The 71,754-nt window shown below is 47.1% G+C and overlaps 2 protein-coding genes and 1 long non-coding RNA gene across 3 annotated transcripts; 2 read left to right on the top strand and 1 right to left on the bottom strand.

The window, feature by feature from the left end:
- Positions 1 to 26,486: 26,486 nt before the first annotated feature.
- On the top strand, positions 26,487 to 27,452 carry LOC101932645 (olfactory receptor 6N1-like). Its single transcript, XM_005284250.3, has one exon. It carries the CDS (start codon positions 26,487 to 26,489, stop codon positions 27,450 to 27,452), a length of 966 nt encoding a protein of 321 aa, XP_005284307.3.
- Positions 27,453 to 46,784: 19,332 nt separating this feature from the next.
- LOC135975262 (uncharacterized) lies at positions 46,785 to 50,597 on the bottom strand. The gene is made up of 2 exons (XR_010592188.1): positions 49,598 to 50,597; positions 46,785 to 49,496 (listed from the first exon to the last, which is right to left on the bottom strand). It is a non-coding gene; the product is annotated as an uncharacterized LOC135975262 (long non-coding RNA).
- A 3,731-nt stretch (positions 50,598 to 54,328) lies between these two features.
- Positions 54,329 to 64,694, top strand: LOC101933194 (olfactory receptor 5AP2-like). Its single transcript, XM_005284252.2, has 2 exons — positions 54,329 to 54,908; positions 63,727 to 64,694. Exons 1-2 carry the CDS (start codon positions 54,329 to 54,331, stop codon positions 64,692 to 64,694), a joined length of 1,548 nt encoding a protein of 515 aa, XP_005284309.2.
- The last annotated feature ends 7,060 nt before the right edge of the window (positions 64,695 to 71,754 follow it).

Raw genomic sequence — 71,754 nt, 5'->3', positions numbered from 1 at the left:
TGGGAGGGACGCCGAGCCCTGAGTAGGGGGCGGGGCTTGGCTGAGTAGGGGGCCCATAAAAGTGGCCGCCCAGCCAGGCAGCGGCACCGGAGGCAGCAAACAGGGAAGTTTGAGAGGGAGTTCTCATTGGAGGAGAAGGTATCTGTGTTTGTGTCTGTCTTTGTTGTCCTTGTGTGTTTGTAGAGACCTGCAGCGGCAGGGTGCTGGGAGGGACGCCGAGCCCTGAGTAGGGGGCCCATAAAAGCGGCCGCCCAGCCAGGCAGCGGCACAGCTGCGAGCAGCGGCACCAGAGGCAGCAAACAGGGCGGCTAACAGGGGAGTTTGAGAGGGAGTTCTCATTGGAGGAGAAGGTATCTGTGTTTGTGTCTGTCTTTGTTGTAGGGGGCGGGGCTTGGCTGAGTAGGGGGCCCATAAAAGCGGCCGCCCAGCCAGGCAGCGGCACCGGAGGCAGCAAACAGGGCGGCTAACAGGGGAGTTTGAGAGGGAGTTTGCAGGGGGAGGTAAAGGGGGAGGCAGGAGGGCGCGGTGTGTTGTGTGCTCTGTGCCCTCAGACGCAGAGACCAGAGACTGCAGCAGCCATGAGCCAAGCAGCAGGAGACAGAATGCAGATGGCAGCATGTGGAAGCTGTGGTATGTGTATACTCCTAGCAGGGGAGCTGGAACACAGGTATGTGTGTATGAAGTGTCGCCTAATAGTGTTACTGGAGGAAAAGATTAAGGGGTTGGAGATGCAGGTAGACACCCTGGTGGAGTTTAGACGGGGATTTGAGCAGCTGATGGAGGACAGGCAAGTGGGGGCTGAAGGGGAATGCTCTGCGGTGCAGGTGGAGGCAGATGTAGAGGTCGGTGAGAGGGGAATGGAAGAGGGAGAACAAGGGAGGTGGAAGCATGTGACTGTGAGAAGCAGGCCAAGGAAAAGGAGGGCCAGTGAGGGTGGAATAGAACTCAGGAACAGGTTTGGGTGTTTGGATGACGAGGTGGACGGGCAGCAGGTGGTGACTGAAGATGGGAGGGTGAGGAAGAAGAGAAGAGCAGCTAGTCCGAGAGAGAGAGGGGAGGTGTTGATGGAGACAGCACAAAACCTGGGCCCACAGAGGATAGAGGAAGGCATAAGGGGGAGCATCAGGAAAGATAGGAACAGACACGGGTCAGGACTAGAGGGATCAGAGACTAGATTACTAGATCGCACTGTTGCCAGGCGACGGCAGGTGTATGTAATTGGAGACTCTTTACTGAGGAGATTGGACAGGCCTGTGACCAGGGCAGACCCGGAGAACAGAAGGGTGTGCTGTCTACCGGGCGCAAAGATACGCGATGTGGACCTGCGGTTGAAAAGGATCCTAAAAGGAGCAGGTAAGAACCCCTTGATAATCCTTCATGTAGGAACGAATGACACGGCTAGGTTCTCGTTAGAGAGAATCAAGGGAGATTATGCCAGGCTGGGTAAGACGCTCAAGGAGATAGAGGCTCAGATTATCTTTAGTGGGATTCTGCCTGTTCCTAGGGAAGGGCAGCAAAGGGCTGATAGGATTGTGAGAATAAATAGCTGGCTAAGGGAGTGGTGCTATAAGGAGGGCTTTGGGATGTATGGCCACTGGGAGGCTTTTGGGGACAGATACCTGTTCTCGCGGGATGGGCTACACCTGAGTAGGGAAGGAAATAGACTTCTGGGAGGGAGGCTGGCTCACCTTATCAAAAGAGCTTTAAACTAGGAAGTTTGGGGAGACGGTTGGGAGATGCACAGTTAATCTCCACGCCAGATTCTAGTATTGAAAAGGTGAGTGAAATGAGAGGAGACATAGCCAGGGAGATGAGATTGGACATAGGAGAGACAGGGGGGACGGACACAAAGAGGCCCGCAATATATAGTGTTACTAATGGGAGACAGGCTAAACAACATACATTAGGGTGTTTATACACCAATGCAAGAAGCCTAGGTAATAAAATGGAGGAATTGGAGCTCTTGGTCCGAGAATTGAAACCGGATATCGTAGGAATAACTGAAACGTGGTGGAATGGCAGTCACGACTGTAGCACAGGTATGAAGGGGTATGCACTTTTTAGGAAAGACCGGGACAAAGGTAAAGGTGGGGGGGGGGGTGGCACTGTATGTCAATAGTGAAATAAGCTGTAAAGAAATAATAGTTGATGGAATAGATAACACGGAGTCCGTCTGGGCAATACTCACACTGGGTAAAAGGACTACTAGAGCCTCTCCGGGGATAGTGCTTGGGGTGTGCTATAGACCGCCGGGATCGACCCAGGATATGGATAAGGAACTATTTAATGTGTTTAGAGAAGTAAATACTAATAGAAACTGTGTAATTATGGGGGACTTTAACTTCCCGGATATAGACTGGGGAACAAACGCTAGTAGCAATAATAGGGCTCAGATGTTCCTAGATGTGCTTGCTGATCAATTCCTTCATCAAGTGGTAGCTGAACCGACAAGGGGGAGGCCATTTTAGATTTGATTCTGGTAAGTAGTGAGGACCTCGTCGAGGAAGTGGTAGTAGGGGACAACTTGGGCTCCAGTGATCATGAGCTAATTCGGTTTAAACTAAATGGAAGGAGAAACAGAATAAAGTCAAAGACCAGGGTTTATAATTTTAAAAAGGCCAATTTTAACAAATTAAGGGGACTGGTAAGGGAAGTGGATTGGGCAAACATATTAATGGATCTAAAGGCAGAAGAAGCCTGGGATTACTTTAAGTTAAAGATGCATGAGCTGTCAGAGGCCTGTATCCCAAAAAAGGGAAAAAGATTACTAAGCAAGAGATTTAGACCAAGCTGGATGAGCGACCGACTCAAAGGGGCGATTAGGAAAAAACAGAAAGCGTACAAAGAGTGGAAGAGGGGAGGGATCAGTAAGGAAACTTACCTTAGTGAAGTCAGAGAATGTAGAGATAGAGTGAGAAAGGCCAAAGGCCGTGTAGAGTTGGACCTAGCGAGGGGAATTAAAAGCAATAGCAAGAGGTTTTACAGCCATATAAATAGGAAGAAAGCAAAGGAAGAAGTGGGACCGCTGAAGTCTATAGCCGGAGAGGAGATTAAAGATACTCTAAGCATGGCGCAATATCTCAATGAATATTTTGCATCGGTGTTTAATGAGGCCAATGGAGGTATTAGGGATACTAGCACCATGACAGAGGGGCTTACAGGATGGGGGATTACCGTATCCGAGGTAGAAACAAACCTTGAACACCTTAATGGGGCTAAGTCAGGAGGACCGGACGATCTTCATCCGAGGATATTGAAGGAATTGGCACGGGAAATAGCAGGCCCATTAGCGATAATATTTAATGAATCTGTAAACTCGGGGGTGGTCCCGTTAGACTGGAGAATAGCTAATGTGGTTCCTATTTTCAAGAAAGGGAAAAAAAGTGATCCGGGTAACTACAGGCCTGTTAGTTTAACATCTGTAGTGTGCAAGGTGCTGGAGAAAATTCTGAAAGGGAAACTAGTTGAGGACCTTGAGGTTAATGGCAATTGCGATAAATTGCAACATGGTTTTACGAAGGGCAGATCGTGCCAAACGAATCTGATCTCCTTCTTTGAGAAAGTAACGGACTTATTAGATAAGGGAAATGCGGTGGACCTAATATACCTGGATTTCAGTAAAGCGTTTGATACTGTACCCCATGAGGAATTATTGGTTAAACTGGAAAACATGGGGATCGATATGAAAATCCAGAGGTGGATAAGGAATTGGTTAATGGGGAGAATGCAGCGGGTCGTATTAAAGGGTGAACTGTCAGGTTGGAGGGAGGTTACTAGTGGAGTGCCTCAAGGTTCAGTTTTGGGACCCATTTTATTTAATCTATTTATAACTGACCTCGGAACCGATTGCAGGAGTGGGCTGATAAAGTTTGCGGATGATACCAAGGTGGGAGGCGTTGCAAATTTGGAGGAGGATAGGGATATTCTGCAGGGAGACTTGAATGAGCTTGTGAATTGGAGTGTCAGAAATAGGATGAAGTTTAATAGTGAAAAGTGTAAGGTGATGCACTTGGGGATGACTAATAACAATTTTAGTTACAAGTTGGGGACGCATTGGTTAGAAGTAACGGAAGAGGAGAAGGACTTAGGGGTCCTTGTAGACCGCAGGATGACTATGAGTCGACAATGTGACGTGGCGGTGAAAAAAGCCAATGCGGTCTTGGGATGCATTAGGTGAGGTATATCTAGTAGGGACAAGGAGGTGCTGCTTCCGTTGTATAAGGCGCTGGTGAGACCTCATTTGGAGTACTGTGTGCAGTTCTGGTCTCCCATGTTTAAAAAAGATGAACTCAAACTGGAACGGGTGCAGAGAAGGGCGACTAGGATGATTAGAGGAATGGAAAACCTGTTGTATGAAAGGAGACTAGAGGAGCTTGGGTTGTTTAGTCTGACAAAACGAAGGCTGAGGGGGGATATGATTGCTATCTTTAAATATATCAGAGGGGTAAATACAAGGGAGGGAGAGGAATTATTCCAGTTTAGTACTAATGTGGACACGAGAACGAATGGATATAAACTGGCCGTGGGGAAGTTCAGGCTTGAAATTAGACGAAGGTTTCTTACCGTCAGAGGGGTGAAATATTGGAACGGCCTTCCGAGGGAAACGGTGGGGGCGACGGACCTGTCTGGTTTTAAGATTAAGTTAGATAAGTTTATGGAGGGAATGGTTTAATGGTAAAACATAGTAGCCAAGGAATACCAAGCAATGGTGGGTAAATAATATAATGGCTAACAGAGGTCAGGCTAGAGACTCTTGCCTACATGCTCGGGGTCTTACTGATCGCCATATTTGGGGTCGGGAAGGAATTTTCCTCCAGGGTAGATTGGCTGAGCCTCTGGAGGTTTTTCACCTTCCTCCGCAGCATGGGGCAGGGATCACTAGCAGGAGGGTCTCTGCCAATTGAAGTCACTAAAACACAGGATTGGGGACTTCAACAGCAGAGTCCAGGGAAGGGGTAGGGACGGTTTTGTGGCCTGCAGCATTCAGGGGGTCAGACCAGATGATCATAATGGTCCCTTCTGACCTTAAAGTCTATGAGTCTATGATTTCTCACTGGATATTCAAAGGTGCCAAAAGGAGCAAGGCTCCGCTGACAATCCCAAAGAAGACACTTAAAAAGTCCAGTTGAAAGGAAAGAGCAAAACAAAGAACAAATAAAGAATGTTTGACGGTGTGGGACTCACCGCTGCAGCACCTACTGCTGGTCGTATCAGGGAATTAGCTCTTTCCAATACAGAGCACCCTCTGCAGGCCCGTGTCCCGCTGCTGCTGGCCCCCGTGTCCCTCCCAGGTCCCTGGTGCCCTTTTACCTGGCGTGCTTCCCCTCCTGGCAATACCCCACAGATCTGGGTCTCCCCTCCCCAGGGAACCCCCACCCTCTATCCCCACCTCGCCTCAGTCGTAGGCTACTGCCAGTCACCAACTAGCCCCCACTCCCTGGCATAGACTGCAGTATAAGCCACTCATCACAGGTAAGGGTTTTTTTTTGGATCTGCTGCCTTTCTCTGCAACACAGTACCTCTATGGGGCCTTGGACAAGGCCCTGCAGCCTGGGGAGTTGCCAGCCTGGAGCTCCCCAGTCCCCCTGGCCTTTGCCCAGTCCTGCTTTACTCTAGGTACCCTGAGTTTCCCAGCAGCCAGGCCCCACTCTCTTTCTGAAAGCAGAGAGAGACTGTCAGCTCCTGGCTCACTGGCCTTTTATAGGGCCAGCTGTGGCCTGATTGGGGCATGGCCCAGCTGCCGCTGCTTCACCATTCAGCCTATTAGTTGCTTTCTCCCTGCCACAGCCCTCCCCAGGGCTGCTTTTAACTCCTTCAGGGCAGGAGCGGGGTAACCACCCCGCTACAGAATGACAGATTGAGAGCAGAAAACAAATTTCAAGACATAGGATGGTTCAATGGAAATTAAAACTGGGATTATTTTGGGGAAGTTCTCTGCCCTGAATTATACAGGTCAGACTAGATGACTACAATGGGAATATTTTACAATTGTTTAAATTTGATTGGATTAACTCTTAAAATATTGAGTACCACTTATATACAACAAAATACAACACACTATATATATATATAGGCTTGGCAGAATTTATTTTCCTTTTTTATAATTTTTTTTATAATTTTGACGGATAATATTGATGTTTATTTGTAAGCATTTTTGTGTAATTTGTATCTATTTAAATGTTCACAGTTGCACAGAATTATGGGTATTCAGCTTTTTTATTTTTATCAATTTAAATTTTCACAGTTGCAGGAAATTATGGAGAGGCAGACAAAAGGGGGGGCTAGACAATAATTATCTAATGACTGTAGATGTTGAGATTCAAAAATGCAAAGCTTTATCATTTAGAATTTTTTGGATGCATATTCCAATAAGAACAGAAGAACATAAGAACGGCCATAGTGGGTCAGACCAAAGGTCCATCTAGCCCAGTATCCTGTCTGCCAACAGTGGCCAATACTAGGTGCCCCAGAGGGAATGAACAGAACAGGTAATCATCAAGTGATCCACCCCCTGTTGCCCATTCCCCGCTTCTGGCAAACAGAGGCTAGGGACACCATCCTTGCCCATCCTGGCTAATAGCCACTGGTGGACCTATCCTCCATGAACTTACCTAGTTCTTTTTTGAACCCTGCTATAGTCTTGGCCTTTACAACATCCCCAAAGATGGTGTCTCAGGATAACCTAAGAAAGTGAAGGACATTCACAATGCCACCATGCCTAGAATCCCACTGAAGTTTAGAGCCTACTAGGGCTTGCAAATTAGTGTGGCAGATTTATTCTGAGGTTAGCTGCTATATCTGAGAGATCTAACCAGGAAAGATCGAATATGGGCTTGGTCAGATTAACATAAAAATGCATTTGAGGAACTAAAGAAATCTGTTAGCAGTGAGATAGTCATGTCATGGCTTTATCCCAGTATGAAAACTGAACTTTCCAGTCAAAACCAAAATTCTCAATGGACAAACGTGACCCAGCTGCTATACTTGCTACTCTGAAGGACTTTGTGCAGATCACAGAATGGATTCTCCATAGACACTATCAAGGGTACAATCTTTCCTGTAGCAGGGAAGAAAGTTTAAAGTGGCACAATACTCTTTCAGCTCTTAAAAAGTTTGCTTTGGAATTGGTAGAGGATGTTTCAAAATTGTAGTTTGTCACAGGTCTCTTGTGTGAGTTTTGGCCAGATTTTCAAAGGTCTGTAAGAACCCAAAAATGCAGACTGGTACCTAGGTAGGTTCAGTATCTGACGCCCATTGATTTCAAATCCCGCTGCGGGGGGTTGTGTGTCTTTAGGTAGCAAAATACCTCTGTAAATCTTTCCCTCTGTGCATCAGTGCCTCATCTGTAAAGAAGGAATAATAGCAACTCACAGGAGTGTTAGGGATATAGATACATGAAAGACAGAGAGGTGCTCAGATAGCATAGTGATGAGGGCCAGAGAAGGAGCTAGGAGGATAGAGGTAACCTGATGTTTTTCAAATTCAATCATTTTGCCTTGGGTTGGGAGTTTGAGCGAGATCATTGCCAAATTCTCCTTGAATTCCATGGGATTTAGTTACCTAACAAATGTACATTGCTTCAAAAACTGGGGCCTTCAAGGAACCTTTACAGTAGGTCCATCACAAGCCAGAGTCTGTGATGTCACCTCCTCACTCAGGATTTCAGGGCCCAGGATCAGGGTTTATTCAGTCCATTTTCTTTCAGACCGGCTCCTAAGTCACTTTTGAAATTTCTCTCGAATGCTTTCGAAAATGTTACTCTCAGGGCTGGTCTACACTGCGGGGGGATCGATCCAAGATACGCAACTTCAGCTACGTGAATAGCGTAGCTGAAGTCGAAATATCTTGGATCGAATTACCTGGGGTCCAGACGGCGCGGGATCGATGGCCGCGGCTCCCCCATTGACTGCGCTACCGCCGCTCGCTCTGGTGGAGTTCCGGAGTCGACGGTGAGCACATTCGGGGATCGATATATCGCGTCTTAACGAGACGCAATATATCGATCCCGGATAAATCGATTGCTACCCGCTGATATGGCGGGTAGTGAAGACGTACCCTCAGTTCAAGGACTCCTGGTCAATCATTCCCAAGAAGAGCAAATGCTGGTTGTTGCTCAGATAAAATGCAGGTGCAACAAGCTGGTTGACACATTTGGGATGGATTTTTCAAAGCGGTGTAATGTACGCAACAAGCATCCAACTCCAACTGAGTTGCTATGAGAGTTTGGCACCTAATTCCCTTAGGCTTCTTGGAAACACCCAGAGCATGCAAGTATTGAGGCCAGAGACCAGAGATTATAAAGTGCAAATAGTTTCTTCCCAAATCCTGAAAAGTTTCAGGGTCATATGGATCTTAAATGCCACAGAAGTTGTACAAGTATCTGCCTGATGGGTCTTGCCCACATGCTCAGGGGCTAATTGGTCATCATATTTGGGGTCAAGAAGGAATTTTCCCCCGGGTCAGATTGGCAGAGACAATTTATTTATTGTTGCTCAGATAAAATGCAGGTGTAACAAAGTAATTTACAAATATAGGTTGGGATTTTCAAAAGGGGGAGGGGTAATAAATACAATAAACACCCAGCTCCCAATGAATTGTTAACCACCTGAGATTATAAAGTGCAAATAGTTTCTTCACATATCCCGGAAAAGTTTCAGGGATCTTCAGTGCCATGGCAATTATACAATTTAGAGAATCTTGTACCAAAATTATAGGCACCTTGCTGCTCTATTGGAGTGTCTGATACCCATCAGAACATTATCTTCTACTGGATTGGTTATATATTCTCACCTGCCAGTTCATGATCCTATTTGGATACAGTGACTGTGATAATTTCATTTGTGTGTATTACAGCATATTCTGCAATTTGATTAAAAAACTGGGCTTTTTCAGCACAATGTTTTTGATATAGAGCACTTCTACCCCTGAAGGAAAGGTTTGTTCCAGCCTTTACAGAAGAATACAAATATCCACTGTGACAGACCCAGACCAATGGGGTACAGGAGTCTGGTAGAGGGCAAATATACTGGTCACTGGATGAGTAGTTTTCTGTTCCCTGACTGACCAGAGAAGGGGCTGCACTAGAGTAATCAGGAAACTGCTAGAACCAGTTAAGGCAGGCAGGCTAATTAGGACACCTGGAGCCAATTAAGAAGAAGCTACTAGAATCAATTAAGGCAGCCTAATCATGGCACCTGGGTTTTAAAAGGAGCTCACTTCAGTTTGTGGTGCGAGTGTGAGGAGCTGGGAGCAAGAGGCGCAAGGAGCTGAGAGTGAGCGGGTGTGGTGCTGGAGGACTGAGGCGCACAAGCGTTATCAGACACCAGGAGGCAGTTCCTGTGGTGAGAATAAGGAAGGTGTTTGGAGGAGGCCATGGGGAAGTAGCCCAGGGAGTTGTAGCTGTCATGCAGCAGTTACAGGAGGCACTATAAACAGCTGCAGTCCACAAGGCCCTGGGCTGGAACCCGGAGTAGAGGGCGGGCCCGGGTTCCCCCCAAACCTCCCAATTGACAAGGACTGTGGGTTCTTCCAGAGGGGAAGGTCTCTGGGCTGTTCCCCAACCCACATGGTGAATCTCTGAGGCAAGAAAATCCACCAATAAGCGCAGGACCCACCAAGATAGAGGAACTTTGTCACACCACTTATTTCTGAATGTAAAACAAACTAGAACGTTGTTATCCGCAGTCCTCTTCTAGCATCATTGGCTCCCTAACCATGTAATAAAGTCTCAGTCCAGTTTATCACCGATGTGAGTAATTTTGTGTTGCCAAAACGTTTTTTTTTTTCATAATACCCAGTTGAATATTTGTAGCTCACATAATTGTATTTTTTAAAGAACAGACTTTCCATCAGTCAGCGGCTTTTGACTTGGAAAATCAGTGTAGATTATCAGCATTCCATTTTAATGCAAGAAGTCGTTTTTCTTGAATTATCAGAGTTTTTTCAAAGCCAGGAATGTACTGAGGTATTTTCACAGGGAGTTACTTACGCGAAGTCTCCACACAGATTTTGCACCAATATAACTATTCTGATTAGTGGTGTGACTTATGAAAATCGTTCTACCAGTACAACTTCTAGTGTGCACACAGTTTACCAATATTTAGGTCCCTTATATTGGTATAGCTCAGGGATCGACAACCTTTGGCACGTGGCTCGCAGGGTGAGCACCCTCAGCCCGCGCCACTTCCCGCAGCCCCCATTGGCCTTCAGCAGCGAACCGTGGGCAGTGGGAGCCGCAATCGGCCGAACCTGCAGATGTGGCAGGTAAACAAACTGGTCCGGCCCGCCAGGGTGCTTACCCTGGCGAGCCGCGTGCCAAAGGTTGCAGATCCCTGGTATAGCTTATTCCCCTTCCCATGTGTGCTTATCATCTAATAAGTCGTAGTTTTAGATAAAGCACGCTTACATGCATTGATCATTTATGAGACGGAATTGCTGTGTTCCCATTGATTTATTCCTGACACTGCCTAGAGTGAAACAGTTAAGTTACCACTGTTTTGGGTTCCGAAAACCCTGGGAAACAATAGTGGGGAAACTAAGACAGAATGAGGTGATGTTACCTGCCCAGAGTCCCTCAGCATGCTAGTGGCAGGAACAGGCATAGAAACAAACTGTCCAGAGTTCCAGTCTAGTGCACTCTCTGCTCCACCATGTCCAGTTGTAATTGACAATGGGACCTAAGGATGTTAGGTGCACAACTCCCATTCACTGTCCATAGGATTTGGGTGCTTAACATCAGTCTCTTATTGGAAAACCTAGCATGTACCTTTATAGCCAAACCGCTATCCTGAGAATTCCTTCCACTCCAGGTGATGTTTTCTACCAGTTCTTTCTCATGTTTTACCATTTTCGAGGATATCCTAATAACTGTGTATCTGTTACCAATAAAAGAACTAATCTAAGTCTTCTCTTTCTTTCTTGTTTGTTGTCATGCTTTCCCTTATCTATCCCCTTCATATGCAGTGTGAGAATAAATGTGCAAAAGCTTGTCTTCACATAGAAGTTGCACCACTTTAACTATACTGGCCTATCCTTTCCTGTGACAGGGTTACATGCCACTGGACTGGAAAGCCAGGGCCCAAGCCATCCCTGGTTAGAGAAGAGTCCCCACCTGAGGGGAATCAGGCCATTTCCAATAAAGGGCAGATTGGGGGCTAGAATAAGAGGCAAGCTCAGGAGGCTGAAGTGAAACTTCAAAGAGTGAATGAGGGGAAACCCTGCGACCATGGGAATTCCTCCAGCTAGGAAAAGCTGGGAGTAACCTGCTAAGGCAGAAAGTACTCAGACCAGATGGGGGAGTTTGGGGTGTAGGCAGCTGGAGGGAAGATGTCCGTGTTTAGTTTTGAAGGTTAAGTTAATAAATGAAACCAAAATTGGGGGCTATTTTGATTGGACTGGAAAAAACTGTGTGTAGTTTATTTGTGGAATGAAGAATGGAAACTGAGGTGAGGGGCTGAGTTCTGGCCCTGAGGCCTGCAGGAGGCACCATTAGATGCTTACATCGACACAGAGTGGATGCAATTATACTGGTGTAAAGCTGCTTATATCTGCGGGTATAGCTACACTACGAAATTAGGCCAATTTTATAGAAGTTGGTTTTTTAGAAATAGTTTTTATACAGTCGATTGTGTGTGTCCCCACACAAAATGCTCTAAGTGGATTAAGTCGGCGGACCGCGTCCACAGTACCGAGGCTAGCGTCGACTTCCAGAGCGTTGCACTGTGGGTAGCTATCCCACAGTTCCTGCAGTCTCCGTTGCCCATTGGTATTCTGGGTTGAGATCCCAATGCTTGATGGGGCAAAAACAGTGATTCGGGGTACATGTCGTCAGGACCCCGTTCCCTCCCTCCCTCCCTCCGTGAAAGCAATGGCAGACAATCATTTCTCGCCTTTTTTCAGCCCAGACGCCATAGCACTGGGATCATGGAGCCCGCTCAGATCACCACGGCAATTATGAGCACTATAAGCAACACGCGCATTATCCTAGAGTATATGCAGAACCAGAACCTGCCAAAGCAAAACCAGGCGAGGAGGTGACGGCAGCACGGTGACAAGAGTGATGAGGAAATAGACATGGACATAGACTTCTCACAAAGTACGGGCCCTGTCAATGTGCACATCATGGTATTAATGGGGCAGATTCATGCCATGGAATACCGATTCTGGGCCCAGGAAACAAGCACAGACTGATGGGACCACATAGTGTTGCAGGTCTGGGATGATTCCCAGTGGCTGCAAAACTTTCGCATGCGTAAGGGCACTTCCATGGAACTTTGTGACTTGCTTTCCCCTGCCCTGAAGTTCCAGAATACCAAGATGAGAGCAGCTCTCACAGTTGCGAAGCAAGTGGCGATAACCCTGTGGAAGCTTGCAATGCCAGACAGCTACCGGTCAGTCGGGCATCAATTTGGAGTGGGCAAATCTATTGTGGGGGCTGCTGTGATCCAAGTAGCCAACACAATCACCCGGAGGCCCCCACACCATGTTCTTGGGTGTCTGGGTGAGGAGGCTATGGAACTTGGGGAGGAGGGCTGTTGGTTACACAGGGGCTGTAGCGGCGGTCTGTGCTCCTGCTGCCTTTCCTCCAGCTCAACCATATGCTGGAGCATATCAGTTTCATGCTCCAGCAGCTGGAGCATCGACTCTTGCCTTCTGTCAGCAAGCTGACACCACCTATCCTCTTCAGCCCACCACTTACTCTCTTCAGCCCACCACTCAGCCTGCCAGCTCTCCTCGTGTTCATATTGTGCTTTCCTGCACTGACATTGCCTCCACACATTCTGCTGTGCTCTGTCAGTGTGGGAGGACAGCAGGAGCTCAGAGAACATCTCATCCCAAGTGTTTTTTTCGCCTTCTAACCTTCGCTAGCGAAGGAGTAACTTTTGCAGCTGGTGGGGGAAAAGGGAGAGTGGTAGTTAAAAAGACACATTTTGGAGAACAATAGGTACACTCTTTCCCGTTAAACCTTGCTGTTCACATTACACAGCACATGTGCTTTCGTTACAAGGTCGCATTTTGCCTCTTATATTGAGGACCTGCCGGTTTCATGTGAGAGATCACTCACGCAGTGCCAGGCAACAGAATTCGGCTTTTAGGCAGCCATGGTAAGCCACAGTCTTTTGGCTTCTTTAACCTTCATAACGAGTGGGAATGGTTTCAAACAGCAGCACCCTCATTTCCCATACCAAGCGGCCATTGGGTTGGCCATTTAAAATGGGTGGGCAATTTAAAAGGAGGGGCTGCGGTTTGCGGGTTAGCGTGCAGCACAAACCCAAATAACCCCCCCCCCACACACACACACGCAATTTTCTGGGATGATCACTTCACCCCTCCCCCTACCGCGTGGCTAACAGCGGGGAGCATTTCTATTCAGCCACAGCCAAACAGCCGAGCAGGAACGGGCACCTCTGAATGTCCCCTTAATAAAAGCACCATTTCAACCAGGTGATCATGAGTGATATCACTCTCCTGAGGATAACACAAATAGATAAGGAACAGATGTTGCTTGAATGCCAGGAAACACTGGGACCATATGCTGACATGCTTTGTTATGCAATGATTCCAGACTATGTGCTACTGGCCTGGCGTGGTAAAGTGTCCTACCATGGCGGACGGGATAAGGCAGCCCTCCCCAGAAACCTTTTGCAAAGGCTTTGGAATACATCCAGGAGAGCTTTATGGAGATATCCCTGGAGGATTTCCACTCCATCCCCATACACGTTAACAGACTTTTCCAGTAGCTGTACTGGCCGTGAATGCCAAGGCAAATTAATCATTAAACACGCTTGCTTTTAAACCATGTGTAATATTTACAAAGGTACACTCACCAGAGGTCCCTTGTCTGCCCTCAGGGTCCGGGAGCACGCCTTGGGTGGGTTCGGGGGTTACTGGCTCCAGGTCCAGGGTGAAAAACGTTTCCTGGCTGTTGGGGAAACCGGTTTCTTCGCTTCCTTGCTGTGAGCTATCTTCAATCTCTTCATCATCATCTTCCTCGTCCCCAAAACCCGCTTCCGTGTTGCGTGATTCTCCATTGATGGAGTCAAAGCACAAGGTTGGGGTACTGGTGGCTGCACCCCCTAGCATGGCATGCAGCTCAGCGTAGAAGTGGCATGTCTGTGGCTCTGCCCCGGACCTTCCGTTTGCCTCTCTGGTTTCGTGGTAGGCTTGCCTTAGCTCCTTAATTTTCACGCGGCACTGCTGTGCATCCCTGTTATGGCCTCTGTCCTTCATGCCCTTTGAGACTTTTTCTAATGTTTTGGCATTTCGTTTACTGCAACGGAGTTCAGCTAGCACGGATTCATCTCCCCATAGGGTGAGCAGATCCCGTACCTCCCATTCGGTCCATGCTGGAGCTCTTTTGCGATCCTGGGACTCCATCATGGTAACCTCTGCTGATGAGAGCTGCACTTACCTGCACCTTGCCATGCTGACCAAACAGGAAATGAAATTCAAATGTTCGCAGGGCTTTTCCTGTCTACCTGGCCAGTGCATCTGAGTTGAGAGTGCTGTCCAGAGCAGTCACAATGGAGCACTCTGGGATTGCTCCCGGAGGCCAATACCGTCGAATTCCGTCCACACTACCCCAAATTCGACCCAGCAAGGCCGATTTCAGCGCTAATCCCCTTGTTGGAGGTGGAGTAAAGAAATTGATTTAAAGAGCCCTTTAAGTCTAAAAAAAAGGGCTTCATTGTGTGGACGGGTCCAGGCTTAAATCGAGGTAACGCTGCTAAATTCTACCTAAAACCATAGTGTAGACCAAGCCATAGAGTTAAAGGCGCAATACACAGAAAACAAAGGCAGAGTGGTTACCTGGCTAAATAAACCACAGTATTTGTCTGTCACTGTGTTTATATTACAGGACAAAGCCTGGCAGCATATGGTCCCGGTGTTTGCTGCCATTCAAACAACATCCATTCTTTATCTCGCTGTGTTATCCTCAGGAGAGTGAGATCGTTCATGGTAACCAGGTTGAAATACGGGAATTTAATTAAGGGGACAGAGGTGGCCCTTCCTACTGGGCTGTTTGCCTGTGGCTGAAAAGAAATCCCTCCCAGCAGTTAGCCAAGCGGCAGGGGGGGTGGGGAATCTTCCCTGATACCAGCCATGCGGTAGGGGGAGGGATAAAGCGATCATCCCAGAGAATTGGATGGGGGGGGGCATTTGTTTGGTTTCTGGTGCTGCACGTTAACAGGAAAACCGCAGCACTCAACGGGCTTTGCTTGGTATGTGGGAAAGGAGAGCGCTGCTTGTAGGAAAGCTGCAGAAGTCGAAAGACAATGGCTTACCATGGCCGCATGCAAGCTGAATTCTGTGGCCCGGACCTGAGTCTGTGCTCTCTAATACCAAAGTCACCGGCACTCAATATTAAAAGATGCAAAATGCGACCTTGTACCGAAATCATATGTGCTATGTAATGTGAATAGTGTTGTTCACCGTGAAAGAGTATAAGCATTGTTCTGTAAAATGTATCTTTTTAAATACTTCTCTCCCTTTTTTCCCTCCCTCCCGCAGCTGCAAATTTTTCAAGCCTCCCTCCTCCGTCCAGAAGGCTATCTCAGATAAGGCGTTGAGAAAAGAGGATGCGAGACAAAATGTTCTCGGAAATCATGGAATCCACCTGCAATGAAAGAGCTCATCTGAATGAGTGGAAGGACCTGGTATCAAAGTACAGGAAAGATGCCAGTGAACGTGAGGCCATGAGGGACGCTCGAGATGGGAGGTGGCAGGCTACAACACTGGGGCTGCTGCGTGATCCAACAGACATGCTCCGGGGTTTGGTGGAGCTTCAGGAACGTCAGCAGGATCACAGAGTGCTGCTGCAGCCGCTGTATAACCTCCCCTCCCCCTCACCATGTTCCATAGCCTCCTCACCCAGACGTGTAAGAATGCGGGGGGAAGGCTCCGTGGACCCTCCCAATCCACCCCAGTGGACAGCCCAACAAAAAGGCTATTATATTGAACTTTTTTAGTGGCCTTTTCTTTCCCTCCTATCCTCCTCCCAAACCCCACCTGGGCTACCTTGTCAGGTCTCTCCCTCTTTTTTATAATCAATTAATAAAGAATGTATGATTTTTAAATGATAGTGACTTTATTTCCTTTGAAAGCAAACTGGGATCGAAGGGGGAGGGTGGGTTGCTTACAGAGAATGAGTCAATAAAGGGGGCGGGTTTTCATGAAGGAGAAACAAACAGAACATTCACACTGTAGCCTGGCCAGTCATGAAACTGGTTTTCAAAGCTTCTCTGATGCACAGCGCTTCCTGGTGTGCTCTTCTAATCGCCCTGGTGTCTGGCTGCGCGTAATCAGCGGCCAGGCAATTTGCCTCAGCCTCCCACCTCGCCATAAAGGTCTCCCCCTTACTCTCACAGAGATTGTGGAGCACACAGCAAGCAGCAATAACAATGGGAATATTGGTTTGGCTGAGGTCTGAGCAAGTCAGTAAAGTGCTTCAGCAACCTTTTAAACAGCCAAATGCACATTCTACCACCATTCTGCACTTGCTCAGCCTGTAGTTGAACAGCTTCTGACTACTGTCCAGGCTGCCTGTGTATGGCTTCATGAGCCATGGCATTAAGGGATAGGCTCAGTCCCCAAGGATAACTATAGGCATTTCAACATCCCCAACTGTTATTTTCTGGTCTGGGAAGTAAGTCCCTTGCTGCAGCCATCTAAACAGAGTAGTGTTCCTGAAGATGCGAGTGTCATGAACCCTTCCCGGCCATCCCATGTTGATGCTGGTGAAACGTCCCTTGTGATCCACCAGTGCTTGCAGCACCATTGAAAAGTACCCCTTGTGGTTTACGTACTGGCTGCCCTGGTGCTCCGGTGCCAAGATAGGGATATGGGTTCCATCTATCGCCCCACCACAGTTAGGGAATCCCATTGCAGCGAAGCCATCCACTATGACCTGCACATTTCCCAGAGTCAATACCTTTTGTAGCAGCACCTGAGTGATTGCTTTGGCTACTTGCATCACAGCAGCCCCCACAGTAGATTTGCCCACTCCAAATTGATTCCCGACTGACCGGTAGCTGTCTGACATTGCAAGCTTCCACAGTCTGTGCTTGTTTCCCAGGCCGAGAATCTGCGTTCCACGGCATGAACCTGCCCCATTAACAGCATGATCTCCAAAGCGCCATGGCCCGTGGTTTGATAGAATTCCATGTCACAATTGGGATTGTGTGTTTGGGGATTGTTTTAGCCTTTGTTCTCTTGATCATCCTTAATCAGCCTCAATCAGCCTTGTGATCACCCCCCCCCCTGTGTGATTAATGAGGGGGTAGGGCTGACCTAGGAGGAAAGGCCTTAAAAGCCAGAGGCTAAGCCACCAAGGGGAGCGAGTGAACAGGGGACCTCAAACAGGGGAGTTTGAGAGAGGGAGACGTAATAAAATTGCTATGGTTAGTAAGGGCTGCATCACCAGTGCCAAAGCTGCCTCCACCTGAGCCTGTATCGAGATAGACAACCTAACCATGGATGCCTCTACCCAGATCCTGGTGTGGATTTGCAGAGACTGTGGCCTGCATTTCCCATACAGAAAGCCAGGCTGGAGGGACCATCCAGTGTGAGAGGTGCCTGCTGGTGGAATCTCTGAGGAAGCAGGTGGGAGAGCTACAGGGGGAGGTGGCAAGGCTGAGGACCATTCATACACATGAGGAATTCATTGACAGTATCATATGGAGACTTCCAAGGCTGAGGACGCTATCCAGCTAGAGAGGACTGCTGTCATGCCACTGGGGGAGGAGGATAAGGCTCTGGTACAGGGAGGACACTGGCTGCTGGTTACTTCTGGCAACAGGCAGTGCTCTACCCCTACTCCCAACCCACCCACCATGGTGATGGAGAACCATTATGCTGCCCTGGCAACAAGTGATGAGGAATCACCCCCAAAGGTTGAAGAGGAGAAGCCATGTACCCCCAAGGCTGGGAGGATCACAGCCACCACTCCCAGGAGGAAACGTAGAGTAGTGGTGACTGGAGACTCTCTTCTGAGGAGGATAGAGGCACCCATCTGTTGCCCTGACATGGCAACCAGGGGCCTGTATCTGAGACATTACAGAGGTATTGTCGAGGATCACCTGGCCTTCTGATTACTACCTCATGCTACTCATCCATGTGGGTACTAATGATACTGCGAGGTATGACCCTCAGCAGATCAGAAGTGACTACAGGGCTCTGGGAGTAAAGGTGACGGAGTTGGGAGCTCAGGTGGTGTTCTCTTTAGTCCTTCCAGTCAAGGGTAGGGGCCCAGGCAGAGACAGATGCATCCTGGAGGTGAATGCCTGGCTACAAGGATGGTGTCACCAGGAGGGCTTTGACTTCCTTGACCATGAGATGCAGTTCCAGGAAGAAGGACTGCTAAAAAGAGATAGGGTCCACCTATTGAGGAAAGGGAAGAGCATATTTGGCTACAGACTGGCTAACCTAGTAAGGAGGGCTTTAAACTTGGTTCGACGTGGGCAGGTGACCAAAGCCCACAGGTAAGTCAAGAACATGGAGACCTGGGAGAAGGGTCAGAATCTGGGGGGAACATGTTATAGCAGAAATAAGGGAGAGACAAGACAGAACTGGGTGGCGGGAAATCAAATCAGTAACTTAGATGTCTGTATACTAATGCGAGAAATGTTAGTAAATAAACACAACTATCACATAGTTGGCATCACAGAGACTTGGTGGGATAATTCACATGACTGGAATATTGGTATAAAGGGTAGAAGGGTACAGCTTGCTCAGGAAGGACAGGGAGGGGAAAAAGGGAGGAGGTGTTGCCTTATATATTAAAAATGTATACACTTGGACTGAGGCTGAGATAGAAATAAGAGACAGGCTTGTTGAAAGTATCTGAGTAAGGATAAAAGGGGTAAAAAACAAGGGTGATGTCATGGTAGCAGTCTACTACAGACCACCAAACGAGGAAAAAGAGGTGGATGAGGCTTTTTTTAAACAACTAGCAAAATCATCCAAAGCACAGGACTTGGTGGAGATGGGGGACGTCACTACCCAGACATCTGTTGGTAAAATAACACAGCAGGGCACAGATTATCAAACAAATTCTTGGAATGTATTGGAGACAATTTTTTTTATTTCAGAAGGTGGAGAAAGCTACTAGGGTGGAGGCTGTTCTAGATTTGATTTTGACAAATAGGGAGGAACTGGGTGAGAATTTGAAAGTGGAAGGCAGCTTGGGGAAAGTGATCATGAAATGGTAGCGTTCATGATTCTAAGGAATGGTAGGAGGGAGAACAGCAAAGTAAGGACAATGGATTTCAAGAAGGCAGACTTTAGCAAACTCAGGGAGTTGGTAGGTAAGATCCCATGGGAAGCAAGTCTAAGGGGAGAAACAATTGAAGCTAGTTGGCAGTTTTTCAAAGAGACATAGAACCATAGAATATCAGGGTTGGAAGGGACCTCAAGAGGTCATCTAGTCCAACCCCCTGCTCAAAGCAGGACCAATTCCCAACTAAATCATCCCAGCCAGGGCTTTGTCAAGCCAGGCCTTAAAAACCTCCAAGGAAGGAGACTCCACCACCTCCCTAGGTAACGCATTCCAGTGTTTCACCACCCTCCTAGTGAAATAGTTTTTCCTAATATCCAACCTGGACCTCCCCCACTGCAACTTGAGACCATCGCTCCTTGTTCTGTCATCTGCCACCACTGAGAACAGCCGAGCTCCATCCTCTTTGGAACCCCCCTTCAGGTAGTTGAAGGCTGCTATGCTCCAGACCCCTAATCATTTTTGTTGCCCTCCGTTGGACTCTTTCCAATTTTTCCACATCCTTCTTGTAGTGTGGGGCCCAAAACTGGACACAGTATTCCAGATGAGGCCTCACCAAAGTCGAATAAAGGGGAACGATCACGTTCCTTGATCTGCTGGCAATGCCCCTACTTATACAGCCCAAAATGCCGTTAGCCTTCTTGGCAACAAGAGCACACTGTTGACTCATATCCAGCTTCTCGTCCACTGTGACCCCTAGGTCCTTTTCTGCAGAACTGCTACCTAGCCATTTGGTCCCTAGTCTGTAGCAGTGCATGGGATTCTTCCATCCTAAGTGCAGGACTCTGCACTTGTCCTTGTTTAACCTCATCAGGTTTTTTTTGGCCCAATCCTCTAATTTGTCTAGGTCCCTCTGTATCCGATCCCTACCCTCTAGTGTATCTACCACGCCTCCTACTTTAGTGTCATCTGCAAACTTGCTGAGAGTGCAGTCCACACCATCCTCCAGATCATTAATAAAGATATTAAACAAAACCGGCCCCAGGACCGACCCTTGGGGCACTCCGCTTGAAACCGGCTGCCAACTAGACATGGAGACATTATTAAGGGCATAAGAGCAAACTATCTGCCTGTGTAGGAAAGATAGGAAGTATGGCAAGAGACCACCCTGGCTTAATCAGGAGATCTTCAATGATCTAAAACTTGAAAAAGAGTCCTACAAAAAATGGAAACTCGGTCAAATTACAAAGGATGGATATAAACAAATAACAGAAGTATATAGGGACAAAATAAGAAAGGCAAGGCACAAAACGAAATCAAACTACCTAGGGACATAAAGGGTGACAATAAAACATTCTACAAAAACATTAGAAGCACGAGGAAGACCAAGGACAGAGTAGGCCCGTTACTCAATGAGGGGGGAAAGACAATACAGAAAATGTGGAAGTGGCAGAGGTGCTTAATGACTTCTTTGTTTCAGTTTTCATCAAGAAGGTTGGTGGAGATTGGACGTCTAACATAGTGAATGCCAGTAAAAATGAGGTAGGATCAGAGTCTAAAAAAGGGAAAGAACAAATCAAAAATTACTTAGACAAATTAGATGTCTTCAAATCACCAGGGCTTGATGAAATGCATCCTAGAATACTCAAGGAGCTGACTGAGGCGATATCTGAGCCATTAGCAATTATCTTTGAAAAGTCAAGGAAGATGGGAGAGATTCCAGAAGACTGGAAAAGGGCAAATATAGTGCCCATCTATAAAAAGGGAAATAAGGGCAACGCGGGGAATTACAGCTTAACTTCTGTACCTGGAAAGATAATGGAGCAAATAATTAAGAACTCAATTTGCAAACACCTAGAAGATTATGAGGTGATAAGTAACAGTCAGCATGGATTTGTCAAGAACAAATCGTATCAAACCAACCTGGATTCCCAGAGAGTAGTTATCAGTGGTTCACAGTCATGCTGGAAGGGCATAACGAGTGGGGTCCCTCAGGAATCCGTTCTGGGTCCAGTTCTGTTCAATATCTTCATCAATGATTTACATAATGGCATATAATTTTTGCGGATGATACCAAGCTGAGAAGTGTTGCAAGTGCTTTGGAGTAAAGGATTAAAATTCAAAATGATCTGGAGAAATGGTCTGAAGTAACTAGGATGAAATTCAATAAGGACAAATGCAAAGTACTCCACTTAGGAAGGAACAACCAGTTGCACACATACAAAATAGTAAATGACTGGGATAGCTCAGTGGTCTGAGCATTGGCCTGTTAAACCCAGAGAAGACTGAGAGGGGACATGATAACAGTTTTCAAGTACATAAAAGATTGTTACAAGGAGGAGGGAGAATAATTGTTCTTCTTAACCTCTGAAGAGAGGACAAGACGCAATGAGCTTAAATTGCAGCAAGGGTAAATTGCAGCAAAACTTCCTAATTGTCATGGTGGTTAAGCACTGGAATAAATTGCCTAGAAAGGTTGTGGAATCTCCATCATTTGGGATTTTTAATAGCAGGTTAGACAAACACCTGTCAGGGATGGTCTAGATAATACTTAGTCCTGCCACGAGTGCAGGGCACTGGACTAGATGACCTCTTGAGGTCCCTTCCAGTTCTTGAGTCTATGATTCTATAAGGCCCTACAGTGCTCTGTTTTTTCATTAAAACAGAAAAATGTATTTTAACTAAAAAAAAAAGCAGACCAGTTGTGCAGACAACTTAATTCCCCCACGCCTCAGATCACAAAAGGGAACTTTGGGAAGGGGTGCCTAATTTCCTTAAGTATCTATTAATTCAGAGTTGTAAGTGATCGAATCAACCTGCTAAGTACAAACTCTGAAAAAAAGAGTTAGGATGGTATAAAAAGCTCAGTTTTTTTGGAGACTGTCCTTTTAAAAACCCACACAAAATACTGCAAAATACTGTAAAACCCCACACACCTATCTCTAGAATAGGACCCCTGAATCACATACACACACACATAAACTGTGAGGGAAAACAGACACATTCACAAACCTGGAGCATATACTTTAGTGGTTGTGAATGTGTGTGTTTTCCCTCAGAGTTTTCTCAGGAATTGGTGTGGTGCTGACCGCTGAGGAACTGGACTTGTGTTTGCGTGGTTGCAATACCCCAGCGTTGCAGGAGCTTTCAGTCATTGGTTTTTTATTCACAATCCCTAAAGCTCATGGTCCGGGTTTGTGAATGTGTGTGTTTTCCCTCAGAGTTTTCTCAGGGTTTGTTGTTGACCGCTGAGGAACTGGACTTGTGTTTGCATGGTTGTAGTCTTTTTCTTAAGCGGGGTCTGGTAACTTTTTGTGCAGACCATATGATCAATATAACGCTGTAACAGGCATCTTCCAGTTTAGTCATTTTCTTTAAAACTCTCAGGGTCTCGACCAAATTGCACAGCATTTACCAAGGTCACTCCTTGTGCTAAATTTTCTTGGGTTACGCACAGACATTGCAAAGCATAACCTATGTCAATAAGAGTGTTTAATAAGCTTTCCAAACACCGGTCAGCTCACAGGTCCCAGAGCTTGCAGTTTATATCCTCCGAAGTCCAACTCACACAGTCATGGTGCCATTGGGCTGGTGCGGCTATGACACAGCCCTCACAATCTTCAAAAAGCTTTTCCCTAAGATTAAGGACAGCAGAAACAGCAACATGCACAATAGAACGCATGACTTTTTTACGTTCATGACGTTCACCAGCTCAGTTAGTTATGTGCCAAGCCTCCTCCTTAAATCCATATAGCTGTCATCCTCGGCATCCTCGTTAATGCTTTGTATCGGCATTGAGCAAAAACAAGGCGGGCCCGGTTCGTCTTCACTGTCTGATGCAATGCTGTCCAGTGCCTCAGGGTCCACTAAAAAGGCATCGTCAAGCTGTCAAGATATTTTCAGAAAAGAAACAACTGTAAGCACCCACTTTACGCAATCCCGAGTCAGTTCCTAGCCCCATTACACCCCATCCTCAACCGTCAATTCTTAATTGTTCATTTACCCGAGCAATGTCTTTTCCATTCACCTGTCCACCAGTGATTCCCACGAGCCACGGTCACCTTCCTACTCTAGAGGGGTGGACAACGAGAGGCCGTCATGCTCATCGGTCTTCCTCAGAAGCGGTTGGGTTTCGGGGTTGGGTTACGGCATATCCATCAATGGCTGGGCCAAAGGGCTCCCCTCGGCTGCTCCCTCCTCCTCCTCAGAACTGTTGCTGATGTAGCACTTTCTCCATGGGCTGTCAAAGGCCCTCGGAGCTAAAACAAAGTCTGAAGTTCTCACGGGGGTGGTGAAGGAATCCATGTTTCCTATCAGCTTTTCCACGATTTCTAAAACACGCGTTCTTGGAATGAAGTGGCCTCTTCCATGCACTGCTGGGCTTTTCTGGGGCAGTGCTGCACTCTCATTGGTAGAAGGCAGTAGGGGGAGCTCTTAGAGGGGGTCACAGGACCCTCTTCTGGGCAGGTCATCCTGCCCCGGAACTCCTCCCTATTGGTCAAATTCCCCCTCAGGGCAGTTCTACGGGGGGGGGAGCCCATCCTGATTGGTAGAGGGTGGTGGGAGGAGTTCTTAGAGGGGCCACATGACACCCTTTGCTTCCGGTCATGTGTCCATCTTGACCCCGGAATTAATACCCCCGGGGCGGGTCTTCGGGTGACAGGTTGGCGGGGCCTGAGGGATCAGGGGCGGGGCCTGTGTTTGATTGATGGTAGGCCCCTTATACTTCTTATCTCTACAAGAGAGCCCTTGGAAGAAACTAGCTGCACATTTAGGTGTATGCGGAGGACACCATTATCTGGTCATAGTGGACTATTTTCCCATGTATATAGAAAACATAGAATCATAGAAGTGTAGGACTGGAAGGGATCTTGAGAAGTCATCTAGTCCAGTGCCCTGCACTCTTGGCAGGACTAAGTATTATCTAGACCATCCCTGATAGGTGTTTGTCTAACCTGCTCTTAAAAATCTCCAGTGATGGAGATTCCACAACCTACGTAGTCAATTTATTCCAGTGTTTTTCCTAATGTCCAATCTAAACCACCCTTACTGCAATTTAATCCCATTGCTTCTTTTCCTGTTCTCAGAGGTTAAGGAGTACAATTTTTCTCCTTCCTCCTTGTAACAACCTTTTATCGACTTGAAAACTGTTATCATGTCCCCCCTCAGTCTTCTCTTCTACAGACTAATAATAATGTACTGAAAGACATAACAAGTCACAGTGTAATTGACTTAAATTGAATCATTATTCCATAATGATAAGTGATGGACAATGGATCACAATTCACTGCAAGGCCTGGAGTTCCACTTCTGCTTAGCAGAAGGGAGACATTATTGTTAAATAAATAAGTATACAATAGTAATTACTAATCACAACCTATTTCCTTGGGAGAAAAATTTCAGTTGTGTTTGTGTGTCTGTCTGTATGTGAGAGAGAGAGATATTTCCTTTCATCCAAATATTTCAATTTTAAACTACAGATTAAATTTAATTTACATTCAGTTTCCTGTGCTTTCGTTAAACTTCACACCTTCAACACCCAGTCTTCCAGGACTGACTGATTTTAGCCATTGTTACTCATGCACTTTTTCTATTGAAGGTTATGGGACAACTGACATGAGTAAATATTACAGAGCAGAGTCAGTCTCTGCAGGATCATGCACTCCATGGGCTCTGTGTTACATTTCAGTCATTCAGAGCAATGACCTCAGACAGCAGGTAGGAGAAAGTCAATTCCTCTGAGTGTGGGAGGTTGGTTGCATCAGGAGAGTAGTTTGTACCGTCTGCACAGAAAACACAGAACTAACTCCCCAGGCTCAGCCCTTCAGATGTGGACTCAAGGGAGACGCAGCATGCCAGGGAGAAGGATACAAGTCTGAGGAGATGTCTGCACTTTGTACATTGAGGGGGAAGAGCCTGTGCTAAGACAGATCATGGCAGATGTTCGTCCATTCATGTACATGCAGGTCTCTTGACTGAGAACATCCAGATTCCGCAGAATGATGAGACAAAAACCGCAACTGAAGAACCTGAGTTCTGGTGGCCAAACCCAGAGACATACGAGCTCACTTCATGCCTAAGCCATCCAGGTTAGCTTCCTGACTACCTTTCTATATCACCTTCGAAACCGGGGCATGAATGTGTTTTGTGAATATTAAGAGTTTTGGCCTCATCTTCCCACAGAAGAGCTAGTCTGTGTTAATAGCATCATTTAAGAAGGAGGAAATTGAGATACATGTCTTGTGAAAGGTCCTCAGCCAGGGATCTGTCCCATTGACTCCAATGGAGCTATGGCCAATTGACTCCAGCTGGGATCGGACACAGAGTGAATCCCAATGGTGGTGGTGGAGCGAGCGGTCATAAAATGTTACTACCCAAGATTCCAGGGTAGAACATGCAGATGGTTTCTGAGTTCAGAGGCAGCCTCTTTCTTCCCCAGTCCCCTTCTTGTTCCTGTATTATCAGCCCTCAGTGGTTACGCAGTGTGGAGAGTCACTCCCCAATTAGAACTGCAGATCAGCCTGGTTTTGGCCTGACCTGAAATCCACCCTGAAGAGAGACAGGATATTCATAGTTAACTAAGGGAACTCGAATCTAAAAGAAAAAATGCATTGCCAATCCCTCTGCATCTCCTCCTCTTCATTATTATTTTCACATGAAGTAAGGAAGAATTGACTCCACTTCATAATTTATGACAAACTGATCTCTTGTGCGGGGATAAAAATAATTATTCCTTTTCCTGTAGGAAACTGAAATGCTCAATATGCCAAGATCTATTATTAGATTAACTCTCTTAAATTCTAACAGACACTGACTAGATGGTATTGAAAATCACAGTCCAAGATTTGTGCTGATGGCGTTATTGATTTTAACTCCTCCTAAGACATGACATGATTCTGGCCATGGCCACCAGTGCAATGCTGCTTTGAAATATCATTGTTAAACCCCAGTATGTCAGTAGACAGGATATGACAGCAGATCAAGAAGGGGTCTGACCAGTCACATCACTAATTGGGTTACCAGAGAAATAGGTTGTTGTTATCGTAGTTATGGCTCTGATATAGTAGAGAGTGAGTCTGCAGGGATACCAATGTGCTGTTCTTGGACTGAGACTCCTGGCACTTTGCTCTGAAGTTTCTATTTAGCTTTAACATTTAAGGGGGTAACCAGAAGCGGGGGAGGAGTTTTTGAAAATTTATGGAATGAATTCCTGACACTTAATGTTCTACTGATTCGATTGCACAGTTTGTTTTATTGTTTCTAGACTCAACCCATGGCTGACACACGCTGGGGAAACCAAACAACCGTCACAGAATTCATCCTGCTGGGATTCGGGGATATCCCTGACCTACAAATAATTCTCTTCCTGCTGTTCCTAGTGATCTACATCACAACTGTGGCCGGAAACATCCTTGTCATGGCATTAATAGTGGCTGATCAGCACCTTCACACCCCCATGTACTTCTTCCTGGGGAACTTGTCCTGCGTGGAGATCTGCTACACCTCCACCATCCTGCCCAGGATGTTGGCCCGTCTCCTGACTGGGGACAGAACCATCTCAGTCAGTGGCTGCATCACACAAATTTACTTCTTTGGTGTTCTGGCAGCTACAGAATGCTATCTTCTAGCAGCGATGTCTTATGATCGATATTTAGCGATATGTAAACCCCTGCACTATTCAGCTCTGATGAATGACAGGTTTTGCCTCCACTTGGCGGCTGGATCCTGGTTAAATGGTTGCTTGGCTACAACCATCTTTATATTATTCCTGTCACAGTTAATATTCTGTGGCCTGAATGAAATTGACAATTTCTACTGTGATGTCATCCCAGTGATAAAACTCGCCTGCAGTGACACACACTTGATGGTGTTGCTGGATTTTATCCTAGCAGGTGTATTCACCCTGCCTCCATTCTTACTAACCCTGACATCCTATGTGTGTATCATCGCCACTATCCTGAGAATCCCGTCCACCACTGGGAGGTACAAAGCCTTTTCCACCTGCTACTCGCACCTCATTGTGGTGACAATTTACTATGGAACGCTAATGAGTGTCTCCATGCTACCGACACTCGATACACTGAGAGTGTTAAAGAAAGTGCTCTCCCTTTGCTACACGGTCCTGACTCCCCTGGTGAACCCCCTCATCTATAGCCTGAGAAACAAAGAGGTCAGGAAAGCCTTGACCAAAACATACACTAAATATGTGGCATTCAAAAAAACCTGCAGAGATTCCTAGATCATCACTGAGACTGAGATTTTCAAAGATGCCCAAGTGATTTAGTCAAACAGCCCCCACTGCAATTAAGTTGAAAATTCTTATTGAATATGTCAGCGCTGATGTGAAAAAGAAATGGACATAATCTGCATGGAGTGACTGAGGCAGAATGTTTATGAACATATAGGAACATGAGATTGGGGGACAGTTCTTTTAACCTGTTTGAACCTACTGTTCAGCAGTTCAACACTTATACATACAAGATGCTGGTAGTTTCTCCATGGTGTTAGCTGAACATTCACCCTGGATGAGGAGGGTTTATCACATCTGATAATGCACACAGCTGTCACGTTGTGTAAGGCACAAACTTCACTAAATATCAAAGCAATCCCTGTGTATATCCCCTGTTGTTCATTGTTTCTCTGTTTTAGACAATGAAATCTGGTAATGAAATTCTGACAGCCTAAAACAAATAAAACTCAGTGAGTGACAGTATCATAAGGTTTGTTTTTCCAAATTATTTCTTATGCCCCCAAAGACACAATGGAGAATCCAGCCAGAGGTCTCATCAGTGTTGTCCATCTAAGCTGAAGGACCAGGAAAAATAAGAACATAACATAAGAATGGCCAAACTGGGTCTAGCCCTGTATCAAGTCTTCCAAGGGTGGCCAATGCCAGGTGCCCCAGAGGGGCTTCTGGCAAGCAGAGGCTAGGGACACCATCCCTGCCCATCCTGGCTAATGGCCATTGATGGACCTATCCTCCATGAACTTATCTAGTTCTTTTTTGAAACCCGTTATAGATTTGGTCTTCACATCGTCCTCTGGGAAGGAGTTCCACAGGTTGACTACGCTTTGTGTGAAGAAATACTTCCTTTTGTTTGTTATAAACCTGCTGCCTATTAATTTCATTGGGTGACCCCAGTTCTTGTGTTATGAGAAGGAGTAAATAACACTTCTTTATTTATTTTCTCCACACCAGTCAGGATTTTATAGACCTCAATCATATCCCCCCTCTACTCGTCTATTTTCCAATCTGAAAAGTCCCAGTTTTATTAATCTCTCCTTATACGGAAGCTGCTCCATACCCTCATCATTTTTGTTGCCCTTTTCTGAATCTTTTCCAAGTCTAATATATCTTTTTAAAGTTCCCATGTAGCTTGCAGGGATTTGATGTTTGGTGCTGTACCTTTTAATTTATTTTTAACTAACCTTCTCATTTTTGTGTAGTTCCCCTTTCTGAAATTAAATGCTACTGTGTTGGGCCGCTGTGGTGTTTTCCCCACCACAGGGATGTTATATTTAATTATATTATGGGCACTATTACCAAGTGGTCCAGCTATATTCACATTTTGAACCTGATCCTGTGCTCCACTTAGGACTAAATCAAGAATTGCCTCTCCTCTTGTGGGTTCCAGGACTAGCTGGTCCATTTAAGGTCTCAAGAAACTTTATCTCTGCATCCGTCCTGAGGTGATATGTACCCAGTTATTATGGGGATCATTGAAATCCCCCATTATTATTGAGTTTTTTTATTTTAATAGCCTCTCTAATATTCCTGAGCATTTCACAGTCACTATCACCATCCTGGTCAGGTGGCTGGTAATATATCGCTACTGCTATATTCTTATTATTCATGCATGAAATTACTATCCATAGAAATTCTATGTTACAGTTTGGTTCATTTAAGATTTTTACTTCATCTGATTCTATGCTTTCTTTCACATATAGTGCCTCTCCCCCACCAGCACGACCCGTTCTGTCCTTCTGATATATTTTGTACCCTGGTATTACTGAGACCCATTGATTATCCTCATTCCACCACTTGTGATGCCTATTATATCAATCTTCTCATTTAATACAAGGCACTCTAAGGGTATGTCTACACTACGAGAGTACTTCGATGTCACTTAAATCGAATATGTGGAATCGATATTACAAAGTCGAACGTGTGTTTCCACACTAAGGACAGTAATTCGACTGTGTGAGTCCACACTAACGGGGCAAGCGTCGACATTGGAAGCGGTGCACTTTGGGCAGCTATCCCACAGTTCCCGCAGTCCCCGCTGCCCATTGGAATTCTGGGTCGAGCCCCTAATGCCTGCTGGGGGAAAAAATGTGTTGAGGGTGGTTTTGGGTAACTGTCGTCATCCAACCGTCACTCCCGCCCTCCCTCCCTGAAAGCGCCAGCGGGCAATCAGTTCGCGCACTTTTCTGCTGAGTGACAGCGCGGACGCCACAGCACTGTGAGCATGGAGCCCGCTGCGACCATCGCTGCAGTTATGGCCGTTGTCAACACCTCGCACCTTATCAGCCACCTTTTCCAGAGGCAGATGGTGATAAATCGGGCGAGGAGGCTACGGCAGCGCGATGAGGACATGAAGTTTGAGAGTGGCACAGACCTGTCACAAAGCACGGGACCCCGCGCCGTGGACATCATGGTGGCACTGGGTCATGTTGATGCCGTGGAACGGCGATTCTGGGCATGTGAAACAAGCACTGACTGGTGGGACCGCATAGTGCTGCAGGTCTGGGATGAATCCCAGTGGCTGAGAAACTTTCGCATGCGGAAGGGAACTTTCCTTGAAGTTTGTGAGTTGCTGTCCCCTGCCCTGAAGCGCAAGGACACCCGGATGCGAGCAGCCCTGACTGTCCAGAAGCGAGTGGCCATAGCCCTCTGGAAACTTGGCACGCCAGACAGCTACCGGTCAGTCGCAAACCACTTTGGCGTGGGCAAATCTACCGTGGGGGTTGTTGTGATGCAAGTAGCCAATGCAATCATTGATGTACTGCTGTCAAAGGTAGTGACCCTGGGAAACGTGGAGGTGATCATAGATGGCTTCACAGCGATGGGATTCCCAAACTGCGGTGGGGCTATAGATGGAACTCACATCCCTATCCTGGGACCGGACCACCAGGCCAGCCAGTACATTAATCGAAAGGGCTACTTTTCCATGGTGCTGCAAGCACTGGTGGACCACAGGGGACGTTTTACCAACATCTACGTCGGATGGCCGGGCAAGGTTCATGACGCTCGTGTTTTCAGGAACTCTGGTCTGTTTAGACGGCTGCAGGAAGGTACTTAGTTCCCGGACCACAAAATAACTGTTGGGGATGTGGAGATGCCTATAGTGATCCTCGGGGACCCAGCCTACCCGCTAATGCCATGGCTCATGAAGCCCTATACAGGCACCCTGGACAGTGAAAAGGAACTCTTCAACTACCGTCTGAGCAAGTGCAGAATGGTGGTGGAGTGTGCTTTTGGACGTCTCAAGGGGAGATGGAGAAGCTTATTGACTCGCTCCGATCTCAGCGAAACCAATATCCTCATTGTTATTGCAGCTTGCTGTGTGCTCCACAATCTCTGTGAGAGCAAGGGGGAGACCTTTATGGCGGGGTGGGAGGTTGAGGCAAGTCGCCTGGCTGCTGATTACGCCCAGCCAGACAGCCGTGCGATTAGAAGAGCCCAGCGGGACGCGCTGTGCATCCGGGAGGCTTTGAAAGCTAGGTTCCTGAGTGAGCAGGGTAACCTGTGACAATTTTGTTGGTTTACAGAGAAGCTGAACCTGCCCCCGTTTCTTTACCCAGTGACTGTTCACTATCCTCTCCAGTTTCATACCCCATTCACCCCGTTCACCCCCTTCCAACCCACGTTTAAAAATAAAATCACTGAAAATTTGTTAATGAACAACGTTTTCTTTATTACTGTTTTCGCGGTAAAGTGTTGAAACTGGGACGCAGACTGTGGTGGGGAGCGGGTGTAGTGTACTGATGCAAAGGACGCTTCTAAACTCGAGGAATGCCAGGCTCCTGCTTCTACAGTGGTCCGCACTGGCGGACTGATTGTTTGAACGGAGCCTGCCACCCCTCCTGTTCGGGACTCTGTGTGTGGGGGCTATGTGACTTTGTGGCAGGGGGAGGACGGTTACAGATTCCCTGCTGCGTGGCTCTGTGATCCAGGATAAGGACCGCTGCATAAGATCTGTAACCGCCCTCCCCCGCCACAAAGTCACATAGCCCCTCCCCCCACACAGACAATGAAAACCACCTCCCAGACTGACCAGGGTGCCTAGTGACTGCACTGTGTGTGTGACCTGCTGCTGAATCTGCCCCTGTGTCTGTACCAACCACCTTTCCCCCCCTTAAAACAGACTGTCCTCTAAAAAAACATGATGGAAACAGCAATTAAAAGAAACGTATTTTTTATTAGCAAATGGACAGTTAGGGGATGAAACTGGGATGGGGGCTTGGGTGAGGCGGGAAGGAAAGGACTTATCAAATTTTGGGGAATGACAGCCTTCTGCCACTTGAGCAGTCTGCAGGGGTAGAGTGACAGTTTTCACGGGCTCTGCAACCCCTCCTTCTTGGTACTTTGGGTGAGGGGAGTATGGGACTTTGTGGCGGGGGACGGTGGTTATAGATAGACTGCAGCGGGGCTCTGTCCTCCTGCCTCCGGTCCTGCAGAACATCCATAAGGCGCCAGAGCGTGTCCGTTTGCTCCCTCATTAGTCCAAGCAGTGTTTGAGTCGCCTGCTGGTCTTCCTGACGCCACCTCTCCTCCCGTTCGCGGTGTGCTCGCTGGTATTGGGACATGTTCTCTCTCCACTGAGTCTGCAGGGTTGCCTCGGCTCGGGAGCAACCCATAAGTTCTGAGAACATGTCGTCCCGTGTCCTTTTCTTTCTACGCCTAATCTGCGCCAGCCTCTGGGAGTCTGATGACAGGGTAGGTCGGGAGACAGCCACAGCTGTGGGATGGGAAAAAGGGAGTGAATTCCTCAGAAAGATAAATTTTTGGGTGAACAAAGAAAGTAGTCTTTCTCTGTGAAAAAGACCATTCACAGCACCTATCACATGCGCACTCAGGACAAGGTCGAATTTTCGGCCTTCGCATTCAGTCCCTGGGGTCTTGCAGTGCAGATGACAGAATCGGAACAGCACAGCGGAATTTGGGTAGCGGGCTGACATGGTAAGCCGTAGACTTGTGGCAGCTTAAAACTTTAATAATAGCACTGCCCTACTTTCACGTTCAAAGCAATGCTCCTAGCGTTGGCCAGTTCCTGCTGCCAGCAATCCGGCAAGCATGAACTCTGCCCCTGTCCCACCCCCTCGCGGCTGTCCCCGGGAAAGATCCCTCTATGCTGCCCCTCTCTTGCCTCCACCGCATGGCTGTAAACCGGCGGTTACAGTTCTGTAAAGGAACAGGGAAGCAGTCCCAATACTAACATTCCCCTAATTCAAAGCAGGTCACCATGAGCGACATCACTCTGATGCGTATTTCAGACAGCGACAAAGAATGCATGCTTTGGGAAAGCCTGCAAAGACCAGGGCCGTAGGCCGCCATGCTGTGCAAGGCAATGATACCGGAGTACTTGATGGTAGCCTGGCGCGGAAACGTTTCATACTACGGAGGACACAACAAGGCCGCTCTCCCAAGGAACCTCATGCAAAGGCTTTCCAATTACCTCCAGGAGAGCTTCATGGAGATGTCCCATGAGGATTTCTGCTCTATCCCCGGACATATTGACCGAATTTTACTGTAGCTGCACTGGCAAGGGCTAAACAGTAGAGCGCCTAGGGCAAACCAATCAAGATATACCGGACATTGTTAGATTTTTTTGCAGCAGTTGCACTGCCAAAGACTAGAACTTTAAGTGCCTAGGACAATCTAATCATGAAAAACCCACAGTTAATATTAATGTTCTTTTCAGAATAAATGTTTACATGTTTAAACCACTTACCGGCTGATCCTTCCCCTGATTCTGGGTCCGGGTTAACGCCTGGGGACAGTTGGTACGGGATCTCTGTGAGGGTGATGAAGAGAACCTGTCTGTCTGGGAAATCAGCGTTGTAAGCGCTGTCGACTGCCTCGTCCTCCTCATCTCCTTCCTCATCTTCCCCGTCCATTACCATCTCAGAGGAAGCGGGCGTGGACAATATCCCATCTTCAGAGTCCATGGTCAGTGGTGGGGTAGTGGTGGCGGCCGCACCTAGGATGGAATGCAGTGCCTCGTAGAAACGGCATGTCTGCGGCTGGGATCCGGAGCGTCCGTTTGCCTCTTTGGTCTTCTGGTAGCCTTGTCTCAGCTCCTTGATTTTCACGTGGCACTGCGTTGCATCCTGGCTGTATCCTCTCTCTGTCATGGCTTTGGAGATCTTCTCGTAGATCTTTGCATTCCGTCTTTTCGATCGCAGCTCCGAAAGCACGGACTCATCGCCCCACACAGCGATCAGATCCAAGACTTCCCGATCAGTCCATGCCGGGGCCCTCTTTCTATTCTGAGATTGCATGGCCATCTCTGCTGGAGAGCTCTGCATCGTTGCCAGTGCTGCTGAGCTCGCCACGATGTCCAAACAGGAAATGAGATTCAAACTGCCCAGACAGGAAAAGGAATTCAAATTTTCCCGGGGCTTTTCCTGTGTGTCTGGTCAGAGCATCCGAGCTCGGACTGCTGTCCAGAGCGTCAACAGAGTGGTGCACTGTGGGATAGCTCCAGGAGCTATTAGCGTCGATTTCCATCCACACCTACCCTAATTCGACATGGCCATGTCGAATTTAGCGCTACTCCCCTCGTTGGGGAGTAGTACAGAAGTCGAATTTAGGAGACCTCTATGTCGAACTAAATAGCTTTGTTGTGTGGACGGGTGCAGAGTTAATTCGATTTAGCGCTGCTAAATTCGACATAACCTGCTAGTGTAGACCAGGCCTAATTTATCTATCTTATTATTTAGACTTCTAGAATTGGTATATAAGTACTTTAAAAACTTGTCACTTTTTCGCTGTTTCCCATTACATGATATAATTGAATGGGAGTCTTTTCATTTGACTCTTTCTCATCAGATCCTACCTGTATTTTATCATCTTCCATCCTCTCCTCCTTACTAGGACATAGAGAATCTCCATTAGTAGATCCTCCCCAAGTGATGTCTCTGTCTGAACCACTTGCTCCTCCACGCCCATTGTCTTTCCTGCAGCCCTTAGTTTAAAAACTGCTCTACGACCTTTTTAATTTTAAGTGCCAGCAATCTGGTTCCATTCTGGTTTAAGTGGAGCCCATCCTTCCTGTATAGGCTCCCCCTTTTCCCCAAAGTGTCCTCAGTTCCTAATAAATCTAAACCCCTCCTCCCTAAACCATCGTCTCATCCACACATTGAGACCCTGCAGTTCTGCCTGTCTGACTGGCCCTGTGTATGGGACTGGAAGCATTTCAGGGAATGCTACTGTGACGTTGCACCCCATTAGGCTTTCTGGAAATATGCTTATAAATGTATATATGACATAACTGGAATATGTTTTATGCTACTGTTACCGAAATATTGGGTTTACCTAGCTGAGAGCCAATAACAGCCAGACAGGGATAAGGAAGAGTTGCTTTATTTTGTAGAAGAAAGGAGAGCTTTGCATTTTGGTATAAAGATTTTGTTTTATATATATTTTATAGATTTTTTATATATATTTAGATTAAGGTTTTTGCAGTGTTAATATTTGATTGGTGGTTGTTAGACCCGTGCTTTTGCTATTTGGTTAGTGAAAACCGGCTTGGGACCAGCTTTAATTATTTTAAGGCCTTGAAGGGAAAACAGTTGAAAAGTTTAGGCTATTGTGTTCTTAAGGTGTCTGTTTTTTTTATGGCTGCTGGCTGACATAACGACTGTTTTATTAAGAGGGGTTATTAGTAATTTTTACAGGTTTTTTGGGGGGCCTGACAAATTTAAAAATTGTCAGGTCCGTTATGCAATTTGCGATTAAGCTGGAGGGACAGATATTGGGTTTTTTTATGGACAGCAGAACTTTTGATTATAGCATTATATAGGCATTTGGCATATTGTAATAACACATAGAAAAAAAAGAAAAAAATTATTTAATAATTGTTTGAAAGAGCTTTGTAAACCATGACTTAAGGTTTGGAAGGAGGTTTTTAAAATTAAAGTTGTGATTAAGAGGTATAGTATGGAAAACAACAGCAGCATTTTTAATGGCTTGTAAATTTTGTTTAATTAAGCTAGAATGATTAATATAGAAACAATATTTTTTTTTATGCGAGCATAAGCCCCCCCTAATTCGGCATTTATAGCATTTAACACATGTTTATTTTGCAAAGCTATTTTTGTTATTTTATTAATTTTTTGTTTTAATTTTTGGAAAGCGTTTATTGATGCATTGGCTATTTTTTTAGTTTCGCAGAAGTATTTACTACTGTTTTTTTTAGCTTGGCTACCTCAAACCCAGGAATGAGCGCACGAACAAAGGAGTAAAACCCCATTTGCTTGACTACTAGGGGATTGTTGGCGCGTTTTGCTTGAGTCCTTATAAAGTGTGGGGGGGTGAAAAACTTATGGGCATAGTTGCCCATGTTGAGGATTTGGCTGGAATTCAATGTGTTGTTTACTTGGACATTTGGTAACACCCGGGCCACACCACACCGACCTTGCTAACTTGGAGGGAGAGCTTTGTAGACATTTTGGCTACAGATAAAATACAAGCCGGGGTTTTTAAATAGAGGGTAAGGGTATTACCCGCAACTCGATGGCGCCAGGTTAACCATTTATTTTAGCGCCCGGAGTTACTTACTAGGCGGTCCTGGCATTTTTAATGGGAAACATTTAAGTCTCCTAGGGCATGGGTATTGTTTAAAATGGCCCCACAATACGTAACCCCAAATATGTTAGCTGTGAAATTTGCAAGTGATCCCATGGACTCCAGGCATTTAGACATTTTTTTAACGGATGTGTGGGGCAACAGAATGCCAGAGTAAATATTTATATAATACATATGTGTTTTATTTATGGGGCCTAACGGTAGGAATAAGGGAAACCACTGCCCTTGATAACGAATGCTTGTTGGTTTTATAGTAAAGGCTATGTGCAGGAGACAAGGGGTTTTTTGGGGCATTTTTAGGGGTATTTAAAGGGTAAAGGGTTCCATTTTTGACCTTAAACTGAAGGGTTTGATTATAGGCTTTTAGGGGAAGGTAGTCTATTCTACTTTAAAAGACAAGAAGAGGCGGTTCCTCCCAATGTTAGGTGAACCTGGGGGTCTGTGAAGGAACAAACATAAGTGGTAAAATTATTTGAATAGATGACAAGAGGACCCCCTGGTTGTCATTATTTTTTATTAGCAACAGCGTTTGTTTTTGTTACAGCCATTTGTTGTTGAGGTTGGTCTGGGCGACAGGGTTGTCATTCAGTAGGTCGGTTTGGACACTCTCTCTTCCAGTGGCCAAGCTGCTTACAGTAGTTACATATGTCATTGGCGTGTTTTGGGGTCCCCCCATAATTCGATTTTGGTTGCTACCAGGGGGGTTCCTGATACCCTTTTTGTTTTTTATTTTTAGTGTTTATAAGGGCTGCTAGCATCCTCACCTGTTTGGTTTTTTGAAATTTTTTTTGTATGATATACTCGGGTGGCCACGCTTACCAGTTTTTTTAGGGATTTTGTTTTAGCACCCTCGAGCTGCTGCAACTGCTTTTTGATGTCCGGGGCTGACTGCGAAATAAAAATAAGATTGACCGTGGACTGTGTCTGTGGCCTTGGGATCTGCATTGTGGCGTTCTTAATTTTTGTTGGTAATATCTGTCTCGGTAGACCTGCTGTCCTGGGCTCCGTTGAGGAGGGTACCGGGTCCACCGCAATTGGTAATGCTGCCGCTGGGGGTGGGCGCGGTTTAGTGCAATACATGGGGAGGATATTTTTTAAATAATTAGCCTTGTGAGGGGCAGAAGCTTTTGGGAATAGAGGGGCCTGAATTTGTACTTTTTTTATGCGATGATGAGCCTTATTGTCCCACAAAACCCAATAGTTTATTTGCCCCGGCGCTTGGTTTTCCAGTGTCAGGCGTAAGGGGGTTAAATGGGTAGGAATATTAAAGGAACCATACTTGGGCCATGCAGTCCCCAGAGCTGGCCAATCCTGGGTGCAAAGTTGTAAAAAACGCTTTTTTGACTTTTTTTTTGAAAGGGCCATTGGTAAGGGCCATTTGCTTAACATATAATTTAAAAGACTATTTTTTGAGGGTTTTACTAGAGACCCACCCATTTGCCTACTGACATTTTAAAAAGGAATTACACAGAGAACAGAGGGAATTATGGCCTAATAGGATTTTATTACAGGAATTTTTACTAATACTGACAGCTACACGGGACAGGACAGAAGGATCCCAATTCAACCTTAGAGCTTTATTGCACGCGATGGCTTTTACTTTGAGGAATTACGAATGAGAGGCTTAGTTTTGTTTACACACTTAATGCCCAAATGTATAAGACAGAAATTTATTAACCGGTTAACCAGACGAGAACCAGAACCAGATAGTGTCTTTTTATTTTATTAGGACTCACCTTATCAGAGCACGAACCCCAGGGGCTGCGGTGAAGCAGAGAAAAGGGGCGAAACACCCCGTTGGCGCCATTTTTAGTTTGCTGCAGCCGTTCAGAGTTCAATGTCTGAGCTAGGAGAGTTCCGGCAGAGTCGCCAGTAACTGTCACTGAAATATTGGGTCCACCTAGCTGACAGCCAATAACAGCCAGACAGGGATAAGGAAGAGTTGCTTTATTCTGCAGAAGAAAGGAGAGCCTTGCACTTTGGTACAAAGACTCTGTCTTACACACATTTTACAGACTTTTTATACACATTTAGACTAAGGTCCTTGCAGTGTTAACACTTGATTGGTGGTTGTTAGACCCATGCTTTTGCTATCTGGTCAGTGAAAACTGGCTTGGGACCAGCTCCAACTACCTTAAGGCCTTGAAGGGAAAACAGTTGAAAAGTTTAGGCTACTGTGTCCTTAAGGTGTCTGCTTCCCCCTTATGGCCCCTGGCTGACATAACGACTGCTCTATTAAGAGGGGTTACTAGTAACTTTCACAGTACATATGCCATGTAACATATCTCCGTAAAGTTTATGGTCTGCTGAATCTATTCATCCTATTTGTATGATGTATCATTTTTGTATTCAAAGTTATGAATATTGGCTGTATACTTCCTTGATTTTTAAATAGCCTTAGTAAGGCATTTGGTCAGCTTCTTGAGAAAGGAATGTGCAATCAAGAAGCACTTAATGGACAATGCATCTGGGAAGGCTCCAATCCACATTGGAAGTCTACTTGAGGACGTTCAAGGTAGCATGTGAACCATGGCTGCTACCAGTAAGTTCTGAGTCATGCATGGACATGTGACTTCCCCATGTGACTCCAAGACTCCATCTTGTAGCTGGAATTCTAAACAGGGGGAGGGAGGGGTATCCACCCACAAGAGAAAGTCTATTTAAACTCCTGGGAGACCCCTGTATTTTGTCTTCAGCTGGCTCAAGAGATCGCCTCTCCACCCCCAAGGATACCGGGAAGAAACTGGAACAAAGGACATTAACTACAGGGGGTGTGAGTGACTGCTGGACCCAGACTAGAAGGAGACTAGTCTGTACAAGGAAGCTTACTGGAACACCTTTGAGGGTAAGGTATTATCTGTATTCAGTTTTCTTAGGGTATGTCTTCACTTCCCGCCATATTGGCAGGTAGCAATCGATTTATCCAGGATCTATATATCGCATCTCGTTAAGACACGATATATCAATCCCCGAACGCGCTCACCTTCGACTCCGGAACTCCACCAGAGCGAGCGGTGGTAGCACAGTTGACGGGGGAGCCGCGGCCGTCGATCCCGCGCCGTCTGGACCCCAGGTAATTCGATCCAAGATACTTTGACTTCAGCTATGCTATTCGCGTAGCTGAAGTTGCGTATCTTGGATCGATCCCCCCGCCCCCAGTGGAGACCAGCCCTAAGTGTATTAGATATAGACTTGCGTGTTCTATTTTATTTTGTTTGGTAATTCACTTTGTTCTGTCTGTTACTACTTGGAATCACTTAAATCCTACTTTCTGTATTTAATAAAATCACTTTTTACTTATTAATTAACCCAGAGTATGTATTAATACCTGAGGGGGGGGGGGGAACAGCTGTGCATGTCTCTCTATCAGTGTTATAGAGGGTGAACAATTTATGAGATTACCCTGTATAAATCCAATAAAATGGATTTATTTGGGGTTTGGACCCCATTGGGAGTTGGGCATCTGAGTGTTAAAGACAGGAACACTTCTTAAGCTGCTTTCAATTAAGCCTACAGATGTTAGTGGACATGGTTCAGACCTGGGTATGGGTTTGCAGCAGGTTGGTGGGTCTGGCTCAAACCAAGCAGGGCACTGAAGTCCCAAGATGTCAGGGCAGGAAAGCAGGAACAGAAGTAATCTTGGCACATCAGTTGGCAGCCCCAAGGGGGTTTCTGCAATCCAACCCGTCACAGCTACCCTGAAGTTCTGGACTTCAATTTCTTACCTAGCAGCCTAAATTTGGCCTCCAGGACCTCTCTCCTCTCCTTCCTTATATTATTGGTACCTAGATGTATCACGATCACCAGTTCCTCCCCAGCACTACACATCTGTCCCATTTCCCCCTCGAGCGGCTTTGTACAATCCCGCCCATCGTAACACACAAACCATTCGTTGAATATAATGGACCTGGAAGATACTTAAACTTAATTCAATCAGCTCTGCCAAGGATATGGCTGGAAATTGCTGGATCTTAAAGACCTCCTCTTGCAGACCGCCATTGAGTTCACAATCTTCTGTGTGACAGAGGCACCTGTAGATAGGTATCAATTGTCCGGTCAATAGGGCCGCCATTGTCTTTCTAGATGTGAGTCAGTTTAGCCAGTCCTTTAGCAACCCATTCATCCCACCCAGGACAGTTACATGACACTCACACCTAATTTGTCCTGCTCTCCTCATGAGCAGCTTCTAGCCCCTTTGTATCCTCTGTGTAGTAATGCCTAGTGAGGTACATCACTGCCATGCATCTCGTTCATCAAAAGGTTACAGAAAATTCCCACTATTATGGTGTCTTCAAAAAGTTTGTGTTTGTGGTGTGCTTGCTGCTTGACTGAAATATATTGTGTATACCTTTTCTTGGCACCTTAAATGACTGCTTCGTGGAGCAGCTAGTCCTGGAAGCCACAAGAGGAGATGCAGTTCTTGATTTAATCCTAATTGGAGTACAGGATCTGGTCCAAGGGTGAATATAGCTGGACGCAGGGCCAGCTCTAGGGACCAGCAAACCAAGCACGTGCTTGGGGCAGCACATTTTCAAGGGCAGCATTCTGGCCATTTTTTTTTTTTTGCTTCCAGTGGCAAAAGCCTAGAGCTGGCCCTGGCAGCAGCAGCGCGTCGTGTGTGGAGGGGCCCTGTAGCCGCTGCGGTTCGCGCTGCGGGGGAGCAGTGCCCACACCTTGTGGCTGGGCTGGGCAGGCTTCGAGCAGGGGACACTCAGGCTGGGGGACACCCCACGCGACACACGGAGCCGCCTGCAGGTGCTGCAGGGCGGCCGCCCCCAGCGCTGCAGCTGGGGCTGGGCGAAGCGGCCCAAGCCACCCAGGGACTGTGGCAGGGCGGCCAGAAGCAGCAGCAGCAGCAGCAGCAGCAGCGGGGCCATAGAGGGTGGGGCGCTGCCGCATGGGGCCTTGCGTCCCACTCTCCGGGGCTACGCTGCTTCTGGGGCTACCCTGCCCTGGCTCCTCAGCCACCTGCCAGGGCTGTCCCCCGGCTCTGCCCTCCCGGGTCCCGGCTGGTCCTAGAGGCGGGAGCCCTGGATGGAGGGACCCTGGGCTGAGGCGTGGCCTGGGAGCCCCGCTGCTTACCCTGACCCTGCCAGCACCGGACCGACTGGAGGTGATGGGGGAGCAGGCAGAGTCATCACTGGTGCGGGGGAGCCCAGGGCTGGGGCGGCAGAGGGTGCGGGTGCGGGGGGAAGAGAGAGCCCAGGGCTGGGGCATCAGGGGGTGCGGGTGGGGTCTGGGAAGAGAGAGCCCAGGGCTGGGGTGAGGGGCAGCCAAAAATGTTTTTGCTTGGGGCGGCAAAAAACCTAGAGCCGGCCTTGGCTGGATGGCTTGGTAATAGCGACCATTAGGGTTACCATACGTCCGGATTTTCCCGGACATGTCCAGCTTTTGGGGGCTCAAATCCCCGTCCGGGGGGAAATCCCCAAAAGCCGGGCATGTCCGGGAAAATCGGGAGGGCTCGGCCGGGGCCTCTGTGTCTGGGGTCGCCGGGGCCGGTGCGGGGCCGGGGGCCAGGCCGGGCCAGGATCGCAGTGCCGGGCCGGGCTGGGCGCGGGCCCGGGCGGGGAGCCGGGGGCGCGGTGCCGGGCCTGCGGGGTTGGGGAGCCGGGCCGGGAGGCGAGCCGGGAGCCTGGCCGGGGTCGGGGAGCCGGGAGCCGAGCGCCGAGCCGGGGTCGGGGAGCCGGGCCCGTGGGGCCGGGAGCCAGTCCGGGCCCGCAGGGTCGGGGAGCTGGTCCGGGGTCGGGGAGCCGGGCCCGCGGGGCCGGGAGTTGGTCCGGGCCCGCAGGGTCGGGGAACCGGCCTGGGTCGGGAGCCGGTCCGGGCCCGCGGGGTCGGGGAGCCGGTCCGGGAGCCGGTCCGGGGTCGGGGAGCCGAGCCGGGAGCCGGTCCGGGGTCGGGGAGCCCGGCCCGCGGGGTCGGGGAGCCGGTCCGGGCCCGCGGGGTCGGGGAGCCGGTCCGGGGTCGGGGAGTTGGGCCTGCGGGGCCGGGAGCCGGTCCGGGCCCGCGGGGTCGGGGAGCCGGGCCGGGGTCGGGGAGCCGAGCCGGGAGCCGGTCCGGGCCCGCGGGGTCGGAGAGCCGGGCCGGGGTCGCCGAGCCGGGGGGGCCGCCGGGGATGGTCGGCCGGGGCCGGCACCCCAGGGCCCGAGCCGACCCAGGCTGGAGCCGCCGGGGGCCAGCCTGGGCCGCGCCTCCTCCCCCCACACTCCCCGTTACCTGCTACAGGCTTCCCGCGACTCAAATGTTCGCGGGAAGCAGGGGAGGGGGCGGAGACTTTGGGAGGGGGCGGAGTTGGGGCGGAGTTGGGGCGGGGGTGTGTGGGCGGGGCTGGGGCGGGGCCAGGGCCCCGGGGGGTGTCCTCCATTTGGAGGCACAAAATATGGTAACCCTAGCGACCATAATATAATTTAATTTAATATCCCTGTGGTGGGGAAAACACCACAGCAGCCCAACACTGTAGCATTTAATTTCAGAAAGGGGGACTACACAAAAATCAGGAGGTTAGTTAAACAGAAATTAAAAGGTACAGTGCCAAAAGTGAAATCCCTGCAAGCTGCATGCACCACCTGCCCATAGTTACAGAATTGATAATGTAATCATACATGCTGCATTGGGTGCAATAAGCTGGATAGCCCCTACTCTGTTGCTGTAATTCTGCCTGCATTCTCCTTTTACTCCTGCAGCTCGGTCCTTTGGTGATATTTTGTTTTTATCAAGGAGTGTTAATCGGCTTTCAATGTAAAGAATCTTAAGTGTATCTAGCCACCCTCACACTCCTCTAAATTCCCTTGCAAAACTCCCCTGATAGCTGCTCCAGTTCTCTAGTTCCTCTAATCACTTAAGAGAGGGCTTTTAAAGCCCTGGTCTTCCCAAGTAGCCCTGCCTCCTGGTTAATGGTTGATGGGTGCTAAAGGGCTTAGGGATCAAAGCTTTGTTAAGAAGCTCTCAGCCTTACCTAGAAGGCTGCTAGGCTCAGCACACACACGGGTCAGCACACAGCCCCCAACAAACAGACCACACAGTATATTTCAGTCAAGCAGCAAGCACACAACAAACACAAACACACACTTACAGACAACACACTTACCCAAGGGTCATGGAATCACTCCTCCTTTACCTGGAGAGCTCCCTCACAAAACTCCCCTGTTAGCCATTCCTGGAAGGAGGGGAGGTGGCCATAACTACGTTCCATCATGGAGTTTTTAACTAGGCCGGGAATGGAGAGAAAATTTTCACCAGTTTTTTTATTACCATAATATTTTTTTGATCCAAATAAATGTTTGAATAATAATAATAATATCAATTTCTGGTGCAGCATATGGGGATGTAAGCGTGGGAAACCTGCCACCCCTGAAATGGAGTCTATTGCATCCTCCACTATGTCACCCCTGCAAACCAGTGACTCTATTGCTCTCTCATAGCCTGGAGGCAAACAGCTGGGCCCCAGTGACCTCTGGGCTCTTCACCAGGAAAAGCCTCTTGGCTCTTATGTGGGCTAAGCCTGGCTTTGACCACCTCCAGCAAAGCAACAGCACCAGGCTCCCTGGGCCCATGGGTGCAGGGAGTTTGGGCAACCACAGACAAGCAGATTAAAAGCCCAGGACAATGGGGAGAGTCCTGACCCAGCTGGGGTTTTCCAGGGCACTAGGAGATGCACAAATGTAGAACCGAGGCTGGTCGTGGGTCCGGGCGTGTCAAACGGTCTCTGAGGGTACATCTTCACTACCTGCCATATCGGCAGGTATCAATCGATTTATCCAGGATCGATATATCACGTCTCGTTAAAACGCGATATATCGATCCCCGAACGCGCTCACCATCAACTCCGGAACTCCACCAGAGCGAGCGGCCATAGCGCAGTCGACGGGGGAGCCACGGCCGTCGATCCCGCGCCGTGTGGACCCCAGGTAATTCGATCTAATATACTTCGACTTCAGCTACACTATTCGCGTAAAGAGAACAGGAGTACTTGTGGCACCTTAGAGACTAACAAATTTATTAGAGCATAAGCTTTCGTGGACTACAGCCCACTTCTTTGTACTCCTGTTCTTTTTGCAGATACAGACTAACACGGCTGCTACTCTGAAAACTATTCGCGTAGCTGAAGTTGCGTATCTTAGATCGATCCCCCCCGCCCCAGAGTAGACCAGCCCTGAGAAGAGACTCTGCATGTGGCACTGCAGGGCAGAAACTGCTCGGCTGCTGCCAGCTGCATGGAGCAGTTCAAAGACAGGGAGCTGCAACAATGAGTGTTCCTGAAACTGACTGCAACAGGGACATGTCGGCCCGAAGAGGCTGGTTCTCAGGCCATGGTGTCCAGCCAGGCCCAGGTACCTCAGACAGCTCAGCTCCACACAGGTCCCCCTCCTCGGGGATACTCCTGTGATTCCAAACATGGCACTGCTAGGTCAGTCACTGGGAGCACGTCAGAGCTTAGCCAGAGGCAAGGGAGCTGGGCACTGGTGAGAATTGTGAAGCCTCAACTCTTCAGAAGGGCTTTCCCAAGGTGCCTAGTGGAGTTAGGCACCCAAATCCCTTGGAAATGGGAGTAGGGCACTGAACTCCATTTGACCCCTCTGAGAAGTACAGCCTGAGGGCAGTGGCGTAGCCAGGTACTTAACATCAGGGGGAGTGAACACATAAAAAAAGGTGTCAAGTATCAGGGGGTAGCCGTGTTAGTCTGTATCTACAAAAACAACAAGGATGCATCCGAAGAAGTGAGGTTTTTACTCACGAAAGCTTATGCCTGAATAAATCTGTTAGTCTTTAAGGTGCCACCAGACTCCTTGTTGTTTTTATAAAAAAAGGTGCCACCCGACATATCAAATTACTAATTACATACTTTTAAATTCGTTATACATATTTATTTTGTACTTAAAATAAAGACACAAGAATGATATTGTTTTACAAGTAGGTGAGCCCACTTGACAAGTTTTATTGTCCTTGGGTCTGGCTTCCATCCCCTCTCCAACTGTTGCAGCTGCCTGGAGGTGCTGCCTTCCCACCTTCCTCATTCACACTTTATTCATTCAACAGGGCAATTGATTAAGGGGGAGGGGAACTCTTAGTCTATTCTTAGCAAAGAGACATTTTTCTTCTGTCTTATTCTATCCTTAGGGGCTATAACATTATACCAAGGGCAATGCAAAGTTTCTACATGAGGCTTTGATACAAAGTCTCCATATACCAAGGCTCATCAGTACAAGGCTTGATATGAAGTTGCATGAAAACAGAGGTCACACGTGGGTAGACCCACTACAAGGTTATATGAAGAGGCACAATGTAAAGTCAAATGAAAATTATCAGAGATTTATTTACAGAAGCCCATCATTGGGGAATCATGGGGTGGCTGGCTGGCTGGCCCTGCTGCTCTCCTGTTCTACAGGAACAGAGGTGACTCTAGGTACCAGAGCCATCAATCTATCACCTCTCTCCAGTACGCCATTCAGTCCAAAAAAAAAAAAAAAAACTTTAAAAAACCCCTCCCAAGTTCCATTTACTGCAGCAAAATGTCTTCAGAAGATCAGACAAAGGTATTACCAGTGACATGCGCAGAATATCAACTACAAACCCATTCAGGAAGGCAGCGAATTCCAAGTGGCTGAAAGCTTAGTGCAGAGAGGCAAGAGAGATGCCTGAGGGCTCGAATTAGGTGTCTGGGTTTTATTGCTGGAGCCTACATTGTGCATAAAAGAATCCGTGGCGAGGGGTGCTGGGGAGCACCCCACCAACCCAGATATGCAGGGGGACTGCATGATACGTGAGAGGGATTCAGTGGGGACCAGGCCATCTTCTGTGTCAGTGTGGGGGAGGGGGCTGATCCTGGATGTATTTTTAGTGAGGGGGGGGAATCAGATTCACTCATCTATGGGTGTAACCATTGGGTAGGCTATGGGAGTGCGGTGCCCCCTAGTGGCTGGTTCCACTTACTCACAGCCAATGAGGTAGTTCTCTTGGCTCAAGAGGGTTGGTACTTGTGGGGGCTACAGGTCCAGGGTACAATCTCTAGGGCGGGGGGTATTGTAAATATAGCATTTAAAGCAGCCAATCCTCCTGCTGCTAGAGAAAACTCAGCTGCCATCGTGGAAAGCGTGGGGTGCAGACATGAGCTCTGGAGCATTTCCCATTCTTTAGGGGGCATCTGCAGCTTAGGGGATGGGCTTCTAGATGAGGCAACAGACTGGGTCTTGGGAGATGTAGGTTCAGTTCCTGCCTCTGCCACAGACTCCCTGGGGGGGCCTTGGATGAGTCACTTAATCTCTCTGGGCCTCAGTTCCCTGTCTGTAAAATGGGGATACTACTCCATCCTCTGTCTGTTTGGAGTGAGGGGTCTGTCTCTTACTAGCACAATGGGCCCTCATCTAGCTGGAGCCTTCAGAAGGTTTTTTTCAGACCTTATGGGCCCCTTTCCAGAAAGGTGACCGGAATGAGTGGAACAAGAAGGGATCAAACCCAATACATATGTGGGAGGTGGCATGGGTCTAGTGGATGGGGCACTGGACTTGGGAATCAGGAGAGCTGGGCCCTGATCTGAGCTCCACCACTGACCCATTAAGTGGCCTTGGGCAAGTCACTTCCCCTCTCTGTGCCTCTGTTTCCCCTCCCAACCTGGGCCTGTCTTGCCCACATAGATTGCAGGCTCAGTCTCTTTCCACATGACTATACTGGGGGTCCAGATCTTTGTTACGGTCTCTGACTGCTCCTATAACACACATACTGCAATGGCAGAATGTTGTACTTAAAGTACTGCACAGGATCTTTTCAGGGGGAATAAGGCAGAACGCCACATTTATTAGTAATACATGTATTCATTAACACTGTATTATATGCATATAATATATTACACTTACGCTCACACACACACACACACACACACACACACACAAACCCATTCCGTCTTGTTGTTACCAATTAGTTGCTCCCCTTAACTTCACTGGCCAGGTGAGTTAGATGGGGGAGGGGGTGGAGCCGGGCTTCTGCCGATCCGGATCGATGCTCCCATGTTGACAAGACGAGACCCGGGGTCCTCTGCAAGACACCTCACTTTTATAGCAGCTTTTCTCTTATGTAAATCTAGACCAGATTCAAACTCTGTGTCTGTGTCCATTGGTCCTTTGTGCTGCTTTCTTGTGAGTGTTGTCCCAATGCTGCAAAGAGGGTGTTTCCAAAAGAAGGTGCTCGCTTCTAACCCCCGAGGCCGTCAGTATGTCTGCTTGTCTTTAATGAGCCCACTTGACACGTTTTATTGTCCTTGGGTCTGGCTCCCAGCCCCTCTCCAACAGTTGAGGCTGTCTGGAGGTGCTGCCTTCCATGCCTTGCTCATCCACACCTCATTCATTCAACAGGGCAATTGATTAAGAGTGGGGGGGGGAGAGCTCTTGTTCTACTGCTAGCAAACAGAAATTTTTCTTCTATCTTATTCTATCCTTAGGGGCTATAATATTATACCAAGGGCAATGCAAAGTTTCTAAATGAGGCTTTGATACAAAGTTTCATGAAAACAGAGGTCACACGTGGGTAGACCCACCACAAGGTTATATGAAGAGGCACAATGTAAAGTCATATGAAATTTATCAGAGATTTATCTACATTGTCCCCCTTTTGACCTCTCAAGAACAATTCTTGAGTGGTCACCATATAAATTTTTTGTATTTGTTGCAAACAAACCAAACAATTATAACCAGGTGAATACAACTAAAACCATTACAATTGACTAAACACCAGATATAACATAAACACAAATGCAAACAATTATAATTATAATAATTGGAAATACAACAAAACCATTATCATTACAATAATTGGGTACATTGACAAACAAAATGAGGCCCAAGTTTGATGCTGCAATAGCCATCAAACAATAAAAGTTACTGAGGTCAGGACCTTCTTAAGCACACACAACAAATAAGATTTTGTAGGAGTACCACAGTTGTTATGCAAGGTTAAGCTGATTTGGACTTAAACTAACATTCAGTTGCTAAAATGTTGTAGAATTTCCTATTTTTAATAGTTGTTCTTAGAGGTTTTTGGGGACCTGAAAGATGGGGCCATACAATTATGGGCCAAGGTCTTACAGGTTATGGGGGCCCAAGAACTACCCTTCAGGGCTTGGGGAAATAGAACCAGAGTGCATAGAGGAAAGTGTGGAATTAACAATACAAGCAAATGTAACTAACAATACAAATGTTTTAAGAACAAAAATTAACAACAACATTACTATTAGAGAACCTAACAAAAAAATAAACCTGATGCACTGGGGACCAAAGTGTTTTGGACACAAGTGGTGATTGATAAATTGGATGGACATGGGGGAAGTAGAGAGAGGAAAAGACATTTGCCCTGTCTAGTGTAGTATCCCCTCTTTTTCTGGACCCAATGCTAACACAGGACACCACCAGAGACAGACACAGAACATGCAACACAGAACACTGAACACAGACTTTGTCATGACACAATAACCATGGTATTTTATAACTCTTCAGCTGGTACCAGCTCTCCTGATGTTCCGGTTCAGAGCCTGAAAGATAGAAGCTTGGAAACAAATTAGCACAGTGCTTTCACCCTGGCAGAACCTGCTTAGTCTCTGCCACAGTGTGTTTGGTACTTGGGGCTGCACAAATGCTAATTAAGTGGTGCATTTTTTGTGAGTGTAAATTCTCCCTTTTTCTCAGTAAAAGGGCGTTAACACTCCATCTAGAAAAAAAAAAATCTGTTTCAAAATCTCCAGCCATTTTGCCATGGCCTGGAGATCTGAGGCAGAAGCAGGCACTGTTGTTAACTGTTTCAATGGCATTTTGGTCCTGGGAGGAGGAATTTACCTAAATATCCCAAATATCCCCCGTCCCAATCTCCAGAGGGGTCCCAAAGGTCTGCCCCCTTCTGGGGTCTCAAATGTTTTTTCTCCTGATGTTACTGCTGCTGTAAGATTTGAGAGTGCTGTTTTAACTCTCTGTACCCAACCTGTTTTTCAGTTTTTCTATCTGTTGCTTGCCTGGGCCCGATCCTGCTTTTTCCAATAAACAGTTTCTTTCCATGGGCACAAGCCTTGTTCCACTACCAATTTAGCAAGGAGGGTGGGCTTTCCAACTAGCCCCCACCCTTCCTGGTCCCATTCCTTAAACATTTTCTTCAAAATTGTGAAATTACCACAATATTACTTACCAAAACAAAATAAAACAAACAAACATAAACCACACTACACTGCCCAAACTCCTATATCCTTCAGAGTTTGGTTTAACAGAACAAGATCTGTATCTTATGTTTTTAACCCACTCTGGGCCAGAGGGAGAGACGCTACGCCTCCCTCTGTATTACTCGGTCTGCTACCACCGAGGGTTCATAAACCAATTATACAAATCCTTCCCCGGATTAGATCCTTCCCCGGATCAGAGTGAGAAACACTAAGTTTTCCTCTTTAGCTCAGTCTTGCTACGGCTGAGGGTGTATGTACCTCTACAACACAATTTAAACCTAAACTCCTATATCCTTCAGAGTTTGGTTAATCCTTCCCCGGATCAGAGTGAGAAACACTACGTTCTCCTCTTTAGCTTAGTCATGAACACAATTTAAACCTAAACTCCTATATCCTTCAGAGTTTGGTTAATTAACTGAAAGTTTACGCTCTTTTTCCTATAGTGCCAGGCTTGCTAAAGCTGGCGGTGTGCACACCAGTTTTATAATAACTGTGGATTCTATGCTTGCTCCCCCTTTCGCATTCTCCACCAAAATGTTGTACTTAAAGTACTGCACAGGATCTTTTCAGGGGGAATAAGGCAGAACGCCACATTTATTAGTAATACATGTATTCATTAACACTGTATTATATGCATATAATATATTACACTTACGCTCACACACACACACACACACACACACACACACAAACCCATTCCGTCTTGTTGTTACCAATTAGTTGCTCCCCTTAACTTCACTGGCCAGGTGAGTTAGATGGGGGAGGGGGTGGAGCCGGGCTTCTGCCGATCCGGATCGATGCTCCCATGTTGACAAGACGAGACCCGGGGTCCTCTGCAAGACACCTCACTTTTATAGCAGCTTTTCTCTTATGTAAATCTAGACCAGATTCAAACTCTGTGTCTGTGTCCATTGGTCCTTTGTGCTGCTTTCTTGTGAGTGTTGTCCCAATGCTGCAAAGAGGGTGTTTCCAAAAGAAGGTGCTCGCTTCTAACCCCCGAGGCCGTCAGTATGTCTGCTTGTCTTTAATGAGCCCACTTGACACGTTTTATTGTCCTTGGGTCTGGCTCCCAGCCCCTCTCCAACAGTTGAGGCTGTCTGGAGGTGCTGCCTTCCATGCCTTGCTCATCCACACCTCATTCATTCAACAGGGCAATTGATTAAGAGTGGGGGGGGGAGAGCTCTTGTTCTACTGCTAGCAAACAGAAATTTTTCTTCTATCTTATTCTATCCTTAGGGGCTATAATATTATACCAAGGGCAATGCAAAGTTTCTAAATGAGGCTTTGATACAAAGTTTCATGAAAACAGAGGTCACACGTGGGTAGACCCACCACAAGGTTATATGAAGAGGCACAATGTAAAGTCATATGAAATTTATCAGAGATTTATCTACAAGAACGCTTCTGAACTGTTCTAGTCCAGACCCAAGACAGCAGCATCTCCCCCTGACCTGGGCCAAAGAGGGCCATGTTTCCGGAAAACCTTGTTGGCTGTGTCACCAGGGGCTCAGGGACGCAAGCGGGGGCCAGGCACCTCCCACAAACTCTGCAGCCTCAGCGTGCCCAATAAAGATCTCTCTCCTACAACTCTGCCTCCCCCACCACACACCAATTAGTGTTGCTGAAACAAACCCGAGGGGTCATCGTTCCCCTTCCTTCAGCCCCCACTCCAAATGCCAAGGAAAACTTGATACTCAAGTGCATGGAGGGGGTGTCAGAAGCTTGTCCAGAAGAAAATGACACTGCTCAAAAATTATTTGGAGGTACCTGTATCCAGTGGTGAGCTGGAGCCAGTTCGCCTGAACGGGTTGTTAAATTTAGAAGCTGGTTTAGAAGCGGTTGTTAAAGGGGTGGGCAATTGGGAGAGGGAGGTTGTTCTGTCATTACACTGGCCCGCGGGCCACATCCGGCCCACCTGAGCTCCCAGCTGGGGAGGCTCCCCTGCCTTCCCACCTCTCGTAGAGCCTCAGCGTGCCATGCCGCCAGCGCACTGGACCGCTCCTGGGCAGCTCTGCAGCTCCTGCCACTTCGAGTGGGATGGTAAGGGGGTGGGGCTGCGAGCTCCAGTGGGCCGTGCGGCATCCATACACGCTGCCCTGAGCAGCATGGTAAGGGGGCCGGGCCGGGTCTGGGAGGAGGGGTTGGATAAGGGACAGGGAGCGGTTGGAGGGGGTGGAGGTTCTAGGGTGGTGGTCAGGGGATGGGGAAGGGAGGGTTGGGTAGAGGTTGCGGTCCTGGGGGGTCTCGTGAGGGAGTGGTCAGGGGACAAGGGGGGGTTGATGGGTTGCAGGTTCTGAGGGGGGGCAGGGGGTTGGATGGGGAGGACAGGGGGCTTGTACTCACTGGCCGGTTCCCTACCGGGTCTTTGGCGGTGGGCCCTTCACTCGCTCTGGGTCATCGGCAGCTCTGCAGGACCCACCACCAACGTGCCACCGAAGACCTGGAGTGAGTCAAGGGGCTGCTGCCGAAGAACAACCCTGCCCTGCCCCGAGTATGCCCCCTCCCTGCCTCTATTGGACTCCTCCCCAAATTCCTGCCCCCTGCCCCACCCCAACTCCGCCCCGTCCCTGCCCCATTGGACCCCTCCCCAAATCCCCACCCCTGCCCTGCCTCTTCCCCAGCGTGCCGCGTTCCCCCTCCTCCCCTCCTCCCTCCCTTCCAGGCTTGCCACGAATCAATTTCGTAGGGCAAGCGCTGGGAGCCAGGGCAGGGGAGAAGCTAGGGTGACCAGATGTCCCGATTTTATAGGGACAGTCCCGATTTTGGGGGCTTTTTCTTATATAGGCTCCTATTACCCCCCACCCCCTGTCCCGATTTTTTACAGTTGCTATCTGGTCACCCTAGGAGAAGCAGAATGCGGCACTCAGGGGAGGAGGAGGAGGAGGCGGAGTGGAGGCGGAATGGAGGTGAGCCGGGGAGCTGGGCTGGGCTTTCCCCGTGGGCGCTCCCTCCAACCCCGGAGCACCCAGAGTCGTCGGCGGCAAGGTGCCACCTTTGGTGAATATGCTCAGTGGTGGAGCGGCCGCTCCCCCTGCTTCCCCCCAGCTATGCTCCTGCGTCATTAAATAATTAGTGCCTGACACACACCCCAATAATTTCCCACAACAAAAATTGTAATAGATAAAAATGAAAAAAGTTGGAAAATAAGCGTTGATATTATCCATCAAAATTATACATAAAAAAGTTAAATACTGCCAAACCTATATCTCCTAAATCAGTGGTTTTCAATCTGTATTCTCCGGATCCCTGTGGGGCCACTGAATATGTCTAAGAGGTCAGTGAAAGATTGTTACCATAGAATAGTGGTTTTCAGCCTGTGGTCCACAGACCCCTGGGGGTCCACAGACTATATTTGAAATTTCCAAAGAGGTCTGCGTCTCCATTCGAAATATTTTAGGGGTCTGCAAATGAAAAAAGGTTGAAAATCACTGTCCTACAGACCCCTCCTGTCCTTTTTTATTTTCTAAATGAGCAGTTGACCTCAGGATGCAGTCACCTTTTCGGTTTCACTTTGCCTCTATGGTCACTCTTCCTTTCACTGCAGTCCTGGACTAGGGGGAAGAGGGATGATCCATAGTTGGAGAGCAGACAAACCAGGACAGATGGCAAGAAGACTGGGAGAAATACACTTTCTATAATGCCTGGCGAATAGAGCTCTCTTAATAAATCAATGTTCAGAGAACTCCAACTTGGCTGAACAGAATGGCTCTTTTCACATCAGCCTGTTGTTGGTACAACAAAAATTAAATTGCGGTTGATTCATCTGAGCTGAGAAAGAGACGGACGATGATATGCCATAAAAGGCTATCTAGAGAGATAAATAAGGCTTGTCTACACAGCAAGAGAGTGTGTATGAAGACAGGGTGTGAATCTCCTGCTTACCAGCATGCCAAGCAGTAACTTGCCAGGTGAATCCTGCCACAGTGCACTGAAAGTTTCCCATTGCAAATGAGAGGATGTCAAAACGCACTATGGAACATTTAGTGCCGTGTAGCAGGGTCAACCTATTGAGTTACTGCGCAGCAAGCTGGTGCACATTATATTCACACCCTGGCTTGCCATGCACTAACTTGCTGTGTAGAGACGCTCATAGAGAGAAAAACATACATGTAGATAGACAAGCATCCATGGGAAGAGAGAGATGGGTACTCTTATTACCCGTTTTGGACCCAAGTGGTAAATGAAAATTCGGTTGTCTCGATTTGGAGCAGAAATCAGTATTAGAGTCAGGAATCAAAACACACTAGACAGTTTCTTTGCTCGCTGTTCCAAACTGCCTTCCAGCCAGCACTGTGTCCAAAAGCTCGCTCTCCCTCTTTTTTTTTTTTGCACTCCTTGTTCCACTGTGTCCCTAGGTTTCTGCGCCTTCTTGGTCTTTGTTTCTGTGATGTTTCTCACAATCTCTGTCTCACATGCACAGATACACTGATCCAATCAAACCCATACCTCACCCCTCACTTTAGGATTGGATCACAGTGGAACCCCCAACCCTTGGGCTGCCTGGCTAACTCCTACACCAGCCTTGCATATGGCTTTGTTTTGGGGAGAGGCCTCTATTGTTTCAGCTGTCTATTTCATAAAGGAGCTCAACTTTTTAATATATTTATCTTGAATGCAATGTGGCTATTACAGCCACTAGCTTCAATAAGGTTTAACCCATAACAGTGTGCATCTGGGTAGGCAGATTCATACATATTGATGGGGATAAGTATTGATCAAGGATACATTTCAATAGGAAAAGGAAATAGGTGCGAGAAGAAAGCCCATGGAGATAAATTGTTTTCTATCTAACCAGACATTTGGATATGGAAGTTCAAGCAAGGCGAGTTCAGGCTGGAAATAAGGCATGGATTGGAACTAATTACCAAGGACTGTGGTGGATTTTCCATCACTAGCAAGATTTTAAATCAAGACAGGATGTTTTTGTAAAAATATTTTTGCTGCTGTTACAACAGAAATAATTTCAGGAAGTTCTCTGGACTATGATATGCAGGAAGTCAGACTAGAATCTATGAAAGAATGAGGGAGGATTTGGTGGATTATACATCTATCGTTCCTCCCTATTATTTAGATAACTTCCCTGCATCTGCCAGCGAAGGATCTTGCAGAGATGCCAGGCAGAAACCACACTGTAGTGACATATTTCATCCTCCTGGGATTCTCCAATCTCTTGGAGATGCAGGTGTTGCTCTTTGTGCTGGTGCTGACCTCCTTCACTATCACACTGATGGGGAACATGCTCATCACAGCACTGGACCGGACCCTCCACACCCCCATGTATTTCTTCCTCTGGAACCTGTCTTTCCTGGAGATCTGCTACACCTTAATCACCATCCCCAAGATGCTGGCCAACCTGCTTGCGGAGAAGAAGAGTATTTCCTTCATTGGCTGCACCACTCAGCTGTATTTCTATCTCTTCTTCACCACAGCAGAGTGCTACCTCCTGGCAGCCATGGCTTATGACCGCTACGTGGCCATCTCCCACCCACTATGTTACACCACCATCATGAGCAACGGAGTCTGTGTTCTGCTGGTGGCCAGGTCCTATGTCGCCGGCATCCCCGTCTCCTTTGGGCAGACCACACTGATATTCAGTCTGCCCTTCTGTGGGCCCAAGGAGATACACCACTTCTTCTGCGACATCCCCCCTCTGCTGAGGCTGGCCTGCGCTGACACCTACCTGAACGAGATGGATATATTTGTGGTGGCCGTGCTGGTAGTCATGGCTCCCTTCCTGCTGATCCTTGTGCCTTATGCCCACATCATGGTCACCATCCTCAAAATGTCTTCTGCTGAAGGCAGGCGCAAAGCCTTCTCCACCTGCTCCTCTCATCTGGTGGTGGTAACTGTTCTTTGGCTCTAGCAGCTTTATTTATTTCAGACCGAAGTCGAGTTATGGAGGGGACAGTGATAGAGTATCTGCTCTGTTATACATTGTTCTCATGCCTACACTGAACCCCATTATCTACAGCCTTAGCAAAGAGGAGATGAAAGGGGCTCTGAGGAGAACACTGGGGAGAAGATGTTCTAACATCCAGGGCTCCTCACTCTTTGCATTATGCTGCAAAGAGCAGATATCTGTTCATAACTCCCACAGAGACTCTATGTATAAATGTGGGCAATTCATTTTGACTGAGAGCCTAAAAGAAGTAGGCACCCAAATCCCATTCAATGGGAATTGGATCCCCCAAAAGTAATGGTAGTTATGCATTCAACTCCAGTTGAATAGAATTTTGGCACCTAACTCTATTAGGCTCCTTTGCAAATTCCAGCCTCTTTTTGTTCTCTCTAAATGCTGTAGATTTCTATGAACAAAAGCAGAAATACAAACTTCTGAAATATTTTGACAAATAAGTTCTAAGAACCTGTAAATCTAATTCATTCTTCCACTTTTTCTATAGTGACACAAACTCAATTAGTGAGCTAATAGAGGGACTGCTCATTCTTCTTCATATAATTGTAGTTCCTAAACCCTCAATTCATGGACCAGTACCCCATTGTGCAAGGCACAGTACAAAACAAAAAGAATTACAGTCCTGGGCTGTGATACTCAAGGTCCTATATTTGATCCTTACCAAATAACCTTCTATTTTAGATTTTTTTTTAAAGAGCAAACCAAGAAAGAAAACAAGTCTCTAGGAAAGCGTGAGTGTGTTTGCTCTCTGTCATGCTACATCCCCTGACTATACAACATTAGATTTTCTCTACTGATAAAAAGGAGTTTTGATTCCCAAACATATCCACTGTCAGCATGGGACAAAGTGGCCCTATATGATATTGGGTTTGATCCCCATTGCATCTCACAGGTTCCTGGGATTAGGCTGCAGAATTTGGTGTTTAAAAACATCAAATCCCCCAACCTCTGTTCAGACCTGGAATCCTCCTGTTTTCCACTTGGAATGTGTCATAGTGCCAGTGAGATCAACCCCTCCTTCTCCATCCCAACCATTGCTTCCTTCTTGTTTAATGCCCCTGTAACAATTCCTCCTTTCCCAGTTTCCCAGTCGCACACCCCAATTCCAATCTCCCAGTCCCTGGATTGTCATTCTCTCCTCAGATAACAAGCTATCTGCACAACTTCCCCTGAGTGCCACTGTCAAGGTTCCTTCCCCACTCTGAACTCTAGGGTACAGATGTGGGGGACCTGCATGAGAACCTCTAAACTGAATTACCAGCTTAGATCTGGTTTTGCTGCCTCCACTCCCAAGTGCTAACTCCCTTCCCTGGGTAGCCTTGAGAAACTTCTTCACCAATTTCCTGGTGAACACCGATCCAAACCCTTGGATTTTAAAACAAGGAGAAATTAACCATTCCCCCTCCTTTCCCCCCACCAATTCCTGGTGAGTCCAGATCCAACCCCCTTGGATCTTAAAACAAGGGAAAATCAATCAGGTTCTTAAAAAGAAGGCTTTTAATTAAAGAAAAAAAGGTAAAAATCATCTCTGTAAAATCAGGATGGAAAATAACTTTACTGGGTAATTAGATTCAAAGAGCCCAGAGGAACCCCCTCTAGCTTAAGTTCAAGGTTACAGCAAACAGAGATAAACACTCTAGCAAAAGGAACATTTACAAGTTGAGAAAACAAAGATAAACCTAACACGCCTTGCCTGTCAGTTACTTACAAGTTTGAAATATGAGAGACTTGTTCAGAAGATTTGGAGAGCATGGATTGATGTCTGGTCCCTCTTAGTCCCAAGAGCGAACAACCCCCAAAACACACAGCAGAAAGGGGGACTACAGAAAAATGAGGACATTCGTGAAATTAAAAGGTACAGTGCCAAAAGTGAAATATCTGCAAGCTGCATGGAAACTTTTTAAAGACACCATAATAGAGGCTCAAATTAAGTGTATATCCCAAATTAAAAAAACATAGTAAGAGAACCAAAAAAGTGCCACCGTGGCTAAACAACAAAGTAAAAGAAACAGTGAGAGGCAAAAAGGCATCCTTTAAAAGGTGGAAGTTAAATCCTAGTGAGGAAAATAGGAAGGAGCATAAAATCTTGCAAATGATGTGTAAAAATATAATTAGGAAGGTCAAAAAATAACTTGAATAACAACTAGCCAAAGACTCAAAAAGTAATAGCAAATTGTTTTTTAAGTACATTAGAAGCAGGAAGCATGCTAAACAGTCAGTGGGGCCACTGGATGATCGAGATGCTAAAGAAGTACTCAAGGATGATAAGCACATTGTGGAGTGTGAAAGTAGAATGAATTATGTTGTAGAAGTAGAATGAATTAAACAAATGCTGTATGTTTCTTTAAGCAGGAATGAGGAATGTTGAGATAAAGTTGTCAGGAAGAGGAACATTAAGGTATTGAAGAATGGGTCCACTTAAGCTGATGGTGGGACATTAACAGGAGATTGGTGAGAGTAAATAAGGACAAGAAATATGTGTCTAGCTCCAGGTAAATTTATTAGTTCTGCTCCCTTTGTAATCTTGTTAATATCGCGCCCTTTTATCTGTATAAATAAGGTGGTTTGAGCCTCGTATGGCACTCACATTTTCTGGGTGTATTAGCAGAGCGCTTTTGCTAATAAACAGAGTGGTCTGACAAATTGTGAGTCCTGAGTCTGACTTTGACAGAAGAAACTAAATGAATTCTTTGCATCAGTCTTTATGGCTGAGGATTTGAGGGAGATCCCCAAATCTTTGATAGGATAACGAGTCTTGTGAGTAAGGGAGAAGCAGTGGATGTGGTATACCTAGACTTTAGTAAGGCATTTGATACGGTCTCACATGATATTCTTATCAATAAACTAGGCAAATACAATAACTGGCTGGATAACCGTACTCAGAGAGTAGTTATTAATGGTTCCCAATCCTGCTGGAAAGGCATAACAAGTGGGGTTCTGCAGGAGTCTGTTTTGGGACCAGCTCTGTTTAATATCTTCACCAACGACTTAGATATTGGCATAGAAAGTACGCTTATTAAGTTTGCAGATGATACCAAACTGGGAGGGATTGCAACTGCTTTGGAGGATATGGTCATAGTTCAAAATTATTTGGACAAATTGGAGAAATGGTCTGAGGTAAACAGGATGAAGTTTAACAAAGACAAATGCAAAGTGTTCCACTTAGGAAGGAACAATCAGTTTCACACATACAGAATGGGAAGAGACTGTCTAGGAAGGAGTATGGCAGAAAGGGATCTAGGGGTTATAGTGGACCACAAGCTAAATATGAGTCAACAGTGTGATGCTGTTGCAAAAAAAGCAAACATGATTCTGGGATGCATTAACAGGTGTGTTGTGAGCAAGACATGAGAAGCCATTCTTCTGCTCTACTCTGCACTGGTTAGGCCTCAACTGGAGTATTGTGTCCAGTTCTGGGCACCGCATTTCAAGAAAGATGTGGAGAAATTGGAGAGGGTCCAGAGAAGAGCAACAAGAATGAGAACATGACCTATGAAGGAACGCTGAAAGAATTGGGTTTGTTTAGTTTGGAAAAGAGAAGAGTTGGAGGGGACATGATAGCAGTTTTCAGATATCTAAAAGGGTGTCATAAGGAGGAGGGAGCAAACTTGTTCACCTTAGCCTCTAAGGATAGAACGAGAAGCAATGGGCTTAAACTGCAGCAAGGGAGGTTTAGGCTGGACATTAGGAAAAAGTTCCTAACTGTCAGGGTGGTTAAACACTGGAATAAACTGCCTAGGGAGTTTGTGGAACATCCATCTCTGGAGATATTTAAGAGTAGGTTAGATAAATGTCTATCCGGGATGGTCTAGACAGTATTTGGTCCTGCCATGAGGGCAAGGGACTGGACTTGATGACCTCTCGAGGTCCCTTCCAGTCCTAGAATCTATGAAAAAAAATCTGAGCCATTCTTTTTAGGAGCCAAATCTGAGGAACTGTCCCAGATTGAGGTATCATTAGAGGAGGTTTTGGAACAAATTGATAAATTAAACAGTAATAAGTCACCAGGACCAGATGGTATTCACCTAAATGTTCTGAAGGAACTCAAATGTGAAATTGCAGAACTACTAACTGTACTCTGAAACCTATCATTCTAATCAGCTTCTGTACCAACTTATTGGAGGATAGCTAATGTGACGCCAATTTTAAAAAAGGGCTCCAGAGGTGATCCCGGCAATTACAGGCTGGTAAGCCTGACTTCAGTACCGGGCAAACTGGTTGAAACTATAGTAGAGAACAAAATTGTCAGATACATAGATGAACATAATTTGTTGGGGAAGAGTCAACATTGTTTTTGTAAAGGAAAATCATGCCTAACCAATCTACTAGAATTCTTTGAGGGGGTCAACAAGCATGTGGACAAGGGGGATCCAGTGGATATAGTGTACTTAGAGTTTCAGAAAACCTTTGACAAGGTCCCTCACCACAAGGCTCTTAAACAAAATTAGCTGTCATGGGATAAGAGGGAAGGTCCTCTCATGGATTATTAACTGGTTAAAAGATAGGAAACAAAGGGTAGGAATAAATGGTCAGTTTTCAGAATGGAGAGATGTAAATAATGGTGTCCCACAGGGGTCTGTACTGGAAACAGTCCTATTCAACATATCCATAAATGATCTGGAAACAGGGGTAAACTGTGAGATGGCAAAATTTGCAGATGATTTAAAACTACTCAGGCTAGTTAAGTCCCAGGCAGACTGTGAGAAGCTACAAAGGGATCTCTAAAAACTAGATGAGTTGTCAACAAAATGGCAGATGAAATTCAGTGTTGATAAATGCAAAGTAATGCACATTGGAAAACATAATCCCAACTATACATATGAAATGATGTGGTCTAAATTAGCTGTTACCACTCAAGAAAGAGATCTTGGAGTCATTGTGGATAGTTCTCTCAAAACATCCACTCAATATGCAGTGGCAGTCAAAAAAGCAAACAGAATGTTGGGCATCATTAACAAAGGGATAGATAATTAGACAGAAAATGTCATATTGCCTCTATATAAATCCATGGTATGAACTTCTTGATGTGTCTACAAAGTGATCTGCTTGAACCAGACTCCTAATTCCCCTTTTGTACCCCACAAATTACAAAAACATGTCAATCAAGAGTATTGCATAGCTGGTCAAATGGAGTAAAAGTAAAGGTGAGAAGGCATGCCAAAACAGGATGCGGGTTTTGTGGTTTTTGGGTCATTAGTCCGGCAGGTGTACATATTTCCAGACTGCCTGTTTTTCACAGAGTTGAACCCCCATACTCCAAGAAAATGGCCCAGAAGGTTAGGTTCAGAGCACAGAAGGTCAGGTTCGCCCCTACTCCCTTCTGAATTTGTCTTAACTAACCTAAGTTACTGCAAAGATCTACTAAATAACTATTCCTAGCAATAAGCAAAGTAATTGATAGACTATCCCAATAGCTGGCAGTGGCTTAGGCACTTGGTTTTTGTTATTTTGTCCCTCTGCAGTGGCAGCATTTCTGAAACAAAATATTTCCATTTGGAGGCACTTGCCACAGGACTGAGAATCCCAGAAATTTTATTTCCCATTTCAAATTATTTATTTTCTGTTCCTTTGGGAGAGGCAGGAATGTCTCCAAAATGAGAATCCAACAGAGAGAAATGGACAAGCAACCCATTCAGCACACACCAGGAACTACATGGGAACTACAAAGGTGATTGGAATAGTGATTAGCAAACTGTCCACCGGATGGCGTCCCATCAGAAATACAGTAGAGCCTCAGAGTTAGAACACCTCAGGAATGGAGGTTGTTCATAATGCTGAACAAAATATTATTGTTGCCCTTTCAAAAGTTTACAACTGAATATTGACTTAATACAGCTTTGAAACTTTATTATGCAGAAGAAAAATGCTGCTTTTAACCATCTTAATTTAAATGAAACAAGCACAGAAACAGGTTGCCTTATCTTGTCAAATCTGTTTTTCAACTTTCCCTTTATTTTTAATTAGTTTTTGTTTAACACCGTACTGTACTGTAGTACTACATTATTTATTTATTGTATCTCCTGCTGCCTGATTGCGTACTTCCGATTCCAAATGAGGTGTGCGGTCGACTGGTCAGTCCATAACTCTGGTGTTCGTAACTCTGAGGTACTTCTGTATGTAAACATTTAGTTCAGGCAACAGCACTAGAGCTGAGCTTCAAGATACACTCCTCAGGCAGGTGCTGTGCAATCCAGAGGGGGATCGTACCTTGCCCTTGTTCAGCTCCCACTCACTGGGGATGACCCAGCATTCACCCTTAGGGTTCTTGGCTGAACTCATTGTGTGGGGAAAGGTCCTGCAGGCTAGCCCTGCTCCTGAAGCATGGGGATGAGATTCCTTAAAGATGGGATTCCCTGCATGGTATTTGTGACCATCTCTGCTCCAGGACTGGTGCACATAGTGTCAATAAACAAGTTACACTAAGGAATTACCAGACTCCAGATCACTAGATTCTCCTCCCACGGCAAACCAATCGGCAAGGCCCTGATTTCTGTGCTGCTCAGCAAAAGGGAGAGAATATTGGGAAATAAATAAATAAACATTAGCAGGCACTAATCACATACAAGTTCTGTGGGAGAAATATTTCCATTAGGTTTGTGTGTGTGTGTCTGTGTGTGAAAGAGGGAAAGAGCGCAAGATAGAAAGATTTCCTGTCATGCAAATCTCTCATTTGCAAAGTACAGATTAAATTTACTTTACATTCAATCTTCTCTGTGTTTGTTAAACTGCACAGCTTCGACCCCCAATCTGGCACACCTGACTGATTTCAACCATTATTATTCATGCACTTGTTCTATTGAGAGCAACGGGACAATTTACATGAGTAAAGGTTACTGAGCAGAGACAGTCTCTGCAGGGCCATACACTCCATGGGCACTGTGTTATATTTCTGCCATGAAGAGCAATGACCTCATAGAGCAGGGAGCAGAAAGGCAATTCCTCTGGCTGTGGGAGGTTGGTTGCATCAGGACAGTTGTTTGTACCGTCTGCACAGAAAACACAGCACCAACTCCCCAGGCTCAGCCCCTTCGGAGGTGGACTCAAGGGAGATGCAGCCTGCCACGGAGAAGGATACAAGTATAAGGAGATATCTGCACTTTGTAAACGGAGTGGGGAGAGCGTGTTCTAAGACAGGTCATGGCAGCAATTCCTCCATTCAGGTAGGTGGAGGTCTAATTACTGAGAAGAACCAGCCTGAGTCCTGGCGGCTGAACCCTGAGATATCAGAGCTCATCTCTTCAAGCTTCTCCTGTGGTTACAGGTGAGCTCCATCTTCCTGATGGCATTTCTATAGCACCTTCCAGACAGGGCATGCGTATGTTTTGTGAATATTAGCAAGACAAGAGGGGTGAGGTGATGTCTTTTCTTGGACCAACTTCTGGTGGTAAGAGAGACAAGCTTTAGAACAAAACAGAGCTCTCCTTCAGCTCTATTACTTCACCCACCTTGCGTCTCTAATATCCTAGGACTGAATTGGCGACAATAAAACTGCATGCAACTTTTGAGTTTTGGCACTTTTGGCTGCAGCTTCTCACAGCAGAGCCAGTTGGTGTTAACAGCGCCATTTAACAATGGGGAAATTGAGATACATGTCCTGTGAAAGGTCCTCAGCCAGGGATCTGGCCCATCGACTCCAATGGAGCTATGGTCGATTGACTGGGATCTGGGACAGTGTGAGTCCCCTGATCACATTCAGAACATGCCAGATGCGCTCTGACTTCAGGGGCAGCATCTTTGTTCCCCAGGTCCGTTCTTGTTCCCATATTATCAGCCTTCAATCATTACGCAGTGTGAGAGTCACATCCCAGTTAGGGTTGCACATCAGCCTGGTTTTGCCCTTTCCTAAAATCCACCCTGAAGAGAGCTGTATGTTATTATTGCTTCAGAGTTAACACAGGGAATGTGAATCTGAAACAGAAAAGGCATTGCCAGTGCCTCATCATGTCACCATCATCATCATTACATGAAGTAAGGAAGAACTGACTCCATTTAATAATTTATGACATAAACTTATCTCTTGTGGAAGTGAAAATAATTATTCCTTTTCCTGTAGGACACTAAAATTCTGATTTTACCAACATCGATTATTAGATTAACTCCTGTAAATTCTAACAGAAGATCGGTGCCTAAGGACACTAGATGTTACTGAAAATATCAGTCCAAGATTTGAGTTGATGTATTTATTGATTTTGACTCCTCCTAAGACATGGCATGATTCTGCCCATGGCCACCAGTGCAATGCTGCTTTGAAGTATCATTGCTAAGCCCCAATATGTCAGCAGACAGGATATGACAGCAGATCAAGAAGGGGTCTGATCAGTCACATCACTAATTGGGGTACCAGAGAAATGGGCTGTTGTTATCATAGTTATTATTCAGGTATGGCAGAGAGTGAATCTGTAGGGATACCAAAGATCTGTTCTCAGACTGAGAATCCTGGCACTTTGCTCTAAAATCTATATTTAGCCTTAACATTTCAGCGGGGGAGGAGTTTTTGAAAGCTCATGGAATGAATTCCTGACACTTGATTAACTTTCAGCTCTATGTTCTTCCAATTCACTGACACAGCTTGTTTTCTGGTTCCTAAACTCAAGCCATGGCAGACAGAGACTGGGGAAACCAAACGGCCATCACAGAATTCATCCTCCTGGGATTCGGAGATCTCCCTGAGCTGCAAATTCTTCTCTTCCTGCTGTTTCTAGTGATTTACATGGCAACTGTGGCCGGAAACACCCTCATGGTTGTGCTAGTTGTGGCTGATCAGCACCTTCACACCCCCATGTACTTCTTCCTGGGGAACCTGTCTTGCTTGGAGATCTGCTACACCTCCACCATCCTCCCCAGGATACTGGCCAGTCTCCTGACTGGGGACAAAACTATCTCAGTCAGTGGCTGCATCGCACAACTGTACTTCTTTGGTGGTCTGGTAGGTACGGAATGCTATCTGCTAGCAGTGATGTCTTATGATCGGTATTTAGCGATATGTAAACCCCTGCACTATTCAGCTCTGATGAATGCCAGGTTTTGCCTCCAGTTGGCTGCGGGGTCATGGTTCAATGGTTGTTTGGCTATTACCATTGTTATATTACTCATGTCACAGTTCATATTCTGTGGCCCAAATGAAATTGACCATTTGTATTGTGATCCCATCCCACTGATTAAACTTTCCTGTGGGGACACGCTCCTGATCATGTTGTTGAATTTCATCCTAGCCTGTGTATTCACTCTGCCTCCGTTCCTGTTAACCCTGACATCCTACGTGTGCATCATCACCACCATCCTGAGAATCCCTTCCACCACTGGGAGGCACAAAGCCTTTTCCACCTGCTCCTCCCACCTCATTGTGGTAACAATTTTCTATGGAACCCTAATGAGTGTCTCCATGTTACCAACACTCAATACACTGAGAGTGCTAAAGAAAGTGCTCTCTCTTTGCTACACCGTCCTGACTCCCCTGGTGAACCCCCTCATCTACAGCCTGAGAAACAGAGAGGTAAGGGAAGCCTTGAGCAAAGCACTCAGTCAATATGTGGCTTTCAAAAAAACATGCAGAGACTCCTAGATCATTACTGAGGCCAAGGTTTTCAAAGCTGCCCAGGAGATTTAGGCAGAGAGCCCCCACTGATATCAAGTTGAAAACTCCCATTGAATATGTCAGGGCTGATGGGGGAAAGCAATGGAGACGATCTGCATGGAGTTACCGAGGCAGGGTGTTTATGGTCCCCTGCTGTGTCTATGTAACAAAGAGGAATGTGAGGTTGTGGAGAATTCTATCCCCCTCTCATGTACAGCAGTGCAGCACTGACACATACAAGATGCTTTTTTTTTCTGCGTGGTGTTGACTTAACATTCACCTTATGTGAGGAGCATTGATGGCATCTGATAATGCACAGAGCTGTCTTGTCCTGTAAGGCACAAACTCCACTAAATAAAAATGCAAATCCATGTGTATATTCCTTGTTGTTCATTGTCAGGGCTGGCTCTAGGGACCAGCAAACCAAGCACGTGCTTGGGGCAGCACATTTTCAAGGGCAGCATTCTGGCCATTTGTTTTTTCTGCTTCCGGTGGCAAAAGCCTAGAGCCGGCTCTGGCAGCAGCAGCGCGTCGTGTGTGGGGGGCGCCCTGTAGCCGCTTCGGTTCATGCCGCGGGGGAGCAGCGCCCACACCTTGTGGCTGGGCTGGGCAGGCTTCGAACGGGGGACACTCAGGCTGGGGGACACCCCACGGGGCACACGGAGCCATCTGCAGGTGCCGCAGGCAGCCGCTCCCCAGTGCTGCAGCCGGGGCTGGGCGAAGTGGCCCAAGCCGCCCAGGGACTGTGGCAGGGCGGCCAGAAGCAGCAGCAGCAGCGGGGCCATAGAGGGTGAGGCGCTGCCATGCCGGGCCTGCATCCCGCTCTCCGGGACTCCGCTGCCTCTGGGACTACCCTGCCCTGGCTCCTCAGCCACCTGCCGGGGCGGTCCCCCGGCTCTGCCCTCCCTGGTCCCGGCCGGTACTGGAGGCGGGAGCCCTGGATGGAGGGACCCTGGGCTGAAGCGCAGCCCGGGAGCCCCGCTGTTTACCCCGACCCTGCCAGCACCGGACTGATTGGAGGTGAGGGGGGAGCGGGCAGAGTCATCACTGGTGGAGGGAAGCCCAGGGCTGGGGCAGCAGGGGGTGCGGGTGGGGGGGGAAGAGAGAGCCCAGGGCTGGGGTGGCAGAGGGTGCGGAAGGGGGAGGAAGAGAGAGCCCAGGGCTGGGGTGGGGGGCAGCCAAAAATTTTTTTGCTTGGGGCGGCAAAAAACCTAGAGCCGGCCCTGTTCATTGTTACTCTGTGTTCGACAGTAACATCTGGTAATCAAATTCCTACAGATTAATGCAAATAAAACAGTGTGGGTGATAGTATCAGAAGGTTTGTTGCTGTAAAACATTTCTTGTGCCCCCAAGGACAGACTGGAGGTCAGTGTTTTCCATCTAAGTGGAAGGGGCACAGAGGGAGGTGGCCATAACCATGGTCACATCATGGAATTTCTAACTGGAGGTGGAGGGAGACATAATTTTCACCATTTTTTTATTCCCAGCACAAACCCATTTTTGATGAAAATAAATGTGTGAGTAATAAAAATACCAAATCCTACTGAAGCATGTCAGGATGTCAGCCTGGGACACCCGCCACCCCCAAAGTAGTGCCTCTCACCATCCCCACCATACCCCCTTGCACACCAACCACCTGTATTGCCAGGGCCGGCTCTAGGTTTTTGGCCGCCCCAAGCAAAAAAATTTTTGGCTGCCCCCAACCCCAGCCCTGGGTTCTCTCTTCCCCCCTCCCACCCGCACCCCCTGGCACCCCAGCCCTGGGCTCTCTCTTCCCCCCACCCGCACTCCCTCCCGCCCCAGCCCTGGGCTCCCCCCCACCAGTGATGACTCTGCCCACTCCGCCCTCACCTCCAGCTGGTCCAGCGCTGGCAGGGTCGGGGTAAGCAGCAGGGCTCCCAGGCCGCGCCTCAGCCCAGGGTCCCTCCATCCAGGGCTCCCGCTTCCAGGAGGGCAGAGCTGGAGGACCGCCTTGGCAGAGGGCTGAGGAGCCGGGGCAGGGTAGCCCCAGAGGCAGCGGAGCCCTGGAGAGCGGGACGCAGGCCCCGCACGGCAGCGCCCTGCCCTCTATGGCCCCGCTGCTGCTTCTGGCCACCCTGCCACAGTCCCTGGGTGGCTTGGGCCGCTTCGCCCAGCCCCAGCTGCAGCGCTGGGGGGCGGCTGCCCTGCGGCACCTACAGGCGGCTCCGTGTGCCCCGTGGGGTGTCCCCCAGCCTGAGTGTCCCCCGCTCGAAGCCTGCCCGGCCCAGCCACAAGGTGTGGGCGCTGTTCCCCCGCGGAGCGAACCGCAGCGGCTACAGGGCGCCCCCCCATGCATGACACGCTGATGCTGCCAGGGCTGGCTGTAGGCTTTTGCCACCGGAAGCAAAAAAAAAAATGGCCAGAATGCTGCCCTTGAAAATGTGCTGCCCCAAGCACGTGCTTGGTTTGCTGGTCCCTAGAGCCGGCCCTGCTCACAATCATCCACCAGCATTCCGGTCACACCCCAAGTGTCTATGAATTGCCACGGCCCTGGTCCAGCAGCTCTGCCCCAGAAGCCTGTCTGCAAACACCAGCCACACCCTGTCCTCTGCCAGCCCTGGTTAGCACTTGCAGGGTGACCTCATCACACTCCCAGCCCTGGATCTTCCTCCAAAACTTGTGTTCTTCACTGACCAGCTCTCTCCAGGACAGTTCAGATATTATAGGTCCATTGGGTCTATAAGGGTCAATGTACAGCAGTTTTATAACTTCCTTGGAGTTACCAAACAGTTCTGTTTAAACACAACACTGGATTCGTTTATTTAACTACAAAGAGGTAGGTGTTAAGAGAGAAGTAGAAGGCATTAAAATCAATAATGTTTATAAGAGAAATGAAGATAAAACATTGTGTAGTAATTTAACAAACTTGATTTGGTTCAAGGTGACAGTCTAACCAAATGTTTCCAGCAACAGAGCGAACCAAATTCTCAGCTCAGAACCCCTCCAAAGTCCAAAGGCTGGTTCCTTTGTTTTCTCAGGTGACAGAACCAGCGAGAGTGATAGAGCTAGATAGTGAAAGAATCCCTGGTGTGTTTTAGACCCTCCATTTTATAGGCCAGTCACCCTTTGAAATGGATTTTCAGGAAGGTTACCCCTAGATAAATGTCCTTCCCACTGTGAGGACGGAGACAGGGAGATTTGGTGTGAAAGAGGCTCCATCTTGTTTGCTAAAATGCCATTCGATCTGTTCTGCCCTCCCACCCCTTCGCTGCCAAACAATGGCCTGAGTTCAGGTCAGACTCAGCTAACCCTGATCCCTTTCCCCGACTCTGCCACCATCGCTGACTGAGCCTGAACAGGGAGGGCAGGGCCGCTCATTAGTCATTGTCAGACAGCCTCTCACTGAGTGTCTCTCCCCATCTCCATCCCAGCTGCATTCCCTTTCTCATATTTCTGCTCCATTTCCACCGAGTGTTTGGTTCCATTCACAGCCAAGTTAGTGGTGTAATTCCAATGTCAGACACAAGGGAACTTTCACCTTCTCTGCGTGTGTTCAGGCTCTTATTCAGGAGACAGCCTGCCCCTCCCTAAGAAATTTATCTATCCCTCCCCCCCCATTGCTGTAATACTTGGCTGGCCCAGAGTCTATAATATATTTATCTTTACAACACCCCTAAGAGATGGGGAACGGGCCCGGCTGCTGTTACTTCCTTTGTACAGCTGGGGAACAGAGATCTCCATTGTCCAATGGGAAGTCTCTGATGGAGCTGGGACCGGAACGACTAGAAGTGAGCCAATAACTGTGTTTTGGTTTAGTGACAGTTCCAGAAAACGAAGGAAAAAACAGAGTCAGGTTGAACTGAATTTGAACTTTTTTGGAATTTTCAGCAAACCACAGAAAGCAACAGAAAGTCCATTTGGGTTGAAAAAAAACATGTCATTCAGCCAACATATTTTGCTTCCAGGCTTTTTGAAAGGCTAGATTTGAAAGGCACTATAGGTACCCTACATTAAATGGACAGAGGAGAAAGAGGTGCTGCTTGACTTAAAAACCTTTGGTCTAGTGGTTAGGAGCTCACCTGCAACATGGGATACCCAGTTGCAAATCTCAAACCTGGAACAGGGATCTGAATGAAGACCTTCTCTCTCTCTGCTGAGTGTCCTGTCCAGCAAGGTACAGGCCACTCTGGATTGGTGTCTCTCAAACTGTCCCGTTAAAGCTGTCCCACTTTGTGTCAATAGTAAATATTTAATGGTCTTGAGATTTGAACCTGGGTCTCCAACATCCCGGATAAGTGTCATAACCACTGGGCTACAAGTTGAAAGAGAGAGTGCTACTTCTCTTACCTTCTCCACCCATTTCACGAACAGCCCCTTTGTGAATTAACTCCGCCTCCCCTCAAATGTTTTGGGCTGAAAATTATAGGCAAATTGATGTCCAAGAGTTTTGGGCCAACCAAAAGTGCATTTTTGGCAAATAAACTATGGAAATGATTTTTTTCACCCAATTCTAAGGCCAAATGTGAGAGTGATGCCCTAAGTACTTTCTCCTGCCTTCATGGCTTCCAACTGTTTCCTTTCTCTCTGTCCCTCATCTCCTCTTGCAGCGTAGCTCCCCCTGTTACTTTTGTCTTTCCATGTAGAAAAATCCTTCCTAACTAAACCACAAACCAATGCAATAATCACACTTAAAACCAAAAATGCCTGCCTCTTATGTGACATTTAGACACTGAGATTCTCTTTCCTCTGTGTGTTCGCTATATCTTGGGTTGGCTGAACTCATTTCACTTTTTTTTATCATTTCCACTGGTAATCTCGATGTTTATTTTTAAGCAATTTTATTCTTTTTATTCATTTAAATTTTCACCATGTTGGGTGAAATTATGTAGTGGGGATCAGACAATTCTTTAACGACAGGAGCTGTTGAGACTCAAAAAGTTAAAGCTTTATAACTGTTAGAATACAAATACTCCACATCATATGTCAAAATATATCCTTAAATCAAACTTTAATAAGTTCTCAAACATCGTGTTTCTTACTTTGCCTATCTGCACATTTTTATTATGCTGGATGGAAAAATTATTGTCCTTTTTCTGTCTGCGGTAAAATCCAAATTTACCAATAACAATCTAAAATCCTTCCCTGCCTCATTATAGCCCTTTCCACACGCTGGGTTTATTGTGTCTACTAAGATTGGAAGCCCTTTGAGACTCTCTCTCACTCTGTTTTTTTTCAAAATTACTGCTTGCTCCCTATTGCCCATTATACAGTATAGCCGCTCCTTCCCCACCCCCACCCTATGCTGCCCCTAATGCCCATTATACAGTATAGCCGCCCCTTCCCTGCCCCCACCCTCTGCTTCCCTTAGTGCCCATTATACAGTATAGCCGCCTCTTCCCACCCACCCTCTGCTGCCCATAGTGCACATTATACAGTATAGCCACCCCTTCCCCGCCCCCACCCTCTGCTGCCCCTAGTGCCCATTATACAGTATAGCCACCCCTTCCCACCCACCCTCTGCTGCCCCTAGTGCCCATTATACAGTATAGCTGCCCCTTCCCCACCCCTCACCCTCCGCTGCCCCTAGTGCCCATTATATAGCATTGCCGCCCCTTCCCCACCCCCACCCTCTGCTGCCCCTAGTGCCCATTATACAGTATAGCCGCCCCTTCCCCACCCCCACCTTCTGCTGCCCCCTAGTGCCCATTATACAGTATAGCCACTATTTCCCATCCCTCACCCTCTATCAGGGTAGCTGTTATACAACACAGCATCCATCATCAGTTGCCTTCTTCACCGTCCAATGGTTCTTGCACAATAAATGCCTGTTTATCAATCCTTGCCATCTGTTTGTGGGGTCAGTATTTTGTGGCCAATAGACAGCGTAGGAGGTTAAGCAATGAGAATGGGCAGGCGGTGCCCTCTCCAGGTCAGAAGGATGATGCTGTGATAGGACCCTGGACCATGATGTAGGACTCCTAGATTCCATTCCCTGCTCAGCCACAGACCTTCTGTGTGGGTCTGGGTGTGTGACATAATCTGCCTTGTGCAATATGGGGATATTCCTCCCCTACCTTCTGCCAGTCATTGAGGTGTCCTGTCATTTAATTTTTGTGATTCAATTTTATTAATTTTCAGAGGGAAACAACCAATAAACATTGTGACAGCCTGTCTGTGGTAACCAGTACCACAGATTTCTTAGGATAGGGAATAGAATTATGCTTTTATGAAACTTTACCTCTTGTCAAAGATGCAAGAAGAGAGAATACAAAATCAAACAAATGTTGCACATGTGAGGGTGGGGGTAACAATACTAAAAAAAAATACAGACAAATTGGGAATAAGAGAAGGTGGGGGAAATGGGAGAGAAGTGCAAAGGAAAAAGCAGAGGTCGGGTGGAAGGGAAGTCTGGAATTATTTCTGCATTCTTTATCCAAATATTTTCAAAAATGGGGTCCAAATTTCTACATATTCACACAGCTGCTCTGTATGACAATGAGCTATTCTTTCTTGAGGTATCCCATTATTAATGACTGTCGGTTTTTCAGTTAGTATTTTGGTAAGGACCTGGTAATGGAGCTAGATAGGTTGAAAATAACTGACCATTTCCTGCCATTGAAAATACTACAGGATATGAAAATTCTGTGCACTCTGAAAAATCTAGGTGTCTGAAGTGGGGCTACTCAATGGCTGATACACACAAAAATAAATGTATGCTTTCAAATATTGTGTCAGTCATAAAATCACAGAAGATTAGGGTTGGAAGAGACCTCAGGAGGTCATTTAGTCCAATCCCCTGCTCAAAGCATGACCAACCCCAACTAAATCATCCCAGCCAGGGCTTTGTCAAGCTGGGCCTTAAAAACCTCTAAGGATGGAGATTCCACCACCTCCCTAGGTAACCCATTCCAGTGCTTCACCACCATCCTAGTGAAATAGTATTTCCTAATATCCAACCTAGACCTCCCCCACTGTAACTTGAGTCCATTGCTTCTTGTTCTGTCATCTGCAGCCACTGAGCGCACCCTAGCTCCACCCTCTTTTGTTACCTGCCAGTTCTTGTGTTCTTGGGGAACCAGGGTGCAGT

This window comes from Chrysemys picta, chromosome 13 (assembly GCF_011386835.1).
Source record: "Chrysemys picta bellii isolate R12L10 chromosome 13, ASM1138683v2, whole genome shotgun sequence".
Classification (NCBI taxonomy): Eukaryota; Metazoa; Chordata; order Testudines; family Emydidae; genus Chrysemys; species Chrysemys picta.
Note: the sequence above shows the minus strand (reverse complement) of the source record. Positions and strands in the feature narration are given on the sequence as shown.

Bases quoted from the DNA above. Each gene is read 5' to 3' on its own strand.
- LOC101932645 (XM_005284250.3), top strand. From the start codon at position 26,487: ATGGCTGACACACGCTGGGGAAACCAAACAACCGTCACAGAATTCATC.
- LOC101933194 (XM_005284252.2), top strand. From the start codon at position 54,329: ATGCCAGGCAGAAACCACACTGTAGTGACATATTTCATCCTCCTGGGA. The intron at 54,909-63,726 runs TGGATATATTTG...CCTAAACTCAAG, and splicing joins TGACACCTACCTGAACGAGA to CCATGGCAGACAGAGACTGG.